The sequence below is a fragment of the Eulemur rufifrons genome, chromosome 14, assembly GCF_041146395.1.
Source record: "Eulemur rufifrons isolate Redbay chromosome 14, OSU_ERuf_1, whole genome shotgun sequence".
NCBI lineage: Eukaryota > Metazoa > Chordata > Mammalia > Primates > Lemuridae > Eulemur > Eulemur rufifrons.
In genome coordinates, this window is record NC_090996.1 from 13,426,124 (window position 1) to 13,495,460 (window position 69,337).

Below are 69,337 nucleotides of genomic sequence, written 5' to 3' on the forward strand. Positions count from 1 at the left end.
AGAGGAGGTGGTCAGCTTCTCTCTGTGCTGTCTTAGAGGTCCCCAGAAGGGTTTGTCAAGGAAAGGCCTTCTCGGAACAGTTGCAGCTCTTTTCTGATCCTGGGGCTGCAAAGAAGTTTCTACCTTGGGCCACTTACTTGTTCCACAGAAGTTTAGTGAGTGCCCACTGTACATGGTGGGCCTGAGGCCACCGAGATGACCTGGACAAAGACAAGGGTCCTATTCATTTGCTCATTCATTCAACCACTTTGTGCCAGGTACTGGGGGTACAGTGGAGAACAAGCTAGATGGGTTCCCTGCCTTTGTGAGGCACCCAGTTTAACGGGAGAGACATAAATATGCAAATGAGTATGCACTTAGCGTTGAGATAAGAAAAAGCAGGTAATACAGGATCATGGGTGAAGATCAGGTGATCATTATGTCAGTTGTGGTAGTGGTTTCATGTTTGTAGACATACACCAAGACTCATTGAATTGTGCTTCAGGAAGGCTAGAAAAACCAACAAATACAGATTTTTTTTTTTTTTTTTTTGGTGGGGTCTCGTTCTATCACCCAGGCTGGAGTGCAGTGGCACAATCAGTTCACTGCAGCCTTGAACTGGCCTCCCAAAGTGCTAGGATTATAGGCGGGAGCCACTGTGCCCAGCCCAGATTTTTATTTTACATTTTATTGGCACCAACGCTCATGCCTTGGCTCTGTGCTGCTGCGGTGGGTCCAACTGATCCTTCCGCTGCTGCTTCTGGGTCTTCAGGTTCTCAGTTTTTTGGGGCCACAGATCCAGGGGCTTGTGCTTCTTGCCCTTGTAGAATTTCCTGAGCTTTCCTTCTGCATCTGGTTAATGATGGTGAGAACACAGGCAATCGATTTGCGGATAACTTGGCTGTGGGAGAGCTTGGACACCGTGTCTCCTGTCACTTGTGTGACATGCATCTGGGACAGCTCCATCTTCAGGTCATCCAGCTGTTTCAGCAGCTCCTTGCCACAAAGATCCCCAGCCTTAACCTTGTCTATGGCTGCACAAGCTGCAGCCATTACCTGCTCTAAATGTCTCTAAGGAGGAAGAGGGCCAGCCAGAAATACAGATTTTTGTGTGTGTATATATATATATATTTTTTTGAGACAGAGTCTCACTCTGTTGCCCGGGCTAGAGTGCTCTGGCGTCAGCCTAGCTCACAGCAACCTCCAACTCCTGGGCTCAAGCAATCCTCCCGCCTCAGCCTCCCAAGTAGCTGGGACTACAGGTGTGCTACCACATCCAGCTAATTTTTCTATTTTTAGTAGAGACGGGGTCTAGCTCTTGCTAAGGCTGGTCTTGAACGCCTGCCTGACCTCAAGTGATCCTCACACCTTGGCCTCCAAGAGTCCTAGGATTACAGGTGTGAGCCACTGCACCCGGCCCATATTGCCTTTTGTCTTCCTCGCAGCACCCATGTGACAGGCTTGGAAACTGAAGCTTAGAGAGGACAGGTGGCTGGCCCCAGGTTCCCCACCTTGGCAGTGAAAAAAACTGGAGTTTTACCGGGTTGTCTTTGACCCTATTCCTGTGAAGCCAGATCAATGTTCTCCCTGAACTGCCTCCCTGGACAGATCAACGGGCCAGACAAAGCAACGTTCACACCCTTGATTCTCTTGGTTTATGGAAATGCAGAAGCTCACCTCTGCAGGGGCTGAGGGACCCCGATCCCCACACCCTCTGCAGTAGGTTCAGCTCCTCCTGGGCTTGCTCTGCTCCTGCAACAGGAGCTCCCCCCCTTTTCAGGTGGCTGGGTCCCCCTGAGGCTGCTCTGAAGGTCACCTTTCTAATGAGCTGAAACCTACCTTGTTGGACTGTCCTGCAAAGCCTCCCTTCTGCGCTGGACTGCAGCCCCAGGCCAAGCAGGGGCTCTGGAACTCTAGACTGTCCCCTTCCTCCTGACACCTCTTCATGGAGCCCAATCCAGAGCACTTTCGGTGTCAGAATTTGGACAAAGAACTTGGAGCGGGGTGGGTTGGAGACGTGGCCACCCAGCAGATCCTCCCTTGTCGAAGGCACAGGGACAAGGGCATCCAACTGGCGTGAAATCACCCAAGGGAAATGGGGGCTGGAATTGTTCAGAGCCCCATGCCATGGATCAGTCCCTTCATTCATTCATTCATCATTCAATGTGTATTTTGAGCAGCCACACAGTGTTAGGTTCTAGGGGTGTTGCAGTAACATCAAGACATTTTCCCTGTCTTTGTGAAGCTTGCAGGCTTGCTGCCCAGTCCCATATGGGAGCCACAGGCCACCTGTGGCCATTTAAATTCATTTACATTTAATAAATAAAATAATTTAAACAAATTAAGAAGTCACTTTCTCAGTTGCACAAGCCACACTTCAAGCGTCCAGTAGCCAGTGGCTGTGGATGATGGATATGGGACATTTCCATCATCCTGGGAGGACAGACGTTAACCAAAAACTTATACTGATGATGATTTAATTATCCACTGTGATAAATGCCATCTAGGAATATTCTGAGGGCCGGTGGCAGAGGATATGACTGAGGACTGTGAGCTGGTCTGGGGAAGGGTAGACTTTCTGCAGAAGGGACGTTGGGAGGGTGAAGAGAAATTAACCAGAGTTGGGTGAGAGCCACCCGACAGAGACAATAGCATGTGTAAAGTCCCTGAGCAGGTGTGAGTGGGAGGCCCTTTGGGAGTGAGAAGGTCAGATATGCAGTTTTTAAAAAAATTAATAGGCTTTATTTTTTAGAGCAGTTTGGGGTTCACAGAAAAATAGAACAGAAAGCACAGAGAGTTCCCATTTCCTCCCTGTGCCCACACACCCACAGCCGCCGCCTCCATCAACATGGGCACCAGAGTGCTACATTTGTTACAACTGATAAACCTACGCTGACACACTATCACCCACAGGCCACAGTTTGTTTTAGAGTTCACTCTTGGGGTTGTACCTTCCAAAGCTTTGCACAAATCTATAAGGATATGTATCCACCATTAAAACCCTAGACACACACAGCAGTTTCACTCCCCTAAAAGTCCCTGTGCTCTGCCTCGTCATCCTTCCCTCGCCCCTAAACCCTGACCACCACTGATCTCTTTATTGTCTCTGTAGTTTTGCCTTTTCCAGAATGTCTTATAGTTGGAATCATACAGTATGTGGTCTTTTCAGATTGGCTCCTTTCACTGAATAACACGCATGTCAGTTTCCTCCATGTCTCTTCGTGGCTTGAGGGCTTGTTTCTTTTCAGTGGAGGCAGCACAGTTTGTTTATCCACTCGCCTACTGAAGGAGATCTTGGCTGCTTCCAGGTTTTGGCTATCAAAAATAAAGCTGCCATAAACATCCGTGTGCAGGTTGTCGTGTGGACATAAGTTTTCAACTCTAGTAGAAATGCAGTTTTAAGAGGTCATTGTGGGTTTGGTGGGAGGAACTCAGGGAAGAGCCTGGATCCTTCAAGAATGCTTCTGGGGTGAGGCTATCTCTGAAGCTGGGGACTGGGGCTATGCAGGTGGTGGCCTGTGTCTGGCACAGGAATAGCCACCTATGGGGAGGTGTGGAGGTTCTCCCAGCAGGCCCCTTCGAAGACCCTGTCCCCAGCTTCACCAGGCTCCACTTACCCCTCGCTGTTGCCTCCCAACACCTGGGAGGCACCACCCCCCACAACAGCTAAGGAGGCTGAATGGAAGAAGTTGCTCTGCTTCTCCTGGTGGGTTCTGGAGTAGAGACAACGTGGACTCAAATCCCACCTTCGCTACTCACTTGGACCTGCGTCCTCCTCTGCAATTTGGGGTGATAGGATATACCACACTGGGGTTTGGTGACACTTAGAGTGCAATGCTACATGGAAAGTGTCAGTTACATGCAGAGGCTTATGCATGGTGGCTGTTGTCATTTTTATTAGGAAAGAGCTGCTTTCTCCAGATCCCATTGTAGATGAATTGGAAGGAGAGGGGGAAGGAAGAACCCCTGCTATGGCCCAACTTGCTTCCAGCCCTTATCGCAGGCTCTCAGGGAATTCACGTGGTCTAGTGGCCTAGTGTTCAGCCTTGGCCTCAGGGTCCTCTTCGCCACCAGGACTGGCCAGGCAGGCGCTGCAGGGGGAGGCTCTCAGACCATGAGCTACTGGGGACACTGTGAGGGGTACACCCCTGAGAGGGTGAGCGCAGCGAGGCACTGGCACTGACTCCACCCACACCCGGGGTCCCTGAGCCCAATACTCAGTGGTTTCCATCTTGACTGTTTCTCAGAATTGGGGCCTCCCGTGAAATATGGGACCCCTTCCTCACTAGAACTAATATTAGCAGTAGTGGTTACAGCTTCTGTTGATTGAATTGCTCCTCTGCGCTGGAAACTTAGATGCATTATTTCATTTAATCAAGAATTTATTTGGCAAACATGTATCAAGGGCCTGCTACTGCCAAGCACTGTTCTAGTGGGGGACAGAAAATAAACAAGTCAGCCACATGAAAAACATACCTAAGGACAAAAGAAGGAATGAGTCAGGGAGGCTGGGAAAGAGAATTCTAGGGAAGACCTGCCAGGAGGATGTGCCATTTGATTTATGACTGAAACCATCAACCACCAGGAGCAAAGCATTGCCCCAGAGAAGCAGCCCGTGTAATGACCCAGTGTTTCACACTCACAGGCCAGAGCGCTGGTGCGGAAGGGTGGAGGGAGGAGGAAGGAGGGGGAAGAGGGAAGAGGGTTGCAGGAGAGTCCTGGGCCTCTGTGAAACTCCCCCAGCTGCCTGCCTGGGCCAGAACTGTGGTCCTATGGGAAACAATGGGAACTCCGCTAAGGATCACTTTTGTTATGCTTGAAGTTGTACTTAACTGTCCACAAAACCATCAGCTCTTTGAAGGAAAGGACTGCCCTCCCCCTACTTCCATGATCCACAGTTGATGCTCATTAGGGGCTTCTTCGTACTCAGTAAGTGGCTCAACCCTAGCAGGTGGGAGGGAAATGAGGCTTGGTGGGGGGTATGATATGAAACCTGATGTACGGGGGATGAATAGTGTCCTCCAAAGATTTGTGTCCACCTGGAACCTCAGAATGTGACCTTATTTGGAATAGGGTCTTTGCAGATGTGACCAGTTAAGGCCAGGTCATACTGGCTTAAGGTGGGCCCTCAAGTCCAACATGACTGGTATCCTTATAACACACAGAGACACAGTGGGGAGACTGCCACATGAAGACGGAGGAAGAACTTGGAGTTTTGCTGCTGCAAGCCAAGGAAGTCCAGGGAATGCTGGCAACCACCAAAAGCTAGGAAAAAGCAAGGCAGGATTCTTCCCTAGAGCCTTCGGAGGGAGCATGGCCCTGCTACCATCCTGATTTCAGACTGCTGGCCTCCAGAACTGAGAGAGAATAAATTCCTGTTTTTTAAGCTACCCAGTCTGTGGCACTTTGTTAGGCCAGCTCTAGAAAACTAACACTTGCTCAGGGTCACCCAGAAGTCAGCACCTGTATGCAAACCCAGTTTTTCTGCTTCCAGAGCATGAGATTTCCCCACGAATTTCTACTAATAAAGTGTTTTTAAATGCAAATGCTTCAGGGTTAAGTGCACAGACATTCATTTACTCAGCAAATATTTATTCAGTGCCTACTACCCGCCAGGGGTAGTTCTAGGTTCTGGAAAATCCTGTTCCTGCTTACAGCGTATTAGGGGGAGGACTCCCCAAAAAGATACAGTAGGTCAGACGGTGCAAAGACCTATAGAGACACAGAACACGGGATGAGGGGCAATTCAGATGAGTGTATATGTGGGTGGGGAGGAGGAGCGGCTATTTTATGCAAGGTGCTCCGGGATCCTCTGACAGGTGGCTTTTGAACGCGACAGGCAGTGGGGAACGGCAAATGCAAAGGCCCGGGGGCGGCGGGGGCGTACTAAGCCGGCAGGAGGCCGGCGTGGCTGTAGAGGAGCGTGCAAAGGGCACAGAGCTTGGGGAACGAGCACGAAGAGGAGACGGAGGCCACAGAGGACCTGCGGGACTCCTCCGAGCCCTGGCAGTGCCCCAGACGGCGCCACACCCAACATGTCGGCCACGCGGAGCCTGCCTGCAGGCGAGAGGAAGTGCGTGTCGGCGGGCGCCGGAAGTGGTAAGAGGCCCCGCCCCCTGCCGGGGTCTCTGTAGAGCAGCAGCCTCGCCGGCATCGAGCATCCCTGGCCCGGCACACTGGAGGCCCCGGGGCTGCGGCTCCGGCGGCAGCGGCACTGCCCGCCCGCGACATGGCCAGCTCCGGAGAGGTACGGCTCGCGCCTTTCTCCGCTCTGCTCCTGCCTAAGCGGCCTCGGCCCCCCGGGTTCTTCTCGTCCCGACCCCGGTCCCCATGCGTCCTTTCTGTCCGGACCCTACCCCACTCGGTTCTCCCGATCTGGACCCTGGCCTTACTCCTGATCCCATCCTTGCCCCATCCCGATCCCCAGGCCCTTGCCCTACCTCCCAAGGCACACGCTGTCTCCCTCCTCGGCTTTCCGTCCCTTTCCCAGCCCCACATTCCTGACTGCCAGAGTTTCCAGGCGCCTCCGGGGCCCTTTCTCCATGCCCCTGTGTCTCGGCTCAGCACTTGCAACTCTGGGACGTTCCCCGTCGCGCCCACTTGCCACCGTGTCTTCTATCTCTGGATGCTCAGTTTCAGTCCAGCCCACTTGTCCCTGGAGCCTGCTTGTTGACTTGGGTGGGGGGTAGTGGTGATGGAGGAAAAGCCATTTCGCCCGAGGGACTTGCAACTTATCTGGAAATCCTTTCCCAACGTTCCACAAATCTGGGTCCGAAGGAGAATCCCACCGCGTCCCCCGTTATGTGGTGTTTTCTCTGCACACAAGGGTATGGGGGGACTGGACTTGGACTACTGGCTTCCCTTTTCTTGCTTCCTGCCTACCGGGGTATCTGTCATCTTCCAGGACTCAGACTGTTGGGCACACTTCTCAGTTTTAGGAGCCTGCCTGAGTTCTAGACAACAAGTGTGAGAGGTTCAAGTGTTTTCCGCCCAGTGGATGGGGCATGAGTGTGTGGAAGGTGGCCTGGGCGTACTGACTGTTCTCCTCAGCCCCACTGGCTCCTTGATTGACAGGGAAGGGTGTGTGGCCCAACTGCAGACTGATGATAGGATTGAAGGGCCAGACAATTCCAGCTCCCCGAAGAAGAGTTCTGGGGTAGCCTGGCTGTGTTAGCAGATTCCAGTTAGCTGTGTGTGCCTTGCTGGGTGGGTGGGTCTGGTACCTTGGTCTTATGGAGTCCTGGCTCAAAGGCCCCTCTGTCCCGTTAAGCACATGGGGGTGACCTGGCCATTGAGGCCTGCTTCTTTTTTTTTTTGAGACAGAGTCTCACTCTGTTGCCCGGGCTAGAATACCGTGGCATCAGCCTAGCTCACAGCAACCTCAAACTCCTGGGCTCAAGCAATCCTACAGCCCCAGCCTCCCAAGTAGCTGGGACTACAGGCATGCGCCACCATGCCTGGCTAAGTTTTTCTATATATTTTTAGTTGTCCAGCTAATTTCTTTCTATTTTTAGTAGAGATGCAGGGGAGGGGTCTCGCTCTTGCTCAGGCTGGTCTTGAACTCCTGACCTCGAGTGATCTACCCACCTCAGCCTCCCAGAGTGCTAGGATTACAGGCGTGAGCCACTGTGCCTGGCCGAGGCCTGCTTCTTGTTGGCATTGCAGATACCTCGTAGGCTGAGAAGGAGAGAGGTGAGTCTAGTTCTGCCCTGAATGTGGAGATCAAGGTCTGTTTTTCTGGGACAGTCAAATTATTTATTTATTGAGATATACTTCACATACTACAAAATTCACACTTTTAAAGTGTACAATTCAGTGTTTTTTTTGTTTTTTTTTTTTAAACTATATTCATAAGGTTGTGCAGCCATCCCCTCTCTTTGATTCCAGAATGGGGTATCTGATTTTGAAAGTCATTGCTGACTTTAAAAATAAAGAGTTTAATGAATAACTGAACTCTTCAAAACACTTTCATGTCGTCATTATAGCCAGGTGGCTCCCAGTGTGCTGGGTAAGGATCACCTGGACCTGTTACAAGCACATTCCAGGGCCTGCTTCTCACCCCTGAATTGGAATTTCAGGAGGCTCTAGAAATTGGGTGCCTGGTCAGGACCTGTCAGGAAGTCCCAGCCGCCTTTCCCTGGTGCTGGAGGGAAGGACAGTTCGTGGCTCAGCACATCAGGCCCTGCTTTCGGCATTGCTTTTCCTCTGACCTTGGGTTAGTTACTTTGGTTTTTTTAAGATGGAGGATGAGTCTGCCTCAGTTTCTCCTGTGGCTGACAACACATTTTCTGAAAGACAGATGGAAGCGAGTATGAGTTTATTTGGGTATGTGTGGAGGTAGGCATATTTGGGGCGTGTTTTTATTTCACAGATTAAGAAACTTGGGCTGAGTGTGTTGGCTCTTGCTCATAATTCCAGCACTTTGGGAGGCTGAGGCAGGAGGGTTACTTGAGGCCAGGAGTTCGAGACCAGCCTGGGTAACATTATTAAGACCTTATCTCTACAAAAAATAGAAAAATTAGCTAGGTGCGGTGGCGCATGCCTGCAGTCCCAGCTACTGGGGAGGCTGAGGCAGGAGGATTGCTTAAGGCCAGGAATTTGAGGCTGCGGTGAGCTATGATGATGCCACTGTACTCCAACCTGGGTGACAGAGCAAGACCCTGCCTCTACAACAACAACAAAAAGAAACCTGGAGGCCCATTCCCTCCCTCTTGTCATCCTGATGGACACCCCAGGTTTGTTGTTGCTTCTCCAGAGCTTGCAACCTTTTCTGGGTGCAAAGGGTAGTAATTTACCAAAGTTGTTGCAGGATACCTAAGTTCCAGAGGAATGACTCAGTTGTTGCAAACCCAGCGACCACCTCCCAGGATTAGCTGGCCAGAGATTTAGGGGGTCTTGGGGGGCCATCATGAGCTGCTGCCCAGCCGGCTTCTCTCCTCCCGCCAGCCTCCCCCGCCCAGCCTGTGTGCTGCTGGCCTTGCCACAGCATTTGGGGTCTGGCCTGAGACGAAACTTCTCTTTTATTTGGGGCACAGCATGTGGAAAGAATGATCCTGTGGAATGTGCTGAGGCTGGATAGAGGGAGCTGGGATTTGATTCTTGGTGCGTTCTCTCTTTCTTTTTTTTTTTTTAATTCTTGTCATTTCTAGTTGGTTTTAAGAAAAATTCAGCATAGTAGCACAACTGGAAATTATATGATGCTGGAGTGGCTTTTTTTTTTTTTTTTATAATGTTTTGCTCTTGTTCTTCCTCTTACCCATGAGAGCGCTCCAGTGGCATTCTTACTTCATAAATCTATGAGGTAGGGATGGGGGTGGGACTCAGGCCACTCAATGGGAGTCAAACCCAGTCTTGTGATTTCACAGCCCCGGGTCCTCTGCAGAGCCCTGTTGCCAAGGTCTCCTGATAGGGGTTGTCCCTGGTTCTGATAGAAGTTGTCCCTCGTTCTGATAAGGATTGTCCCTGGTTCGGGAGCCTGTCCCTTGGGGATGGATTCCACAGGTCTAGGCTGGGAATCTGATTGTTACAAGGTGCCTGGGTGATCCCTTTGACTGTTCTCTGGAAAATACTGTGTGACGGGAAAGTCATTGGACCCAGAATACGACACCGCACAGCTATGGTCTGAGGGCTGCCTTCTGCCCTTGTGACAGAGGAAGCAAGAAGACAGGCTGAGGGGGAGGGGAGGGCAGGTGAAGAAGGGCAGGTGGAAGAGTCGAGGCTGTCGGGATAAGTTCCTGACCCTCTGACCCTCGTGATTAATACACTCTCTGACCTGGCCCTGGCCCTGTTCCTTGGTGTCTGTTGTAGCTTTCCCTTTTGGAGGATGGAGGACGATTCTTTAAACATCCCTGGACACCTGTCTTGGGCCTGGTGAGGGCCTGGCAGAACGGGAGCCCATTGGGACAGGGTGAAAGGGCTGCACAGTCAGCGTTCCCAGGAAACCTCCGATGCCTGCGTGGGGTGTACAGACAGGCTTTTCCCCCACAGCCCTCACGGTTGCCATGGCAGCAGCAGGGCTTTCCAAAACTCAAAGTTTCCATCCATGCAAATATGTACAGGAAGCAGGATGGAAGGCAGAGCAGGCTCAGGGTGAGGGTCGTGTAGACACAGTCGCTGGAGAGGCAGCAGGGGTGGTTCTGGGCGCTCTCTCCTGGGCGCCTAGAGAGAAGAGCACCCTGGAGGAGGCAGGAGGAGCCTGAGGCGGGAGCGCTGGGATGGTGCAGGGACTCATCCCCCACGAACCCTGCTTAGTAAAGTCTTCTGCATTCCTTTGTCCTTGATATGGGGATTTCATATCACATTAGCGTGAGTCCAGCCCCTCTCCCCCTTGGTTGTACAAGTCAAAAAGGCATTGAGCATTTGGACCAAAGCTCACGTTAGGGAAGAGCACCTGGTAGCTTGCTGGGTAGCTACAGCAGAGCAAATGAAGTCTGCAGATATCTTACTGGAAATGCCAACGTGAGTCTCTAACCAGAAAATAAGAAAAATGGAGATAAATTGTGGAGTCCGTATTATTTATCACTGATTTTAAGATTTGGGCCGGGCGCAGTGGCTCACGCCTGTTATCCTAGCACTCTGGGAGGCCGAGGCGGGAGGATCATTTGAGCTCAGGAGTTCGAGACCAGCCTGAGCAATAGTGAGACCCCGTCTCTACTAAAAATAGAAAGAAATTAGCTGGACAACTAAATATATATAGAAAAAATTAGCTGGGCATGGTGGCGCATACCTGTAGTCCCAGCTACTCAGGAGGCTGAGGCAGGAGGATCACTTGAGCCCAGGAGTTTGAGGTTGCTGTGAGCTAGGCTGACGCCACGGCACTCAAGCCCGGGCAACAGAGTGAGGCTCTGTCTCAAAAAAAAAAAAAAAATTTTGAAAACCTCTTTGATCTGGTAGATACTGTTTCTTCTTTATAAGGACTTGTGTAGTTTTATTCTCAATGGTGGTTCCTCTAGTTTTGTTTACCCTTAATGGCAACGCTGAAACAGCTACTGTTGTCAAACATTGTTGTAAGGACTTAATGTGTCATAACTCATTTAGCTGTCGTGGCAGCCCTGGGAGGTGAAGACAGTCTTATTGTCCTCAATAACTAATTTCCTTCCTTCCTTTCTTCCTTCTTCCTTCCCTCTCTCCCTCCCTTGGGATCTCACTGTGTTCCCAGGCTGGCCTTGAACTCCTGGGCTCAAGTGATCCTCCTGCTTCAGGCCCCTGAGCAGCAGGGACTACAGGTGTGCGCCACCGTGCCTGGCTCTCAATAAGTTTCTTGATAGAATTCTGCTACTGAAGGGTTTTCAAGAATATATTAATAGCTTGATGTCTGGGACAGAGTCACGGAATAGCGGCTTTCAACAATGGAGAACCTTGGTGAATGGTTACATTGTTGGGTCTAAGATCATGCTACAGTTGACCGGCGGGCTTTAGTAGGAAAAACCTCTTCTAAACACATAATGATCTTTTTACTAATCTTTTACTTTTGAAGAGAGATCCTGGATTGCAGATCTAAAAAGGGGTTTTGAATCATCTCATGAATTCTTTGCAATGCAATGAAGATTTTTTGTAAAAGCACCTTCTTTCCCCTGGACCGTGATGAGGGCTTCCCTTTGCTTCTCTCCCTGGCTGGGGAGGCCAGGCTGATGGCCCCCTTTGGGGATCCTGTGGGAATCTGGTGTCCCCCTTATTTTCAGGACATGTGCAACGATGATGACACACATCCTGCTGGGATGGCAGGTGGCGCCCACCTCCTGGGGTTCTCCGACGAGATCCTACTGCACATCCTCAGCCACGTCCCCAGCACAGACCTGATTTTGAATGTCCGGTGCACCTGCCGGAAGCTGGCAGCCCTGTGCCTCGACAAGAGCCTCGTGCACACCGTGTTGCTGCAGAAGGACTATCAGGTGAGGTGGGCGAGGGGGCAGGAGATGGGAAACAACCTAGACGTCCGTCTTTGAGGGCTGGCGTAGCCCCGCTGGGAGTGCTGTGCAGCTGACAAAGAAGGGATCTTGACTGGAGCAGTCGCCAAGATGCACTAAGTGACAAAAGCAAGGACAGAACAGGGTGGATGACATGCCACCTGGGGAGGAGGGCGCAGGTATATGTAGACCTCGTTCTGGGAGGAAACCTAGGGCCTCAGGCCTGGGGGAGGTAGGAGATTTACTTGCCTGTAGATACCCAGGAGGGGCACTGGTGGGTCACAGGATAGGTTTGGAAGTTTCTTGTAAAGGTAAATACGCGGCTCTCCCGGGCACAGTGTGAGGACACCATTTTACACCCCACCAGCAGTGGGCCAGAGTTCCAGTTGCCCCGTATCCTCAGCAACACTCAGAGGTGTTAGTTTTTTAAGTTTTAGCCATTCTAATGGGTGGGACACAGTGTCTCATTGTGGTTTTAACTTGCAGTTTAACTGATGAGGGACGCTGCCTGTCATGTTTTGTAAAGTGTGTGGGCCATTTTCAGAAGTGCCTGTTATAAGTCTTTTGCCCATTTTTTACAGAGTTGTCTTTTTCTTAGTAAGTTGTGGGGTTCTTTATATCTTTTGGATACCAGTCCTTTGTCAGATATATGTGTTGTGAATATTATCCCCCATGTTTTTTCCCAGTCGGGCTTGCTGTTTCATTTTAACTGTCTTTTGACGAGTATAGGTATTAACTTTTGGTGAAGTCTGATTTATCGGTTTTGAGTGTGTGCTTTTTGTGTCGTTTTGAAGAAATCTTTGTTAATCCTGAGGTCATGAAGATTTTGTCCTATGTCTGGAAGTTTTATAATTTTCGTGCTTTTTTTTTTTTTGAGAGACAAGGTCTTGCTCTGTTGCCCAGTTCTGGAGTGCAGTGGCCTGATCATAGCTCACTGCATCCTTGAACATGCCTCAGGCACACACCACCACCACACCTGGCTAATTTTCCTATTTATTGTAGAGATAGGGTCTTGCTGTGTTGCCCAGGCTAGTCTCAGACTCCTGGGTTCAAGCGATCCTCCCACCTCAGCCTCCCAAGTAGCTGGGACTACAGGTGTGTATCATCACGCCAGGCCTATCTGGAGCATTTAAAATATGCCTGTCCTTCGACTTCGCAGTCCTGTGCGTAGACCTTTCCCGCAGAGAAGGAATCCTGCAAGCCGAAGCGTGTTGTACGCTGAGGCTCGATGCAGCGTTGTTCACGATAGGGCTATGCTGGAAATAGCCACAGCACCCGGCTGTAGGTGACTGGCCGCTGTGCTCCCCTGACTGGGTATTTCATGGTTCGCCCAAGCCAGTCTGAGCTAGATTCACGAGCAATATGCAAGGATGAGAAAACAGCTCCGTGGGGCCCGATTCCAGCTCTGCCCCGTGTGTCAGAAAGATGGGGCCATGCCCGGGCAGGCCCCCCACCCTGTGCAGTCCGCCGAGGGAGGCTTTTGCGGGTGCTCAGGCTCCTCAGTTAGGGACCCTTTCTTCTTCTTTTTTTAAACAGCTTTATTGAGATATAATTCACATGCCATACAATTCACTCATTTATTTAAAGTGTATGATTTGATGTTTTTTGGTATATTACATTAATTTTATTGAATTGTGGTAAAATATGTATGATATAAAATTTGTCATTTTAACCATTTTCAAAATTGCGACTGAAAAAAAAATTACTGTCTTCATCATTTTTAAGTGTGCAGTTCAGTGGCCGTAAGCACATTTCACAATGTTGCGTAACTGTCACCGCCATCCATCTCTGGAACTTTTTCGCCATCTGAAACTGGAACCATTAAGCAATAACTTCCCAGCGTCCTCTCCCCTGGCCCCTGGTAGCTTCTAGTCTACCATCTGTTTCTGTGGATTGGCCTGTCGTAGGCACTTCATGTCAGTGGAATCCTGCAGCATTGACCTTTGGTGCCTGGCTTCTCTCAGCCAGCGTTATGTTTAAGTTCGTCCATGGTGTAGCGGGTGTAGGAACTTCGTTCCTTTCTGTGGTTGAATGATATTTATTCCACTGTATGGATAGACTGCGTTTTGTTTGTCCATTCATCTGTTAGTGGACGTTTGGGTGGTTTCCGCCTTTGGGTTATTGTGGATCATGGGCGAGTGGGTATTTGTGTGAGTCCCGGTCTCAGTTCCTTTGGTTGTGTACCTAGGAGTGGCATTGCCCTGTCACGTGATTCTTTTGCTGGCCACTGCCCCATGGCAGGGCACTCTTGACTGTTGGCTTGAGCTAAGCATGTGGGAAGGGGTGGGGGTCAGCTTCCCCTCCTGGCTGGAGCCGTGTCTCTGCAGGGCCCGTGTGGCTCCCTGACTGTCATGGGGGAGCGTGGGGGAAGTGTGCATGCTTGGGGTGAAGGAGATGCCCAGCCACCTTCAGCTTCTTTCCTTCCTCTCCCTGCCCCACCCCGTCCTGCAGGCCAATGAGGACAAGGTGAAGCAGCTGGTGAAGGAGATCGGCCGGGACATCCAGCATCTGAGCTTGGCCGGCTGCTACTGGCTGTCGGGCTCCACCGTGGAGCACGTGGCCCGCTGCCGCAGCCTGGTGAAGGTGAACCTCTCGGGCTGCCACCTCACCTCCCTGCGCCTCTCCAAGATGCTGTCGGCCCTGCAGCACCTGCGCTCGCTGGCCATCGACGTGAGCCCTGGCTTCGACGCCAGCCAGCTGAGTGGCGAGTGCAAGGCCACACTGAGCCGCGTCCGGGAGCTCAAGCAGACGCTGTTCACGCCCTCCTACGGCGTGGTGCCCTGCTGCACCAGCCTCGAGAAGCTACTGCTCTACTTCGAGATCCTGGACCGCACACGAGAGGGGGCCATCCTCTCGGGCCAGCTCATGGTGGGCCAGAGCAACGTGCCCCACTACCAGAACCTGCGGGTCTTCTACGCCCGCCTGGCCCCGGGCTACATCAACCAGGAGGTGGTGCGGCTGTACCTGGCCGTGCTCAGCGACCGCACGCCGGAGAACCTCCACGCCTTCCTCATCTCTGTCCCTGGCAGCTTTGCTGAGAGTGGGGCCACCAAGAACCTCTTGGAGTCCATGGCCCGCAACGTCGCCTTGGATGCCCTGCAGCTGCCCAAGTCCTGGCTGAATGGCTCGTCCCTCCTCCAGCACATGAAGTTCAACAACCCGTTTTACTTCAGCTTCAGCCGGTGCACCCTGTCCGGTGGCCACCTGATCCAGCGGGTTATCAACGGCGGCAAGGACCTCCGGAGCCTGGCCAGCCTGAACCTCAGCGGCTGCGTCCACTGCCTCTCGCCGGACTCCCTGCTCCGCAAGGCAGAGGACGATATTGACAGCACCATCCTGGAGACGTTGGTGGTGTCCTGCTGCAACCTGCGGCACCTGAACCTCTCGGCCGCCCACCACCATAGCTCCGAGGGCCTGGGCAGGCACCTCTGCCAGCTCCTGGCCCGGCTGCGCCACCTGCGCTCCCTCTCCCTGCCTGTCTGCTCCATTGCTGACTCGGCACCTCGGGCCGACCGGGTACCCGCCCAGCCCGTGATGCACGCTGTGCCCCGTGGCTTTGGCAAGAAGGTGCGCATAGGCGTGCAGTCCTGCCCCAACCCCTTCTCGGGCCAGACGGTCCCCCAGCCTTCCTCTGTGTTCTGGTCTCTGCTGAAGAACTTGCCCTTTTTGGAACACCTTGAGCTGATTGGGTCCAACTTCTCCTCTGCCATGCCGCGCAATGAGCCTGCCATCCGCAACTCCCTCCCTCCCTGCAACCGGGCACAGAACGTTGGGGACTCGGAGGTGGCTGCCATTGGCCAGCTGGCCTTCCTGCGGCACCTGACACTGGCCCAGCTGCCCAGTGTGTTGACGGGCTCTGGGCTGGTCAGTATCGGTCTGCAGTGCCAGCAGCTCCAGTCCCTCTCGCTGGCCAACCTGGGCATGATGGGGAAGGTGGTCTACATGCCTGCCCTCTCGGACATGCTGAAGCACTGCAAGCGGCTGAAGGACCTCAGGTGAGGGCCCTGGTCGGTGTCTCCCTGGCTCTGCTGGCTCTCTGGAGGCCCCTAGAGGCTGGCGAAAGGGAAGTGAGTAGCACGCGTTTGCAGACCTGCCATGGGCCTGCTCGGTGTGGAGCCCAGAGATGGACGTGACACAGGCCTGTCCTCTTGGAGCCTAGAGGCTGGGGGTCAGGGCCTCACTGTGTACAAGGTGGGGCTCAGGGGTGATCTGGGGAATGCGGCAATCTGGTGGAGCTCCAGTGGGGTACAGGGGGTGGATATCTGAGCTTAATGTCGTCATCTTTATTTCTTGTGGTTATTTGAATGACTGCTACCTACGATGCTGCTGTTGTACGTAATCTCATTTAATCCTTGTAATAATCCTTCAAGGTGGGTAATAATCATTCCCATACAGCAGAGCTGGTAAGTGCGGAGTCAGGATTTGAACCCACAACCTTCTGGCCCAACTTTTTGGTTTTCGAAGGCTGGATAGGAGTCAGCCAGGGGATGCAGGGCTAAGGCTTTCTGGAATAGTTAGCAGCATGTGCAGGAGCCCCAGCAAAGGCCAATGGGTTCAGCATGCCCAGGGCAGAGTGGGGAGGTGGGAGGGAGGAGGAGATGAGGTGGGCGGGGCAGGCAGGTGGAGGTGCTGCAGGGCTTCTACCAGGGGGGTCTCTGGCATCCTCATGGACTGGAGGGACAAGATGGAGAAGACAGGGATTGGCTTGGGGTCAGGGTGTGGACTCCTGGGGGGCGGTAGGGCCAGGAGTGGGGTAGCAGGACCTGTCTGAGGGAGCGGAAGGAGGTGGCCCACGGGCCTCGGAGGCTGTTGTTAGGGAGAACCAAGCAGAGATGGATTTACACTGAATTATGTGTCGGCAGGGGGGCAGGAAGCATGTTCCCGTGAGGAATTCGTTAAGATATGTTTGAAATCTTGGCAGATAGATCTGATCTTGAAAAATTACACCAAATGTAGTGAAGGCATCGAACCCAGTGCCCTGAGGGACTCGGGTCAGGGAGGCAGGAAGGAGGCGTCGGAAAATTGGCCGCTCTCTGTGAGTTGCTTGCTGGGGCATGGGCACGTGAGGCAGCGTTGGGAACATGAAGCTTGTCGCAGCCGAAGGGGCACTTGGGCACGTGTGTCTCTGTCCCAGAGTAGTTAGTGTTCACTTAGTGCCTCTGCCGTGGGCCAGGCCCCTGAGCCTGTAATCCCCACAACCGTCCCCAAGCCAGGTGCCACCAACGTCCCCATTTCACAGGTGAGGCTGTGGAAGCTCAGAGGAGCAGCTGTGTTTCACCCAGAGCTTGACCTTGGCCCTCGACCCACACTGAGTAGAGATAAGTGTGTCCAGTGTGAATCTCCCCCATGCCCCCCAGAAGGCTTGGGCACGGCAGCTCACACCCCGGAGCCTTCCAGAGTGGCTCAGCCAGGCCGGGCGCCTCCCTCGAGGCTGCCCCTCGAGGTCTCTGAGCACAGCCCGTGCTGGGACTCCCTGCAGGTGTCAGGGCGAGAAGCCAGGCCTCCCAAATGGCAGAGCAGATTGCTCAAAGCCTCTGTTTTCTGCCCTTTGAGCCAACGCACCTGGGTCTGGGGAGGGGCAGCCCCGTGCTCCAGCCCCGGCATCCCAGCCACGGTCGCTCCAAGAGCCGGGCTGCCGGCTTCTCAGCATCCCCCTGTTTAGACATTTGAGTCTGAGTTCATGTCAATTTTGGGCTCCCTTTTTACATTAGGGGAAAACAGCGTCACCATGTGTAGCTGAACGTGCTGGCACTGACCACAGCGGTCAGTCCCCTTCACCACCTCCCTTTTGGAGCCTTCTCACCTCCTCCTCAGAGGATGCCTTCCTCCTCCTCATCCTCCTCCTCGGTGTCTCTGCAGCCACCCACAGCCCCTCTCCCTTACTGGCTCCTGTCTCTTCAGTGGCTTCTCCCACCCGGTCTCCTCCTGGCTTTTCACGAGGCTGAGGCTGTGGTGAGGAGCTGCAGGTGGGCCTTGAAGTACATTCAGCATCCAGAGCCCCTGCGGTCTGCTCCCTGTCACCCTGTTTGCATCTTTCGATTGGGAATCGAAAGTTTCCCAATGCAGGGAGCCCATGAGAATGTGGTGCTCTAACCGGACCAGACTCTGGGCCGAGCTCTGTCTGGGTCTGCCGCTCTCGCTGCTGGATTTAACTTTCTCACCAACCTGTAAAACCTTGAGCTTCTCCTAACTGAGTCGTTATCAGGGAGTGGTTGATAAAAACAGAAACCAAGGGAAGTAAAAGAAAGTCCTACATTCTCATAGTTTAAAATGCCAGAGCACTGGAAGGCCGTGATGTGCCCCGCAGGCCGTGCCCCCAGAGTCCCCAGAGTCCCCAGAGTGGCTATGCTCAGCCTCCCAGCGGGCAGGCCTGAGCGAGAGTCGGGGGGGGGGCTGCTCTGGAGTCCTCGGCTTGTCGGTGGCCTTTGGCCGTGGAGCCAGAGGAGCCCCCAGATGAGGTCAGGGAGGGCACTTGGTGAGAATTGGTCAGGAAGAGGAACAAGAATTGTGAAGGAGGTGCTGGAGTGGGGCAGTGCGTTCTGGAAGACAGAGGAGGAGGTGACTGCGGTGTGTGTACCTTTGAACTTGAGTGCTGTCAGCCAGGTGCTTCACCTCTTTCACGTACTCATAGGTCTTGACCCCTTTGATATTCTCAAACAACGCCACGAGCGTAGACCCTGTTGTCCCGCTTTACGGAGGAGGAAAGCAAGGCCCTGAGTGTCAGAGAGCTTGCCTGGGTCACACAGCTGGGCCGTGCATGTAGCCGGGAGTGTTTCCTGCCTCACAGGGTGACTGGCATGGAATGGGACAATGCGGCAGCATTCAGTGGTTACCGAGTGGCCTCCAGGGTCTGGGACGTGGTCCCTGTGGCCAAGTGTCTTCCCCGGGAGCAAGGCCGTGCGTGCAGCGTGGGGAGGCCCGCAGGACTCGAGATGAATGGGTTTTGTGGGCTGGCCTGAGAACCTGCCCGCCACTCATAATGGCATCTCTGTGCACAAACTCAAGCCTGTGCCCAGCAGCCGCTGAGAACCACGTCTGCTCTGAGCTGGGTACTGCCTGTTCAGAACAAACTCCAGTTTCTAGAACGTGGCCAAATGGCCCCGTTCCTCTGGAGTCCTGCCTTCTGCGGCAGGGGAGCCCAGGGAAGCTGGAGTGAAAGGAGCAGGTGGTGCTCGCCTGTGGGCAGGAGCCGCACAGAAGAAATGGTGTCCGAGGCTCAGGGGAGGCTGGCACACCGCTCGTGGGCTGCCAGGGCAGCGGGGGCTCTGCACTTCCCGGGGATGTTCCTGAGATGGCAGCCCCCGGATCCCAGGCGACTGGCCGCTGCAGTCCCCACCGTTGTGACCCAGAGTGCTGTGCCTGCCCGGCTCCTGGTAGGGAGGAGGTGGTCAGGGACAAGTTGTTCTGGTCCAGGCCTCGCACGGCTCGGGATTCGCAACACACCTCCATAGCGAGAAGTTTCCAAGTTGAGCAGAAAAGGGCACGTTCTCTCCCCAGACTGATTAAGCCCTGCCTTGTGGTGGAGGGAGGGGGAGAGTATTACCCTGAGTCACCCTGGGCTGCTGTGACCTCGGAACCAGGGCAGCATCTGGGCGGAAGCAAGAGCTGTTTCAGAGCCAGGCCCTGGCACGCTGTCCCAGGGACACCTCGGAGGCCTGGGCGTTGTTCATGGGACCTGTGATCCGAGCTCCGTCTTGTGCCCACAGAGCCACAGGGAGACCTGAGCCCCCCCGGGGAGTGGGATTTGGAGGCCAGATCCTCGATGGTTGGAAAGTTGGGGGACGACTGGGAGGAAAAGGGCCACAGCACCCCTAAGGTGAGGCCGGGCACAGTGGAGACCTCTTCCACGTCCCTCACCCTCCCCGCAGATGCTGCTGGGCACTTGTGGTGGGTCAGCTCCGTGGCTGTCCTGGGCTGCCTGCCCCGGGAGCTGGGAGAAGGTTTGGACGTGCAGTCCCCACCCATCCGGGCCTCTGAGGGAGCAGGAGTGGACAGTTCATTCTCCCACAGGCCCATCCCTGTCTGGAACCCCTGTGACAGGTGACTTCCTCCAGGGTGGAAGAATCTGGAAGTGGCTGTCCAGTTGAAAAAAGGTTAAACAGTTTGTGTATACACATATACACACACACACACACACACACACACCCCCAGAGCAGGCACACACGTGCGCTCTGCTGGCTTGGTTTGTAACCCCAGAGGCTCTGCTTGGAGAGGTCTTGGGTGGATGGCGCAGACCCGCATCGCCACCTAGTGACCGAGGCCACCACAGCCGTCCTCTCTGCGCCCTCCCCGCCCCCTGCTGTCAGGAGCCTCTTGCTGCTGAGGGGCGCGGCCAGCCGGGCTGCAGCTCCAGTGCTGCCGGGATCTTTGTGCACCTTCCCGTCTCCGCTTTCAGGTCTGCAGAGGGATGCTTGCCTTAGGATTTTTGTTTTTTTGGTCTCTAAAACACATTTTAATGAGAACACTTCCTCACCATCTTTAAATTAAAATGATTTTCATAGTTAACCAAAGCAAAAAAACGATTTGCATTTCTTAACCTGAAGCTGCTCTGGCGATAGCGGTAGGACTTAATTGCTTCCTGCTCCGCAGTTTCAGATGCCACCGCACCACAGGTCCCCAGTGCTCTGGAGTCCTGGGGGCAGCTTCAGGGGCATGATTCTTAGCAATTTAAAAAAAAAATATCATCATTATTATTATTTTTGAGACAGGGTCTCACTCTGTCGTCCAGGCTGGAGTGCAGTGGTGTCATCATAGCTCACTGCAACCTCCAACTCCTGTGCTTAAGCCATCCTCCTGCCTCAGTCTCCCCAGCAACTGGGACTGCAGGTACATGCCACCATGCTGGCTTATTTTTTGTAGAGATGGGGTCTTGCTATGTTGCCCAGGCTGGTCTCAAACTCCTGAGCTCAAGTGATCCTCCTGCCTCGGCCTCCCAGAGCCCTGACATTATAGGCCTGAGCCGCCACACCCGGCTGTATCAAAGGTTTAATGGGCCACTTTCAGTTTTGCTTTCACTGAAGGGATATTCTTGTGAACTTGAAGGGTATGTGCTTTTTCTAATCCAGGCATCTTTATTACGTCTTTTTCCCTGTGTGGATGGCATTTTGTACCCTTTTATTCTGGTAGCAACATGCAGTTTATGCGGGTGCAGGGGATCCTCACCGTAGTCTCCATGGTCTGCACTTGAAGGCTGAAACACTTTACCTGGGATTGGAAAAGTGTTCACTTCACTTGATAAATTTGTGACGGATCCAACCTGTGCACGTGGGAGACTTCACCCCTTTTGTCACAGTCTGTGGTCTGCCTGGGGCCTCTGAGTCACTGACCGCAGAGTCCCTGCCTTGATGTCTCGATTGTTCTCTGTAGAGGCAGCGTCTGCCAAATATTCTGCCTGAGCTCACCTTAGGACTTCTAAAAAAAAAAAAAATTGTGCTGAAAAGATAGGATACAGGCCACGCCTGTAATCCCAGCACTTTGGGAGGCCCAGGTGGGAGGATTGCTTGAGGCCAGGAGTTTGAGACCAGCCTGAGCAAGAGCGAGACCCCTGTCTCTACAAAAAATAGAAAAATTAGCCGGGTGTTGTGTTGCGTGCCTGTGGTCCCAGCTACTTAGGAGCACACTGCCTCGCCTCCAGGCACCCCGTGCTGGCATGGGGCAGTGGGCACCGCAGGTTTTCACAGTCACACCCCAGAGGACCCACACTTCCCCCATAATCTCAGCATTAGGAGCATCACAGAATTTCTACTTAAATTGATTAAAATGAAAACCAGCCTCACTAGCAGCATTTCAGGTGTTCAGTAGCCACGTGTGCCTGACCGGTGGCTCCCGTGTGGGACAGCTCGGAACAGTGTCCGCCTGTTGCCTCCAGCCTCATTTCTGTTCAGCATCTGTGCTGGTGTCCTGGGGCTGCCGTAACGATTGACCACAGACTGGGTGGCTTAAAGTAGCAGAAATTTATCATCTTGTGATTCTGGAGGTCGGAAGTCCAAAGTCAGGGTGCAGGAAGAGTCGGTTCCTTCTGAAGGGTGTTAGGGAGAGTCCGTCCCAGGCTTCCCTCCCAGTTGCTGGTGACCACCGGCAGCGCTTGGTGCTCCTTGGCCTGTAGACGCATCACTCTGGTCTCTGCCTCTGTTGACACATGGCTGTTGTCCCTCTGTCTTCTCTGTGTCTTCACCTGGCCTTCTAAGGAGGCAGTCGTTGGGTTTAGAGCCCACCCTGATCCAGTGTGGCCGCATCTTGACTCCATCTGCAAAGACCCTGGGGTTAGGACTCCTGCATACCTTGTTGGGGACATGGCTCAGCCCACACCAGCCTCCCCCAACTCCCTGGCTCTCAGCCTGTCCCTCTAGTTGCTCCTCCCCTGACACCAGGTGCTCCTGGCAGCCCCTGAAGTCCCTTGAGTTCTCCTCCGGCCGTCTCTGCTCTCCTGTTTCTCATCTCTGATAGGCTCACTGCGCCCCGCGCCCTACGCCCCGCCATGGCCCAGGCATCTCCCAGGTCTCACGACCTCAGCAGCGACATGTCCCTGCATCCGTCACTGTACCCACAGAGCCTGCTCTGTCCTTCTGCTTCCTGTCCTGGTAGACAGACTCCCAAGGAAGGATCTGGAATGTTGTCCCCCAGTCCCCTTCCCAAACCCTGCCCTTCTCCCGGGTTCTCCCCTGTGCCTCCCTGTAGCCATAGCTTCCTGGGGTCTCCTTCTTGCCTGTGGCCTGGCTCCCGTCCATCTTCCTGAAAACAGGTGCCACGCAGGTACTCACCTGCAATCCTTCCTGTCGTCTGAAGGCTGCATGTCGACTTCTTAGCTCGGCCCCACTCACCCGCAGCCTCTCCCTGGCCTCGGGGCCATCCAGTGCCGTCCACTCTTCCTGTCGCGGCTGGAGTGGTCCCCGCCTGTCTGAGGCGCCTGCCCTGCCACACCCCCAGCCTCCCACCCTCTCCTGTGGTCTGTATGTCATCTGTCTCCTCCATCACGGTGACTCCCTGAGGGCAGGGACCTCATGTAAGTTCCTCTCTGCACCCCCTTCCCAGCACGTCAGTGTCTGAGGGAGGGTGGGGAAGTATCGGGGGGTCAGTCGGGTGCACCAAGCAGGCAGCACAGTGAACACAGGCAGCTGTGCGCACAGAAGCCCGATGGCCTCGAGCCAGTGACTTTTAGCCCAGGTCTTTAGACAGTGGCTGTCTGGGCCCCCCGAATCAGGATCTCCAAGGGAGAAACCAGGGGTCTGAGTCCTCACCCAGTGCTCCAAGGGACTGTGATGTAGACACGGGTGGGAGCAGCTGGGCTGGGCTCCAGGCCAAGAGGCTCCCAGCACATCCAAGACCCTGTGGCGTGGCCTGGCAGGCCCGTGCCGTGGGGTCTCACGCCGTGCTCTCTCCCGCAGGCTGGAGCAGCCCTACTTCAGCGCCAACGCCCAGTTCTTCCAGGCGCTAAGCCAGTGCCCTTCGCTGCAGCGCCTGTGCCTGGTCTCCCGCAGTGGCACCCTCCAGCCCGACGCGGTGCTGGCCTTCATGGCGCGCTGTCTGCACGTCGTCGTGTGCCACATGTTCACCGGGGAGTCCCTGGCCACCTGCAAGAGCCTGCAGCAGTCGCTCCTCCGCAGGTGAGTGCTGTGGGTGTGGCCTGGGGGGGGTGGCGGGAGGCCTCAGAACACTACGGTCCTGGGACCTGGTCCTGGCCTTTGCCGAGTACCCACAAATGACTTCATGGAATTAGAGGACACGAGGCAGTGATGGAGTGAGAGCAGAGGGCTTGGTCTCCTGCAGCCCGACTTCACCTGCCCAGGTGTTCTCTTGGCCACATGGTGAATTTTCTAGATAGTCCAAGTCCCTCTCGCCCCCAAGTACGAAAGTATTTTTTGTTCACTTTTTGTCATCAGTGTTTCTCTGGTGTATAATATACACACTCCTGAATTCTTTCTTTCTCCTCTTTTTATTTTAAGATAACTTTAGGCTGGGTGTGGTGGCTTATACCTGTAATCCCAGCAGTTTGGGAGGCCGAGGCAGGAGGATCACTTGAGGTGAGGAGTTCGAGACCAGCCTGGGCAACATAGACCCCCACCTCTACAAAAAAATAATAATAATTTTAGAAAAGTTGCCCCCCTAAAAAAGTTCTCACGTACCCTTAGCCCAGCTACCCCTAATGTAACATCATGTGACCCACAGGACGGTCACCAAAACAAGGACGTTAGCAGGGCAGTACCCATGATCCAGTCCACTGACTTTTGAATTTCGTAGTTTCCCACTATAATCCCTTTTCTCTCCCAGGATCCGATTCAGGATCCAACTCGGAGCCCCGTGTGTTGCGTGGTCAGTCTCTTCAGCCTGCCCCGGTCTGTGGCAGCTCCTCAGTCTGCCTTGCCTTTCACGGCCTTGATGCTTGAGAACAGCACTGGGAGGTTGTTTAGCAGAATGTCCCTCAGTTTGGGTCTAATGTTTTCTTATGATCAGATTGAGGTTTGGCACTTTGGCAAGAACACCACAGAGGCGACATTGTGTCCTTCTCAGCATGTGTTGTAATATCACTGGTGACGTTAACCTTGATTGCTGGTTAAGGTGGTGCCTGCCAGGTTTCTCCACTGTGAAGTTACTAAGTTTCCTTTCTAATTAATAAGTATCGTGCAGGGAGGTACTTCAACAGTATGCAAATACACAGTTTCTGTTTTTTTTCTTTTTTTTTCTTTTTTGAGACAGGGTCTTACTCTGTCTTCTGGGCTAAAGTGCAGTGGAGGTGATCCCAGCTCACTGCAACCTCAAACACCTGGCCTCAGGAGATCCTCCTGTCTCAGCCTCCCAGAGTGCTGGGATTACAGGTGTGAGCCACTGTCCTCGGCCACAAATACCCTATTTCTGATCCTACTCTTCCCACTAATTTTAGCATCCATTGGTGGATCTTGTCTTAGTCTGCTCAGGCTACTATAACAAGAATACACAGGCTGGGTGCGGTGGCTCAGGCCTGTAATCTTAGCATTCTGGGAGGCTGAGGTGGGAGGATCACTTGAGGTTAGGAGTTCGAGACCAGCCTGAGCAAGAGCGAGACCCCGTCTCTATTTTAAATTTAAAAATTAAAAAAAACAAAAACAAAGAATACACAGACTGGGTGCCTTAAACAATACACATTTATTTCTTACAGTTCTGGAGGCTGGGAAGTCTCAGGACATGGGGTATGGTGAGGGCTCGCTTTCTGGTTTGCAGATGGCCACCTTCTTGCTGTGTCCTCATGGCAGGAAGAGAGCTCTTGTTTCTTCCTCTTCTTGTAAGGGCCCTGCTTGCATCCTGGGGCCCCCAACCTCATGACCTCGCCTAACTCTAATCACCTCCCATAGGCCCCACCTCCTAATACCATCCTGTTGGGGAGTCAGGGCTTCAACATATGCATTTGAAGGGCACAGACATGCTGTCCATAGCAAACAGTTATCACTCTGATGTTTGCCTAGTGGAGATTTTCTATTTCCTTCATTGCTTTTACATCTAGTAATTGGAGCTCTGCTGTGAGAAAGATCTGTCCCTTCTCCTGTTTATTTGTTTATTCAGTTATTTACTTCTATCAGATATCAGTACAGACCCAAGGATGTTTCTTTTAGTGGGTTGTGGTCCCCTGTGCTCACTACTTATGTCGTTCAGATTGTCCCAGATTTGGCCATTGGATGTTGGTTCAGATTGCGTCCTTGAACATGCACCTTCCTTTCTTTGAGCACTTCTTTACTTTCTAGTGCTACTAGATGTTCCAGGCTTATTTTGTGCTTTCCCTGCCCCAGCCCTGAAATCAGCCATTTCTCCAAGGAGGCGGGTTCTGTTGATTGGAGGGTGGTGTTTAGAAACCAAGGTCTGGGCACCAGGTGTGCTCGTTGCTGCTGGAGCGTCACTGCTTGAAGGTGGACAGAGACAGGAAATGTCTGTGTATATTCACACACACACACCCCTGTACTTATTTCTGTATTTATTCATCTGCATTTGTATTAAAAACAAGAAGTTCTTACAGATTTCTCTGATTGCAACCCAATATTGCAGGGCTCACCTGTAACTTTCCCTTTTCCTTCTGGTAACTTCTTCTCCAGCAGCGAAGCACCTGGCTCTCATTTATCCCCATGTGTTTACCGATTTATTTGTTCAATCCTGGTACGACTAAAGCTGTTTGCGAATTGTTCCCCCACATGCCTGCGAGAAACCAATTTGCTAATTAGTGTGTACTATTATGTACAATTTTCAGTCTGTAGCCTTACAGTGTCCCTTCCAAATACTGTTTTCCAAAGTGACTCAGGATCCTTCTTTTCCTCCCCAGCACCTTCAGGGTGGTCATATTATTTGTAATACATGTCGTTTGTAATAGGTTCATTTGTTACTGTTTAATATTCCATTTTGCTTTCACCCCGTGTCCCAGTTGCTTTTCCTCATTTGTTTTTTGGTGTGTGAAGCCTTGCTGTGTAAGGCTGTGAGTCAGCGCCGCACAGAGGGCGTGGGTGGAGACGGGTGGGGAAGTATCGCTCCCGCCGTCCCACTGCCCCCTCGTCCCCGCCCGCGGTAGCCGGACTCCTCAGTTCTCCTCTGTCCCTTGTGTTTCTTTGGCACAGATGAGACCCATGAGTGTGTCCTCCGGCGCCCTTGTTTCCCCCATGCACTTTGTTTTTGTCACTTAATAATTTATCTTGGAAATTACTCATCAGTTCATACAGCTCTTGCGCATGCCTTTTACAGCTCTGTGTTCTTTTTTTTTCAATTGTGGTAAAATACACGGAGCATAAAATGTACCATCTTAACCGTTTTTCAGTGCACATTCCAGTGGCGTTATGCATAGTCACAGTGTTGTGCAACCGTCACCTCCGTCCACGTCCAGAAGTTTTTTATCTCCCCAAACTGAAACTCTGTCGCTGTTCAACAACTCCCCACTCCCGCCCCTCGGCCCCCACCCCTGCACCCTCCCCCGTTCTACTTTCTGTCTCTATGGCTTTGACTGCTCTAGGGACCTCATGTAAGTGGAATCATACAGTTTGTCCTTTTGTGTGTGGCTTATTCTGCATTTTTAAAAAATACATAGGAATGAAATACATTCTTTTTGAAATTTATTTTAAGGAGCTTTAGAAATTAAGGAACGTCATATATTAATTGAAATAAAGTCCCTTTGACTTCCTGAACCCACTGATATGAGTGTGCTTTTTACTTTTTTAAAATTTATTTTACTTTATTTATTTATTTTTTTAAAGTCTTCAACTATCTCAATGAGTTTGCTTTTTAAATCCTTGAAATATATCCAAGTATCCATGAGAAGCACTGTATTTTGTTTCTGTGTGTCTGTAACATCCGCAAATGTGTAATATCGGGCATGGGCGCGCAACTTGTGCTGGTCATTCAACATGGTGTGTGATCTGTTGGTGTCACTCATGTGGCGCGAGTTCATTCCTTTTTTTTGAGACAGAGTCTTGCTTTGTCACCTGGGCTAGAGTGCAGTGGTATCAGCCTAGCTCAGAGCAACCTCAGACTCTTGGGGTCAAGAGATCCTTCTGCCTCAGCCTCCTGAGTAGCTGGGTCTACGGGCACATGCCACCATGCCCGGCTAATTTTTTCTGTTTTTGGTAGAGACGGGGTCTTGCTCTTGCTGACGCTAGTCTTGAATTCCTGACCTCAAGTGAGGTCAGGCCTCCCACCTTGGCCTCCCAGAATGCTAGGATTACAGGCATGAACCACCATGCCCGCCATCAGCCCATTCCTTTTAAATGCTGAATCCAGGCCGGCACGGTGCCTCACGCCTGTAATCCCAGCACTCTGGGAGGCCGAGGCAGAAGGATAGCCCGAGGTCAGGAGTTCAAGACCAGCCTAAGCAAGAGAGAGACCCTGTCTCTACTAAAAATAGAAAGAAATTAGCTGGACAACTAAAAATATATAGAAAAAATTAGCCAGGCATGGTGGCGTGTGCCTGTAGTCCCAGCTACTTGGGAGGCTGAGGCAGGAGGATCTCTTGAGCCCAGGAGTTTGAGGTTGCTGTGAGCTAGGCTGACGCCATAGCACTCTAGTCCGGGCAACAGAGCAAGACTCTGTCTCAAAAAAAAAAAAAAAAAAAGAAATGCTGAATCCATCAATGAATGCGTCACATTTGAAGTTTCTGTTCTGTTCATGGACATTCTAGTGCTTTCCAGCTTTTTCTTTGTCCCAGTGTATATCCTCATGTGGGTTTCCCTGGGTACAGGTATACATGTACCCAGAAGCAGCATATGGGAGTGTTTTGAGAAACTGCCAGATTGGTTTACAAAGCAGCTCTCCCAGGCTCCCTTTCCCTGGCTGGGTGTGAGAGTTCTTCGCCCGCATCCCTGCCCCACCCCACGATGTTGTCAGACTTGTAGATTTTTCTGGTCTCGTGGGGGAGAATGTCCTCACATTGACCTCGAGTCTTGTCTGCTCCCAGTGAGCATCATCTAATGTGTTTGCTGGCAGTTCACATCGCCTCATTTGTGAATGTCTCTTCAGATCTCTCAGGGACTTTTCTGGTGGGTTGCCTTAGAGAGAGAGAAGGGGAAAGCACGGGCCAGCACCCCTGTCTCACCACACACCCAGCCATTCCTTTTATTTATTTATTTAGAGACAGGGTCTCACTCTCTTGCCCAGGCTGGGATGCAATGTCTCGATCATAGCTCACTGCAGCATCGAACTCCTGGGCTCAGGCGATCCTTTTGCCTCAGCCTCCTGAGTAGCTGGGACTACAGGCATGCGCCACCAGCCCAGCTAATTTTTAAAAAAAATTTTTGTCTGCTAGAACTGCTAAAAAAAAAAAAAAAAAATTTGTAGAGGTGGGGTCCGATTGTGTTGTCCAGGTTGGCCTCAAACTCCTGGCCTGAAGCGATCCTCTCCTCGGCCTCCCAAAGTACTGGGATTACAGGTGCGAGCCACTGAGCCTGGCTAGAGATCAGATTTCAACATGCGATTTAGAGGGGACAAACATTCAAACTATATCAGTCTCAAAATAATTGCCTGCATTGACTTAATATTAGGTCATTCGCTGCTGCTGTCTTCGGTTGCCCTAAAATGGCTTATCTCGTCAAAGCCTTTGCCCAAGATAGATGAGAAAAAATTTTTATCAGCATTCTTTACCTTTCTCATTTTTTCTTTTTTTTTCTTTTTTTTTTTGAGACAGAGTCTCACTCTGTTGCCCAGGCTAGAGTGAGTGCTGTGGCGTCAGCCTAGCTCACAGCAACCTCAAACTCCTGAGTTCAAGGGATCCTCCTGTCTCAGCCTCCCGAGTAGCTGGGACTACAGGCATGTGCCACCATGCCCGGCTAATTTTTTCTATATATATTTTTAGCTGTCCGTATAATTTCTTTCTATTTTTAGTAGAGACGGGGTCTCGCTCTTGCTCAGGCTGGTCTCGAACTCCTGAGCTCAAACGATCCGCCCACCTCGGCCTCGCAGAGTGCTAGGATTACAGGCGTGAGCCACCGCGCCCGGCCATTTTTTCTTATTTATCTATGCTGAAGTCCTTTGAGATGCAACAATTTTTGAAAAATGAGAGAGGAAGGTATTTTTTAATTTTAAAAACTTTTATCCACGTAACCTAAAATTTGCCATTTTAACCATTTTAAGTTCAGTGACATTAAGCGCATATCAGAACTGCTTCATCTTCCCAAACAGAAACTCTGCCCCTATTCGGCAAGAACTCGCCATTCCTCCCTCCCCCAGCTCCTGGCAACCACCATTGTTCCTCCTCTCTTTTGAATTGATGCAAAGATCTTTTATTTTTTATTTATTTTTTTGAGACAGAGTCTTGTTCTGTTGCCCGGGCTGGAGTGCCATGGCGTCAGCTTAGCTCACAGCAACCTCAAACTCCTGGGCTTAAGCGATCCTCCTGCCTCAGCCTCCCGAGTAGCTGAGACTACAGGCATGTGCCACCATGCCCAGCTAATTTTTTTTTCCTATATGTGTTTTTAGCTGTCCAAATCATTTCTTTCTATTTTTAGTAGAGACAGGGTCTCGCTCTTGCTCAGGCTGGTCTCGAACTCCTGAGCTCAAACAATTCACCCACCTTGGCCTCCCAGAGTGCTAGGATTACCGGCGTGAGCCACTGTGCCCGGCCGCAAAAAGGTCTTTTAACTATGAGGGTTTCACGTCTCTGCACTTTGTTCAGATTTAGAAGCAGTGGTTACCTGCACGGCTGTGGGTAAAGGTGGTAGATTGAACAGTGATCCTTCCTTCTCTTAGGCCTGGCCCCTCTGCTGGCAGACCCTTATGAAGGCCTGGGTCCTCTTCCCTGCTGTTCCCTTAACCAGAGCCACCTTCTTGCCCCTCGCCCTGGAGTCTGGTGCTCTGCTGCCCAGCAGGGACTTAGATGAGCACCCGGAATTGGAATGCAAGTCAGAAGGAATGATTCCTGGAGAGTGCGACCTTCGACCTTCGACCTTTGCAGGTTATTTTGGGGAAGGGAAGCATTTCAAGACCTCGAAGGAGGACGCCCCCTGACGGTGGCGGTAAACAGGTCCTGAGAGGTGTGAGCATGGCCCTGGGGGCTGCTGCTCCCTTCCCTGATTTTCTGTGTCCCCGCAGGTAGGGATTGGTGACAGGAAGGAGGCCCCACAAGGCTCCAACAGCCCTGCGGGCCAGACTACAGGGTCAGCTGTTGGATTTCTCAGGAATGATCCTAGTTGAGGTTTTTCCCTTCCTGTGTATGAAAACAATATGTATTTATAATATTTTTTTAAAATTTAGACTATGCGTCAGCTTGTTTTTCCATGAAAATTCCCCAAGTTTCCACCAACCAGAGGTCATCGTGGCCAGCAGACCCAAGGCTGGGTTCTCAGACTGTTTTGTGATTGTGTTTTCTTTACTTAACATGACACTGGACGTCTTCTTGTACCAGTAAGTGGAGCCATGGTGATTATTTCGAATGCCTGTTTGGTAGCCGTTAACGTTTGTGTCATGGTCAATTCTGGATTGTGGCTGTCCTAGATAACCCTGTTGCCGTGTCATTGACTGTCCTTCCTTTTGGACCTTGAATTTGCCAGCTGTGGAACCTCGGGGAGGCCTGGGTGTTGGCCTTCACTGCTGTACACCTCGGCGTCCTTGTGCTGTGAGCTGGAGCCGGTGCCCACGGGTGTGTCCAGTTTTGGGAGGGCCGGATGGATCGCAGGCCCCACAGCGCTCAGTCGAGTAGGCTTGGGGACAGACGGTTGCTGCTGGAGGAAGGGGGTGGGCAGGGGTCCAGCCCTTCTGCCTGCTCTCTGCCAGCCGGTGTCAGACAAGGCAAAGGCTGGTTATCTCAGCTGCGCCAGATGCAGACAGCTTTGCACCCCGCTCTGCCCTTTCAGGAGGAGTTTGGTGCTTTCTCCTGTCACCACCTGCAGCTGGTCTGTAGTCACCGGGGCTCCAGGTTGGGAGGCTGTGGCCAGGCAGCTGGAGCTGACACCTGCCTGGTGGGTGTGTTCTGCCCAAGGGGCTTTGGACCAGGCCACTGGCTCCCTCCTAGTCCCCCCCACCCCCACCACGTGTGGGACATTCTCGGCCATGAAGGGGGTGACTTTTCCTGCAGAGATGGGGCTGCTCTGGGGGTTGCAGTTTTTTTGCTGGGTGTTCAGACCAGAGCCTTCTCCGAGGCAGAGAATGTCCAGAGTCACCAAGGAGTTCAGAAGAGCTGTGCTGGTGACAGGGCAGCTGACAGGGCCACGAGGGTCTGAATGGCCCTCCTCCCTCGCAGGCGTCCTGAGCTGACGAACCTACTTTTCCTTCTCAGAATCCTTGACATGGTGCTCTGGGCCAGTGGACTGGACTTGGCACTAGACGCCAAGAAAGCGCTCTGAGCTGCTCTCTCCCTCTGGTCACATGGTGCCAGCTGAGTCCCACCTCCTGCTGGCTGGGAGCTCCCCCCTGTGGCAGCACCTGCACCTTTGTTTGGGAACATAGCACCTCCCACTAGATGTTATGTTATGTTCTTTTTTTTTTGAGACAGAGTGTCGCTCTGTTGCTTGGGGTTGAGTGCCGGGGTTGAGTGCCGGGGTTGAGTGCCGGGGTTGAGTGCCGGGGTTGGGTGCCGGGGTTGAGTGCCGGGGTTGGGTGCCGGGGTTGAGTGCCGGGGTTGAGTGCCGTGGCGTCAGCCTAGCTCACAGCAACCTCAAACTCCTGTGCTCAAAGGCTCCTCCTGCCTCCGCCTCCCAAGTAGCTGGGACTACAGGTGGGTGCCACCATGCCCAGCTAAGTAGAGACGGGGTCTTGCTCTTGCACTGGCTGGTCTTGAACTCCAGCAATCCTCCTGCCTCAGCCTCCCAGAGTGCTGAGAGTATAGGTGTGAGCCACCTCGTCCAGCTGTTGTTACGTTCTTTGCATCTCCCTTTAGAGATTAGTTCTGGGGGCTGGCACTCAGGAGCTCCCCTTTCTTTATGTATTTTTGTGCCCCCCAAGCACAAGCCTAGCCCAGTGCTGGGTTCGCGGCCAGCCCTGTGGGTGCTGGTCACGGGGGGATACTGGGAGGGCTGTTGATCGCCGATGCTTGGGACACGGTGTTTGAGGCCAGGCCCAGGGCTTCCTGGACGTCCTGGGCGGAAATTTCCTGGCAGTCCTTAGGTGTCCCACCCACCTCCTCCCCCTGCCTGTGTCCTCACACCTGGCACTGTGCATGGGCCCATGGCAGGCCCCCAAGAGCACCGGCTGCCCACCGAGAGACAGGGGTGAGGGGTTGAGGGTGCCCTCCAACCCGAGTGTGCCTGTGTGGTCCCCCTCGTGTGCTCCTCTAGATGCCAGGGGGTCGTGCCAGCCCTCACTGAGCACTGCCCCCTGTTGTCTAAACCTCACAAAAGCCCAGTGAAGTAAGTGCTCCCAGCCCTTGTTTACAGATGGGGAAACTGAGGCTCCGAGAGGTTCAGTGAGCATGGCGCTGGGAGCCCACACTGAAAGCATGGGAGTTGTGATTTTCTCGCGTGTGTGTCCGTATTGTGTCATGTGCAGGGGTCTCCAGGCCTAGCTCTGTGAGACCACCCTGACCCTGAGCCCCCATGTTCTGCGGATGACAGAGGCTCACGGGGTTGCTGGATTCAGACCACGTCTGCCGAAAGCCTTTCTCTCCAGTCCTGCGGGCGGTCGGCAAGGCTGAGACACAGCCCCAAATACAGGCAGAAGAGGCCCTTCCTCAGATGTCCGTGCCCTGTCTTCCTTCCTGGTGGCCTCGCCGCCTGTACCTGGCTCTGCTCTGGCCCCGTCATCTGCAGCATGGTCCCCTCTGTGGTCCTGGCCCTACAGCACGGTCTGCACCGGGCTTTTCAGGCCGGCTGTCCCCGGGCCTAGGGCACTGCACAGCCTTGCCACAGCGTCATTGCCACAGCGTCAGGCCACTGCGGCGGCCTCCTGCTGCGCCCAGGCCTGGGACCCTGAGCCCGCGGCTGTGCCCGGGTGCGTTCCCGCAGGTCCCCAGCAGATGGCGCCGTGGCTCGCAGCAGCCAGCCCGCCCCGCCTCCTCCAGGCCTGCCTTCCTCCAAGAGGAAGCCGGGAAGAGGAAAAAGCTGGAATTTGTTGTCACCTTTTCTAATGCTCTTCCTTTTCTCACCCTTGTCCCTGCCTTGGGAGCTCAGAGAATTACCGAGCGAGAAGCCAGAAGAAGGACCTGGCTCGGGCTGTTGTCCCCTGCCCTGCACCCTCCCTGGTGTGGCGTGGAGGGCTCACCCGTTTCTCACCCTCATCTGTGACTCAGCCAGTGGGGCTGCTGTCCCCCTGCCGTCCTGTTTGTTGCTGGCTCTTCTCACCGTCAGCTGCTTCCTGTCTGCTGATGGGGACTTACCCTAGCACACCTCAGCTGGGGGTCGTTGTGCCCTTTGTGGGTTTGGCACCATGACGTGTGGCTCTGGCCCTGCTGCCACCTGGGTTTGGATCCCAGCCCCAGCTCGTAGGAAGTGGCTGGCCTTGGGCTTGCCCTGTTTCCTCATTTGCGAGGCCAGTTTGAGACAGACCCCGGGTGGTCATAGATGGGAAATGCCTTGTGTAAAACCCTGAGCACAGCATCTTGAGTGATGTATATGCTCTACTTTTTATCTTCTGTATCTTTTTTTTTTTTTTTTTTTTTTTTTTGAGACAGAGTCTCACTTTGTTGCCCGGGCTAGAGTGAGTGCCGTGGCGTCAGTCTAGCTCACAGCAACCTCAAACTCCTGGACTTAAGCGATCCTACTGCCTCAGCCTCCCGAGTAGCTGGGACTACAGGCATGCGCCACCATGCCCGGCTAATTTTTTGTATATATATATATTTTAGTTGTCCATATAATTTCTTTCTATTTTTAGTAGAGACGGGGTCTCACTCTTGCTCAGGCTAGTCTCGAACTCCTGACCTCGAGCGATCCACCCGCCTCGGCCTCCCAGAGTGCTAGGATTACAGGCGTGAGCCACCGCGCCCGGCCCTTTTTTTTTTTTTTTTTTTTTTTCTTTGAGACAGGGTCTCTCTTGTCACCCAGGCTAGAGAGCAGTGGCGTCATCACAGCTCACCGCAGCCTCGAACTCCTGGCTCAAGAGATCCTCGTCGGCCGGGCGAGGTGGCTCACACCTGTAATCCTAGCACTCTGGGAGGCTGAGGCAAGAGGATCATTTGAGCTCAGGAGTTCAAGACCAGCCTGAGCAAGAGCGAGACCCCATCTCTAGTAAAAATAGGAAGAAATTAGCTGGACAACTAAAAATATATAGAAGAAATTAGCCAGGCATGGTGGCACGTGCCTGTAGTCCCAGCTACTCGGGAAGCTGAGGCAGGAGGATCGCTTGAGCCCAGGAGTTTGAGGTTGCTGTGAGCTAGGCTGACACCACAGCACTCTAGCCCAGGCAGCAGAGCAAGACTCTGTGTCTTAAAAAAAAAAAAAAGAGAGATCCTCCTGCCTCAGCCTCCCAAGTAGCTGGGACCACAGGCATGTGCTACCATGCCCAGCTAAATTTTAAATTTTCTGTAGAGATGGGGTTTTGCTATGTTGCCCAGGCTGGTCTCAGACTCCTAGGCTTAGGAGATCCTTCCTCCCAATCCTTCCTCCCACCCCAGCCTCCCAATGTGCTGGGATTACAAGTGTGAGCCACGGCACCAGGCCTATCTTCTGTATCTTGACTTTGCTCTTTCAAATTTGAAATTTAGCTCTCTGGCCCTTTCTCTGGCTGGTTGTGGCATTTGACCCTGCTCAGTCTTGCTGGACTTTTTTCGGCTTGTCCCTCCCTCTTTGGTTGGGCTTCTTTGGTGGCCCCAGTGCTGGGTCTGGTTTTAGAGCTTGGAAGGTGCCTTGGGGAGCAGCAAATCTTTGTGGGCACTGGAGGGTCTCGTGGCCTCTCGAGTGAGGCGAAGCTTCCCTGCCTCTCCTGCCACAGAAACATCCCAGATCCCTTGGCTTGGGGTGTTTGTCCCCACTTCCCTCCTGGCCTCAGGACACCCTGCCTGCTAGCCGCAGCTGTCCTCCTGCCTGTCCCGCGTCCTGTCTCCTAGTCCTGGCTGAGTTGATTACACAAGTGCTCTGCCCGTTTGCACCAGCCGGAGTGGGCTGAGGGTGCCGCCTGGTCCAGGTCGGCCCACAGCTTGGGCAGTGCCAGGAGCCAGAGTCCGTGGCCCTTTGTCGAGGTTCTTCCTTTCTGCACGGCCCATTCTGCCGTCTCCAAGTTGCTGTGCTATGTGGCAGGCCCACCCCTCCAAGGGGAGGTTCAAAGGCTCCTGATTTTCTTGGGCTCTCCCATTTGGAATCGCTTCCTGCCAGGCCTTATAGCATCTGGGGCTGGGGAGGGCACTGTGTCACCAGCCCTGGGTCTCTGGGTTTCCTGTGGGGAGTGACAACATCTTGAGACTCTTTGGTCCATGCGGTGTCTCTGCTGAGGTCAAATTAGCCTCCTGCCCTCAAAGCCCACGTGCTGGGCTCACAGTCCAGCACCTTCACTCGCTGGCTCTGTGACTCTGAGCAAGTCACTTCCCTCTCTGAGCTGTGGTTTCCTCCCTGTGAAATTGCAGCTGTTTCCAGCCACTGCTGTGACCTTCTGGTGGTAGAAGCGGCACCAGCTCTCTGCGCCTGCCCTGGGTAAATGGTAACGTGGATGGGTCCCCCAGTCATTCTGTGGTGGCGGCGCCTTCTACTTTGAGACGTTTTGGTGATTGCCACGGCCACACTACGAATAAGTGGCAGGCACTGGAGCCAGTGTGACTCGTCCTGCCACCGTCTGCTGCTTCCCGCAGTAAACTACAGTGCCCTGTTGAGGGGAGAGGCAGTTCCCTCCTTCAGCGAAGCGGAAAAGGCTGTGCCGGCGATGTCCAGGTCTGGGCCGGGAGGCAGCTCCTGAGAGGTGCGGACTCAGCCTCTTCACAGCGACCCGCTTGTGCCTGGGCAGGACAGCAAGGCTGGGGCTCGGGGAAGGGGTGCTGCAGCTGGTCACCTCTGTGTCAGGGCCCTGAGGTCTCTGACAGCCTTGTCCTGCTTCTAGGGTGTCCCAGTGCTTGTCTTCAGAGCCTGCAAAGGGGGCCCGAGGCGGGGAGCACATGTTCCCAGCTTGGAGCTTCCCCTTCCCACGGCAGCGCCGTCCAGGGTGAGGACGTGCCGGCTCTGAGGCTGGACCAGTGCTTTCCAGGGTGACATGCTTCCCGGGCCAGCACCTACAGGGCGTCTCTCCCCTTCCTGGCACTTCCAGGCCACCACAGTCACTTGTGCCAGAATTGCTGTCAGTTTTCCACCCTGAAAGGCCTGGCATCGGGTTGTACAGTGTCCTTCCTACAGAACACTCTGGAACCCTGTCCAGCAAGTGGGAGGAGGCGTGGTCCTCCCGCCCCCGACAGGCTGGTGTGACTCGGGTCTAACGTCCCACCACAGGGGTCGCGTGGGAATTCACCCTCCAAGTCATCCTGGAGCGTGTTCCCCTGGCCCTGCGCATGTTGTCGCCGCACGTTCCTGGTTTGCGGCACTGGAGGATGTGGCCCCTGACACGTTGGTGTGTCCCTGGCAAGTGCCAAGGGCCTCCTGCTCAGGGGGCCACCTGATGCCAGGAGACCTCTGAGGACGTCGTCTCACGTGTCTATTCTGCAAACCGGTCTACAAGCGAGTAAGTTTACAGATGAAGCAACAAATGGTTTAAGTCTGACAAACACTGAGAGCTGTAGAATTGAAAGTGGCTTCAAAAACAATTGAATTAGTGTTATTTTGTATCCTTAATTGCTGCCAGAGGAGGCGGTTGAAGTCCATGGTGAATTGCTTGGCTCACTGTTGTGTGGCGGTCTCTAGGGTCAGCCTGTCGTTCCTGCCTGGAACGCTGGGGCCAACAGGGTTTCGCATCTGCAGGTTCAACTGGGAGAGAGCGTGGCCTGGACTCAGAGCTCCGTGGCTGGTGAGTTCTGGCTCCGTGGAGGGCGCCCATGAGGCTGGATCTGGGGGCTGGCAGCCCTTGGACCAGTGGTCAGAGTGCTGTGGGCCTCACCGCAGCCCTTGCAGAGCATGGGTGTCGGGAAGGGACATCAGGGCCTGGGTCGTGGCCCCTGGTTACTGCTGAGCGAGTGGGAGGTGTTTGCTGATAACATCTTCTATGGTCAAGGTTGTCCAGGCCACCAGAGGGAGACCCCATGGTGGGCTGTGGCTGTGTCTGGTAGGAGACCTTCTCCTGCCACCAAGGAGTCTGTCTCTGGCATCTGGGAGTTGAGCAGCGGATGGGTGGCCTGGGAATCCTTCCATGGTCCCTGGAGCCCTCGTTCTCCAGGCATGGAATCAGGGGCCCTGATCACGCCGTGGCGCAGTGAGCAGCGATCCAGGGTTGGGCGCGAGGGCTCCTGGTCCGCAGCCAGACCCCACCCTGGTGCTCAGGCCACAGCAACAGGTAGCCAAGGACCTGCTGGGGCCGGCGGGTATTTCTTCAGGCCTGACCCAGGGGAGCAGCTGTCTTCTCGTGTGCCTAGAAAGCAGCATTTTTCATCGTCCACACTGTGGTCTGTGTGCCTCCCTTTTCTCAGGGGTCTTTTGGAGGGATGACCTGGGAACAGTGGGGTGTGGGGGTTGCCAGCTTTGGGGCTCCAAAAGCTGGGGATGAGTCCTCAGTGGGTGGCATTAGCTCTGTGGGCGGTGAGGGGTGGAGAGGGTCAGGCAGTGCCCGCCACCAGGGTTAGTGATGGACGTCACACCCCACCCCAATTTCTCTGTAAATTTAGATGCTTTGATATGGTTGGTAAGATACTTACCATTTTAACTATTTGTAAGTGTACAATTCAGTGGCATTACGTACATTTACGGTGTCGTGAACCCATCACCACTGTCCATACCCAAACCCTTCTCACCCCAAAAAGAAACTCCGTATTCCTTAAACAGCTCCCCATCCCCTTCCCCAGCCCGTGGTGCCCACCATCGTACTTTCTGTCTCTGTGAATTTGACTACGATAGGAGTCTTATATGAGTAGAACCATATGGTATTTGTCCTTTTGTGATGAGCTTATTTCATTGAGCGTAATGTCCTCTAGGTTCATGCATGTGGTAGCATGTGTCAGCGTTTCCTTCCTTTCTAAGGCTGAGTAATATTCCATTGTGCGGATGGACCACATTTTGTTTGTCTGTTTATTAGCTCGCAGATACTTGGGCTACTTCTCCTGGCTGATTTTTTTTTTTTTTTTTTTTTTTTTTTTAATAGACAGAGTCTTGCTCTGTTGCCCAGGCTAGAGTGCTGTGGCATCAGCCTAGCTCACAGCAACCTCAAATTCCTGGGCTCAAGCGATCCTCCTGCCTCAGCCTCCTGAGTAGCTGGAACTATAGGCATGTGCCACCATGCTCGGCTAGGTTTTTCTATATATATTTTTAGTTGTCCATATAATTTCTTTCTATTTTTAGTAGAGATGAGGGGTCTCGCTCTCGCTCAGGCTGGTCCCGAACTCCTGACCTCGAACGATCCTCCCGCCTCGGCCTCCCAGAGTGCTAGGATTATAGGAGTGAGCTACCGTGCCCGGCCCCCCTGGCTGATTTTTTAAAAAATACTTTTTTAGAGGCCGGGCGTGCTGGCTCATCCTGTAATCCCAGCACTTTGCGAGGCCAAGGTGGGAGGATAGTTTGATGCCGGGAGTTTGAGACCAGCCTGAGCAAGAGTGAGACCCCATTTCTACTAAAAATAGAAATGTCAGCCCGTTGTGGTGGCACTCGCCTGTAGTCCCAGCTACTTGGGAGACTGAGGCAGGAGGATCGCTTGGGCTCAGGAGTTGGAGGTTGCGTTGAGCTGTGATGACACCACTGCCCTGTAGCCCAGGTGACAGCACACAGCCGTGAATCCTGGCCAGGCAGCATGTGCAGGCTCCCTGAGAACCGGGGAGGTGCTGTACAAAGAAAAGATAAAAAGATGTGGGTTTGCTCTCCAGAGCTTTGTCCAAGTCAGAGTTGATCCAGGTGTGAACTAGAGCTGGAGCCCTCAGAAGGAAGCAGCTGGACCCTGGTGGTGGCGCCTCCACCCATGGCCCGGGGACTTCCAGGGAGTGCTGTTCCTTCTTGGCCAGCGGGACAGCTGCAGCTCGTGCTGCCCTGAACTGGTGGAAGGAGCAGGCCTCGGCTCTGCCCTCCTTGCTTGTGGTGAGAGGCGAACCCCCTGTCCTATCTGGACAGCAGCTCCATAAGAGCCTTGGGTGACACCAGAACCTTTGCACGCACGTGGGGGAGATTTTGTTTTAAATTAAGTAAATGGGCCGGGCGCGGTGGCTCACGCCTGTAATCCTAGCACTCTGGGAGGCCGAGGCGGGTGGATCACTCGAGGTCAGGAGTTCGAGACCAGCCTGAGCAAGAGTGAGACCCCGTCTCTACTAAAAATAGAAAGAAATTATATGGACAACTAAAATATATATATACAAAAAATTAGCCGGGCATGGTGGCGCATGCCTGTAGTCCCAGCTACTCGGGAGGCTGAGGCAGGAGGATCGCTTGAGCCCAGGAGTTTGAGGTTGCTGTGAGCTAGGCTGAAGCCACGGCACTCACTCTAGCCCGCGCAACAGAGTGAGACTCTGTCTCAAAAAAAAAATAAATAAATAAATAAAAAATTAAGTAAATGCACGATGGGCAGGCAGGCATAGTGTCTGCTGTGGGGCCTGTGAGGTTCACGGTCACAGACGCCGCTGCCAGCAAGCAGACATCGCACAGAACCTGGAGGTGTTTTTTGGCATCTTTATTGCCAAAGTGTCGGGTTCCATGAGTGCCTTTCTGCACTGACCCTGCGTACGGGCAGGGGCCACGGGGAGAGGCCAGGCCACGGCCTTCCTCCTTCAAGCTGGTGCTTGGGCCGAAGGGGACTTGCCTTAGTTTGGCAGATGGCAAGGGTCTCTTTCGTGGGCACCTTCCCGCCTTATGGCCTCTGAGACCCTCGGATGGAAGTTTCTAGATGTTTTCTGTCACCCTCCATGGGCACTGCTGTGTTCTTTCTTTTGCCTCGAGCTCCTGGGGCTGACACGTGGATTTTCTTTACTTTGCATTTTGGCCCAGTGAGAGGTAACGTGGACAGGGCTTGCTCTGACTGGGAAGGGTCCCGCTCTGCCCCTGAGCAGCTGAGGGACAGAGGCCGTGGAGAGGTGAAATGGGGTCACGTCTGGCAAGTTCGGCATGATGCCTGACACTCGGTAACACTCCACAGGCGCTGTACACAAGCTTCCCATGCATAGTATGTCAGGGGGCTGGTCCCCGTGGGGTGAGGGGTTGAGCGGGAAAGGTCATCCGCCAGCTACTTGTCACAGGTCCGGAGAACACGCGCAGTTCCAAAGCAGAGCCCGTGTTGCTGCCTCACCTGACTTGGGGATTGTACCCCCTCGAGGGTGGCCCGTGTCCAGCTGTGTAGGTTTGGCCACCTGTCCCTTTCCTCCATCCTTGCCGTGGGGCCTCCGGTGGCCGGAGGTGTCGGCTCTGTGGCTCCCTTGCCGTAGCTGCCCGGGAATGCAGTGGCCGGCCTGGGCCAGCTCTCCTGTCTGCAGAGCAGGGCAGGCCTCCCCCGGCCTCTGACTCTCGTGCCTGGTGTGGAGTGGGTGCCTCCTCCTGCCTGGCTCCCTCCTCCCCACCTCCTCCTCCTCCTCCCCCTCGCTCGCCCCCTCTGGCTCTGGCTGCCACCAGGATGACTATCACACAGGCCTGGGGTCTCAGGGAGACACAGGTGAGCCCATGTGGGGAGGGCAGGTGCGAGCCTCTTTCGGGCTTCTGCAGGTGGCCTCTGCTCTGCTCCGGGGGCCTGCGACTCTCTGCTAATGGCTTATCTCTGATTCAGCTTCCAGGCCGAGCGCCCCGCATTGAACGTCGTCATCTTCCCTCTGCTCCACGAGGGCCTAACCGACGTGATCCGGGATGTCCCCATGGTGCACCTGGATGAGATCACCTTATTTAAAAGCAGAGTGGCTGAGGAACCGCCTAACCTGTGGTGGTGAGAGGGACGGGCCCAGCACCGTGCCGAGCCCCCGCCTGTCGTCTAAGCCACCGTGAGATGCCACCACTGCTCCCCGCCTGCCTGCAGCCCCAGGAGCCTGCAGACACCAGGGACCCGTGCGTTTGCCACAGGAGGAGGAGAGCTGCCCCTCCCGATGGTTCCTGGGGCTCTGAGTGTCTCCTCCGGCTTTCTCTCGCGAGGACTTTGCGCAGTGAAGTTTGGGATGAGGGGACACGCTCCGGGTGGCCAGAGGGGGATCAGGTGGGGGGCCTGGCAGGCTGTTTCGCACAGAGACTCAATGCTGGGGGCCTGCCACAGCCCCAGAGCGCGAGGTAGGGGCTGCGGCCTTGGAGAATGTCCCTTGGTGGTTCGTGGTCACCTGCCATCCGGGCTCCGAGGGCGGGCGGCTGGGCCCTTGCGTGTGGGTGGCGTGTGCTGACAGCCGTGCTGCTCGCTGCGCCTGCGCGTGCCCTCGTGTGGCGGAGCCGGCTGTGTGACCCGTAGGGCTGCAGATTTGGGGCGCTCCTTCCCATTAAGACACAGTGTAACCCACGTACGTCTTGGGATGGCTGGGCAGGGCCTCCCTGGGCCTGTTGGGTCCTCGGAGCAGGGCCTGTCCCTCTCGGGAGGCCACCTCGCCCCCCACACCCGATTCATGGCATTCGGCTTCAGGAACTCCAGCTCCCCGTGAAGGTCCGCCTGCCTTTCTAGGGAGATCTATATATACATTTGGCTTTGCTAGAGTAACTTGATACATTAAAATCCAGAAGAGATATTTAAGGCTGGAGTAGTGATCAAATTATCCCATTTCAGATAACTTTATTTAACAGTTAAATACTCGATACTCTGAAAACGAGGGACGACCTCCAGTGTCCAAGGCCTCACCCTGTGCACCGAGCTGGCTGCCTCCGCCTCCCTCAAACTTGACACTCTCCTGGAGCCATGGTCCCCTGGCTGGTGGCTTCTGGCGGGGAGGCTGTGGTTGTGTCCTGTGCCTCTGGGCCCCGGCCCTGGCCCTTCTTGGTACCGGGCCCCAGCAGGCTGCGGACATTGTGTGGGCGCTTTGGTGTCTGCAGGGGCTGTCCTGGCCGCCGTGGGCCAGGCCTGCAGAGCCTCCCTGGCCTTGGCTGCCCCCACACTCTCTGACCCGTCCTCCTCCGTAGGCTTCTCCGCTCCGACTGGGTCTCCGCCCTGCTCCAGTGGCTTTGCTCGTCTGCACCGGGGCCCTGCAGGGTGAGGTTTCCTCCCGCTTCGCCCCGTCCTTCTTGTGTGAGTGGGGTTGTCTCCCCCTCTCTGGAGCATGGGGCATCCTCTCCCGCTCCAGGCTGCAGCCAGCGGGGGGATTTTTGCCTCCTGGCCAGAGGGACACGTCTGCAGGCTGAGGCCAGGGAGTGCCCCGCCACGGGACCACACTGGACAGAGCCTTTGCCCTCCTGACGCAGCCTCTGAGAGCCACAGAGCTGGGTCCCGTCTCCTCCTGGCATGCAGGCCGTAGGACAGGCTGCCCAGGGCCAAGTCCCACCCAACTGTAGATGAGGGTCCTCCCCCTGCCCCAGTTTCTGGGCATTTTTTTCGAGCTCTGAAATGGCACCTGGAGACCACCAGCGAGGGGGATCCGATCAGGTGGTGTGGAGCCACCAGGGCTGACTGCTCACAGCCTGATAGGCGGGTGGGCGGCCCAGGAGGGAGGCACGTGGCTTGGGACGTTCTGGACCTGCAGGGGCCTGTGTGGCTCTGGGTGCTGTGGCTTTTGTGCCTGTCTCCTTTCCTCCAGAGCAGCCCCCGCTTGGAATTCATCCTGGCGTTTTTACGATCACGCCCGGATGGCCTGTTCTCATGAGCAAGCAGTTTTCACTGGCAGCGTGGTTTGTGCTCATAAATGGGGCTGGGGCTGCAAACGGCCTTGGAAAGCAACCCTCAGACAGTAGCCTTGTATTTTTAGTGTCCCCTGTAACAATCCTTTGACTTAGAGCAAGAATTTCCACTGCTTCTACACCCCACCAGATGTTAATAACGTGCTTATTTTCGCTAAGTGCTATTTTGGCACCGGTGTTAATTGCAATTTATATTCTGCAGCATTTTACGCTGGGAAAAGAACCCACCCTAATGGCCCCCAATTGGCAGAACGAGGCTGTTAAGCGGTGGACCATATGCTGCCTGCCGGGAGGCGCCTGGTCAGCACGCGGCCGCGTGCCTGCCTGTGCACATGTGTCTGTGTGCACATGTGCACATCTGTGTGTGCACGTGTCTCTGTGCATGTACGTACATCCGTGCACGTGTGCCCTGCGTGTGCAAATGTGCGTGCTTGTGCCTGTGCTGTGTGCACGTGCATGTGTGTGTGCACGAGCGTGTGTGACGGAGAGACTCGGGGGTGGGAAGGAAGGTGGAGGGGCAGGGCTTTTGTCCCTCCTGTCTGCCCCACACCCGGCTGTCCTTTCCTCCCTGGTCCTCAAAGGCCCTGGGTCCAGCCGCCTGTGGCCCCACGGCCTGCTCCCCGTCGCCAGGCAACACTGGGCGACCCCAGGCTTCTGCAGGTGTCCCCAGGGAAGGCATCGAGCCTGAGGGAACCGGAGAAAAGGCGCATTCTTGGGCCTTCAGGTCCTCCCTTCTTGCTGGGAGGTGGCTTTTCTCACTTCTACTGGCAGGTCATTTTATTGTCCCTCTTTCACACAGCAGAGGGATAGGTCTGTCCCTGCTTGTCAGCCGCCTGCCAGAGGCCCTATGAGGACACAGGCCTGAGAGGTGGCTTCTCTGTGAGGCTGTCCATGAGCCTGTGTGTCTACACGTGGGGAGGCGCTCACTGCTCTGGCCCAGGACGGCAGCCAGGACAGGCTGAGCTCCTCTGGCACTGGAAACACGCCTGGGGTGCCGCTCTGCCCCCTACCCTCCCGCCAGCTCGGCAGCACCCTCCTTAGTGGCTCCCTGCTCTGGGACCCAGCGCCGTAGGCCACTCGGGCCCAGGAGACCGAAGCTGGGTGCATGCCTGGGCCTGGCGGGGTGGAGGCAGCCACAGCCTGGGGCCCTGTTGGCCAGTGAGGGTCCCAGAGTAGCACCTGCCGTGGCGAGGGCAGCCACCCTCACGTCTCCGACCAGGCAGCGCTGGGGTGGCCTCCTGCCTCCTCCTTCCCTCGTTATTTGCTCCTTTTAGGATCTGAGCGCTGCAGAGCTCTCGTTAGACACCGTGAGAGAATTCAGTGGGCGGAGCACATGGCTGTTGCTGTGAGACCTGAGGCACCTTCCGTGGACGTGGACAGGGGCGGCGCCGCCTGGTGTTCTCGGTGGCCTCTGCCTTGACACAGGGGGGCTCTTTGTGATGGTCATCGGTCTCATTTGCATGTGGGGGTGCAGAAGTTTCTAGGATCTCCTGGGTGTGATGAACAAATGGCCCAGAGACTGCAAAAAACCAGCGGTGGCTCTGACACAGGCTGGCCAGTGTCGTCTAAACGACTTTCTAAAGCTTTTTCCAGACATATTGAAGGTGGGGATGAGGGTGACCCAGGGCTGCTGCTTGGCTGCGGCAGTTGTGAGAGGTTTTCGAGGCTGCCGCCACCAGGCCCAACTCGGCCTCTCTCTGCACAGAAACGGAGCTGGATGTGCGCTGCAGCTGGGCCCGCCGTGTTGGTGACATGTCCACGGAGCTGGGCGAGTGTGTGACGATATGCGTGCAGGGGTGTGTGCATGCGTGTGCGTGTGAGTGTGTGTGCAAGCGTGTGTGCATGTGCGTGGCTGTCACCTGCAGCCGTTGGTGACGTATCCCCCCAGCCCTGCACCACCACCCTGCCGACCGTCAGCTGTCTGTGTGTGACTTTGCCCAGAAACAGCAGACAGAGCTCGGTGTGTTTTTAGGGCGAGAACTTTCCCTGGCCTGGAATCTCGCTGTATCTCGAGAGCGGGTGCTAAATGACCGTACATGTGTCACCTGCCTTTTAATGACCGACCTCCCTGTCCCTGTCCAGTTGAATTGCCCGTGTGTGGCGTCCTATGGTGATGCCCGAGTCTGATCTTGGTGTTCCCTGGAGCAAGCTACATCCCGAATGGGAATTTTCATGTAAATCTGTGGCATGTGGAAAATTTCAAATAAAATGGACTTGATTTAGAAAGCCAGGCAGCCGTGTGGTCTTTCCAGCAGGGACACGTTCACCTTTCACCTGTGACCCTCTCCCTGGGCCCGAGGCCAGTGGCTCCACCCACTTCAGATGGTGGAGGATGGGTGCTGGGGTTGGGGGGTTTGGAACAGCTTCTGCAGGGCAGGTGTTCAGCCAGGAAATAGCATGATGGCTTGCCTTTGTCTGGAGCCTCTGCTGCGGGGGGGAGTTGACAGTTAAGGGCTGCAATGTTCTGGAAGCGTCTTCACCCATGTCTGGTTATTGATACGGTTGCTGACCAAGACCTCAGCTGGGCCTACATGTGGCTTCTCCGTATGGTCTTTCCACGTGGGCTAGTTGGGCTTCCTTACAACATGGTGGCTGGGTCCCAAGAGCGAGTGTCTCAAGAAAACCAGGAGGACGTGCCCTAGCCTTAGACGTCACATAGGGCCACTTCCACACACCCTGTTGACTGAGGCAGTCAGAGGTCCTCCACATTCAAGGGGTGGGGCACGGAGCCCCCACTCGCCAGGAGGTGTGTTGCGCCCTCCTTGCAGACCTCATGGGGCGGGAGGTGTGCTGTGGCCATTTGTAGAAGGTGCGTCTTGGCAAGGGAAGTTTGTCTGCACCAGGGCAGTCGTGCAGCCTGAGACAAGGCCCGGCCCGTTGACCTCAGCTCTGCCCGTGGCCTTGCCGTGGGGTGCAGTGGGGGTGGCGGCCCAGGTCTGGGGAGCATGTGTTTCCCATGTGCCTCCTGAGCAGATGCCCCTGCTCTGTGGGGCCGGGCCCGGGAGGCCAAGAAACACGTGCAGAGCCCCGAGAGGGCCAAGGGTCTGCACTTGGAGTTTACCGAGAGTGCGAAGCCGCCTGGCCTTTGTCCATAGGCTGAGCCTTTAAAAAAGAAATCAAACGACCGCAAGTAAAGCCTTTCTTTGTAGTGGAGATGAAAAAGCCGAGGCCTGGGTGTTTGGAGGGTTTGCATCGGGCATCTCAGGAGTCGAGGCTGGAGGGCAGCAGCCTGAGCGCTTTGATTATCCCCGGGAGCTCTGCGCGGCATTTATTTATCATGCGTTTGACTTTCTGGGATGGTGGAGGAAGCTTCGCAGAATCCTAATTTCAGAGCCATGGTCTGCAGCGACCCCTTGTTTTGCAGATGAAGGGAGGATGCCTGGGGGGTCTGCTCCCTGCCCAAGGCCACACGTGCCACATGGTCACGGGGCCCACAGAAGCCACATGCTGGCCCACCACCCCACGGACAGGAAGGAAGGGCATTGCTCAGTGACACCGTTGGTGGCAAGGACGCAGGGACACCTCTCGTGTGGCTGGAGCGCCTGGGAACCCAACGGGCCTGTCTCTGCCACCTCCATCTCCAGGCCTCGGGTGAAGGGGGCAGAGTTCCCAGCCAGCCAGGCTGGGAAAATAAAGGATGTCACCTGTGTCCTTTCACAGGCCCAGCAAGGAGGCGTGGCCAGGAGAGGCAGGGGCCGGGGGACAAGGTGGCAGTCGGGGGTCAGGGGTCTTGCCTCTTCTCAGACGGGACCTTCATCTTGTTTTTCTCGTGTCTGCCCAGCTGGACATGGGGGCACTCGGGCAGTCGGGCAGTGACCTGCTGGCCAGGTGCTTCCCTGCAGCATTTTCCCAGGGCTCACGGCTTTTATGCTCGGCTGGAGCTCAGGCTGCCACGGGCGCGAGAGGAGGGTCCAGGAACAGGCTGCTGCCCCCAGCCCCGCGCAGGGCACACTCTGACGTGCACACGCTCACTGTCACACACGCTCACACACATGCCCGCGACCACACACTCCTGCCCACGCTTGCAGACACCAACGCTCACCCGCACGCTCACACTCAGGATCACAGACACCCTTGCGTGTCACACTCATATCGCACATGTCACCTGCTCACACATCTGCGCACGCAGGCACATGGCATTTACACAGACACTCATGCATTCCACGTCACACACGCACCTCCATGGACACACCCTCGCACACTTGCATTCACACCCACACACCATCGCACGCACACCACGCTAACACACATACATACACGCGCAGGGACTGGCTTAATTTGACACACCTACTACTGAACACAACCAGTTCAATTAAAAGTAAACTTGGTCCTATTATATTCTTTCCAGAAAATGTGAAAAATTCAGAGAAGTAGAACAAAGGGGAAAAGAAATTCACACCCACATCTCGGCAGCCCCGTGAGCACGTCCGCTAATATTTTCCTCTTTGTTCCAGGCATCTAAAAAATGTCTGTAACCGCGATCACTGGGTTGAGGGCCTGCCTTCCGCTCACCACGGCGATGGCGGTTGCTCGGGCTCTTCCGTCGCCTTAATGACACGGCTTTGCTGTCGCACACCCGCTCGCCCCCCTCTTGGACAATTAGGTTGCCTCTAATTAGTCACTCTTCTAAGGAAAGCTGCTCCGAATATCCTGGTGCCAGAGCATTTTTCTATATTTAGGATTATTTCCTTAGAAGAGACTCTCATTAGTGAAATCGCTGGGGCTAAGGAGGGACGTGTTCGGGGCCGGGAGGGGCGTTCAGGCAGCCGCAGCGGCAGAGCCGAGTTTGGGGCGCGGTCAGGCCCGTGTCTCAGCCCTTGGCTGCCGAACGGCGAGGCCACCTCCCAACTGCTCCCCAAACGGGTGTTTTTACTTGCTAAGTTCCCCGATTTCAAAGTTACTAATGACCCAGGAAATCAATGATTATTAAGGCGTACAGATTAGGAAATGTAGTTAAACCAAAATAAATAAATTTCAGTTGATAGAAACCGTGGTGGACGGTCATTCCCCACACCCCACTAAGTTTGGTTTTGTGTCCAGGAAGGGTGGCGACCTCCAGCCAGCTGCTTCCAGGGATGAGGAGGGTGGTCTTAGCTCTGACCCCCGACCTGGCTCCTGCACAGGCCTCAGCAGCCCCGGGCAGCGTCGTGTGTGGGCATCTGTGGAGGCCGAGTAACGGCCCCCAGAGATGTCCCCGCCGAGTCCCCAGATCCTGTGACTGTTAGGTTACTCGGCAAAGGGGAATTAAGGTTGCGAATCAGCCGGGCTTGAGATGGGGTGATTCTCTGGGATCTGGTGGCCCAGTCTAATCCCCAGGGCCCTTGGCGGGACAGGGAGTGCAGAGAGAGGGCGGCGTGAGAAGGACTCGGCTACCTTGCTGGAGGAAGGACCCCCCCAGCCATGGAATGCAGGCGGATTCTAGAAACTGGGCTCCTCCCGCAGCCAGAGCTTCCACAAGGAACTCAGCCCTGCCATCACCTTGATTTTAGCCCTGGGAGACCAGTGTCACACTTCCAACCCCCAGGACCCTAAGACATTTAATTTGCATTTCTTTAAGGCACTATGTTTGCGGTAGGAAGTTTGTACCCAACGGCCTCTTGCAAAGTGCGGAGATGACAGGTGAGACACACAGGTGAGTCATAGAAGGCAGGAGGGACTCGCAGGCCACCCTTTCCCCCAGATGGAAAGATGACTGGGAACCTCTTTTTTTTTAAATTTTTCATTCTTCTATTGTCTTTTTCCAGATTTTTTACAATGGGCATGCATGAACTGAATTCTGAGATGTAAAAAAAAAAAAAACCCAAACTCCAAAACCCAAACACACATACACAGAAAAACAAAGTGAATAAAAATGATTTTGTTAAAAATGTGTTCTAGTTGCAAAAGACTTAGGATTATGAAAAAAATGTTATAGCATGGAGCTTTTAAAAAATAGGTCATATCTGCCCTAGATCTAGTAAAACAAAAAAAATTATTCACAGTATATTGATCCCAAAGACAAGTTGCAGAACACTGTATAAGATGTGGTCATTTATTTTGGTTAGAAAGTTGGCCTAAGGCCTGGCATAGTGGCTCATGCCTGTAATCTCAGCACTCTGGGAGGCCTAGGTGGGAGGATCGCTTGAGGCCAGGAGTTTGAGACCAGCCTGGGGAACACAGCAAGACCCCATCTCTACAAAAAAAATAAAAAAAATTAGCTGGGCATGGTGGTGCACGCCGGTAGTCTCAGCTACTGGGGGTGCTGAGGCGAGAGCATTGCTTGAGCCCAGGAAAGTGAGGCTGCAGTGAGCTATGATCACATCACTGCACTCCAGCCTTGGCAACAGAGCAAGACCTTGTCTCAAAAAAAAAAAAAAGGAAAGGACATATTGGTATAAGTAAGCGAAGAGCAGGTTGTGGACGTATAACAAGTATACACCAGCCAGTACCAGGCTGGGGAGCCTGGGGAGACTGGGCTGCCCAAGGTGAGGCTGGACCTGGACTCTGGGAGCCGGTGAGAAGCCAAGTTCATGCAGTTGAGCGTGTGCTGGAGGTGGAATTGGGACCCTTCTTAAATCAGGTGGGATGAGGAGAGCCAGAGCCAGTCCTGTGGGGGTGGGGGGGTCCTGACGTTCCTTCCTGGGCTGTTGTGGGTAAGAGCATCTCACAAAGACTCGGTGGCCTTTGAGAAAATGCCTTTTCAGCAGGAGAGAGCCCAGGAGCTTTGTGGAGTCGTTTCCTGGGTTCCCCGGAGCAAACCCTGGAGGCTAATCCCCGCTCTGCCCGTGGAGGGCCACTGCTTGCCCACCCAGCCACCTGCTCCCGGTCCCACACCTGGGGACACTCAAGGCAGCTCTAAGCCTCAAAGCGCAGAGCCTAAAACTCACCATTTTAAAGTGAATTCAGGGCTTTTCAGAATATACACAAGGCTTTGCAGCCGTTAGCCACTGCCTAATTCCAGAACGTCTTCATCTTCCCAAAAAGAAACCCTGCGCCCCCTGATAGTCACTCCTCATTTCCCCTCCCCCAACCCCTAGCAACCACTAACCTGCTGTCTCTATGGATTTGCCTTTTTTGGATAGTTCATATAAATAGAATCACAACGTGTCTGGTTTCTCTCACTTAGCATGGTGTTTGCAAGGTTCATCCATGCTCTGGCGTGGATGTCGTGTGAGTCACCCAGTCTGTGGTCGTTCGTTATGGCAGCCCTAGCAAACCAATACTGGTTGGAAACTAATGCTGTCTTCCACTCCCTGGGTATGAGATGTTTTCGCGTTTAGGTCTTCTTTTTTTGGTTTGTTGTTGAGACAGAGTCTTGCTCTGTTGCCCTGGATAGAGTGCCGTGGCGTCATCACAGCTCACTGCAGCCTCCAATTCCTGGGCTCAACCAACCCTCCTGCCTCAGCCTCCTGAGTAGCTGGGACTACCTGGCTAATGTTTCTATTCTTGGTAGACACGGGATTTCACTCTTGCTCAGGCTGACCTCAAACTCCTGAACTCCAGCGATCCTCCCGCCTCAGCCTCCCAAGTAGCTGGGACTACAGGTGTGCGCCACCAAACCCGGCTAATTTTTCTTATTTTTTGTAGAGACAGAGTCTTGCTGTATTACCCAGGCTGGTCTCGAACTCCTGGCCTCAAGCGATCCGCCCACCTCAGCCTCCCAAAGTGCTGGAATTATGGATGTGAGCCACCACACCCAGCCGCTTTAAAAAAATTTTAATGACATCCAATTTACTGATTTTGAAAAAAACAATTTGTGCTTTTTGTGTTGCTTTGGAGAAATCTTTGCCAAACCCAAGGTCATTAAGATTTTTCTCTGATGTTTTCTTCAAGAAGTTGTATAGTTTTAATGCCTGCATTTAGGCCCGCGATCTGTTCTTTTTTGTCTTGGTTTTAGTTAAGCACATTCCCAGTGTTGTCCAACCGTCACCACCGGCCACCTCCAGCGTTCTTTTGTCCTCCCAGACTAAAACTTGGTCCCCATTAAACACTCCTCCTCCCCCTCCCCCAGCCCCTGGCACCCACCATCCTACTTTCGGTCTCTGTGACTTTGACCACCCTGGGGACCGCACGCAGTGGAATCGTATGGTGTTTGTCCTTTTGTGGAAAGGCTGAGGCCTCCTGCCCACAGCCATCGGCGCGAACCACCTTGGAGTTCCAGCCCAGGGACGCCTTTGGGGACTGAAGCCCCAGCCGGCAGCCTGACTGCAAGCTCGAGGGAGCCCCGCTTGGAACCTCGCAGCGAAGGCCCCCCGGTACCCCACCTACCGAGACGGCACGGGATCACGCGTGTTCATTGTTTCAGGCTAAGTTTGGGGGTCGTTCATTGCAAGCAACAAACAGCTCATGCAGAAATCTACACCCAGGCAGGGAGTGCCACGGCCACCGAAGAGGGACAAAAAACATGGGATTCCAGAAGAGGAGGAGGTATTTTCCACATACCACAGAATCACAAAAGGCTTCATGAAAGAGGCAAAAATGAATAATAATAAAGGTTATGAATGCAAGCGTCATTTGGGGAGGGGGAGGATTGCCATCCGTGTGTCTTTAGCTACTGGCCTTTTTATTTGACGAGTGTTCTTACGATTATATTTAAAAATCTCTGAAAATTAATAGCAGCTCTTATTTCTGGATCACTCACGCTGGCCTCTCTCTCTGTGCTGACTCGTTCACCTTCACAGCTATGAGGTGGGTGCCACTATTCTCCACTTTAACCAGCAGGCCACCAGCCCTCCCGGCACCCCAGTCCCGGGCATCGTGGCTGTTGGCCATGTGCCATTGAAAGCCCTGCAGGGTTTGCTTTGGTTTTTTGGGGAGTGGTGGTGAGATGAAATGTTTTTTGTCTTTCCCAGCTTTTTAGCAGTGAATCTGGTCAGGTGACTTCCATGCGCTTGTGCCAATTATTGATGAATGAGTGGCCCCGGGCTGGGCCCAGGCCAGAGCCCTGTGGCCCATCGCTGCAGACCTGTCTACAGAAGGTGGCTGGTGGCCGCTAGTGACGTCCGACCCCAGTCTGAGTTCTCAGGTCGGACGTGCAGGTGCCTTCCAACCCCTGCAGTCGGCGTTGGCATCGCGGCTCCATCGAGACATTGTTTCTCCATTTCTGCACGGGCGAGCTCCTCTCCGGGCCCCCAGACACTTGTGGGTGGAACCTCCCTTGAAGGAGGGGGCCACGGGAGCCACCTTCTTGGGGACCCGCTTGTTGCCCGGCAACTGGCTGCTCCTTGTCAGCTCCCACACACGCTCCAGCCAAATCCTGGAACGGCTGCACCGTGTTACAGTTTGTGGTTTAGGGGTTTTTTTTATTTTTTATTTTTTATTTTAGGAAGTGAAATGAACAACACTCACTCTGGAAGGCGAAGATAAGGCTCGAATCCGCCAGAGCGATGTCTGCTGGAAAGAAATCTCTTTTAACTCGTGGGCAGTTTTCCAGCTGGGCTCGGTGGCGAGCAAGCTGGCAGCGCGCTCGCTGAGAGAGTTGGACGCGGGCTCCGCGTGACAGGGGCTCTTCTCCCCAGCGGGGCGGGCTGTGGGCCTGGGCCAGCCAGGCACAGTGACTGGGACGTGGCCTGGAGATCTGGTGAGCCAGGAGGCCTGATCCCTGTCCCCAGGCCTGCCACTTCCTCCTTCTCAGCCACCTGCTCCCGGTGACGGGGCCACCCAGGGTGTCACAGGCCTTTGCTATCCAAGGGTGGCATTTCCCAGACCTGGTGCTTTTTAAAATATAGCTTGATTCTCCCTGACACTGGAGAGTCACCCTCTGGCTATCACAAACTGCTCTGTCTGGCTTCTGAGGTGGCCTCATTGCTATATTGAGTCTGCAGGAACGCACTCCCACTCCTGGCATCAGGATGTGTTTGGTAGCAAATAGGAGAAAAACTAGCTCGAAACAGCTTAACAATAAAGGGAATTTAGTGCAGTGAAAAACATGCAGTGGTAAAGTGGGCTGCAGGTCAGGATTGATCCAGCAGCTCAGTAGTGTCTCTAGGACTCAGTTTAGAATAGTTCCCAGCCAACTGGGCTGTGGGATTCTGTGTTAATTTCTACTCCTGAACTGATTGCTCTGACTGGGGGGATGAGAACCCCTGATTTGCTTGAAGCAGTCAGGACCCACCCAAACCATTGGCTGCTGCAGGATGGAGCAGACTGGATTTCGAGGAACTCACAGAGTCCCTGAAATCCCTTTCTGACACACAGTGTGGTGAGCACTGTGGATCTGACCTGGGCTGAGCTCATCTGAGCTGTTCTCTGATTGTCACTTGCAAGTCTGTGTGTTCTAGAGGGGACACCCTGTGTTCTGAATGTTGGCACCCAGAGCCGACCCTCCCACCTCATGCCCTCCCCTCTGCATGCTCTGCTTCTTGGCCTTGGTCCCATGCCTGGAGGGCTGTGTCCTTGGCCCAGCTAAGAGCCTTTGCATGGGCTGTTCCAGCTGCCTGGAGGCCCCTTCGCTCCACCTGCTCCTCCTGCTCATTCATTCTCCAGGATGCAGAGGAGACCTCCAGCCCGGCCCCCTGCTCCCGGGGCCTCCTGGGCGCCTCGTCCCACCCTTCCTGGGGTGTGCAATTGGCCGTGTGAGGCCGGAGTGTTTCGATGCAGTGGAGACCTGCCCTGAGTTTGTCTCCTGCACTTTCTTCTCCTCTCCTGAATCCCGGCCATCCCCAACTTACCACCTTGGGCATGGACGGGGCAGCTCTGCCTCCTGAGCGCCCCATGAGGACAGGATCATGCAGGGGACCCCTGCCCAGAGAGAGCAGGCACCTGGTCCTGGGGCTGGTGACAGGAGCAGGCGGGGGTTTGGGGCAGAGCTGGGCCTCGGAGAGGGCAGAGGCATGGCCTGGCTGCTCAGGGGTCCCATGGTGACGAAGTGGGAGGGTGCACTGCCAGTGTCCGTGGGGGGATCAGGCCAGCGCAGAAGTTGGGTCCTCCAGGAAGCAGACGCCGGGGTGGACTGTGGAGGGCAAAAGGGTTCTGGGGGGCTCGAGGGAGTAGCCGTGTGGAAGGGACGCAGAGGGGCTGCCGTGCTGCGGTGTCACCTGATGACAAGGTGGCTCACAGACCCCCGGAGAGCTCCAGGGCCAGCATGGTCTGTGCGAAGAGCCCCACGTGGGAAGAGACAGCCAGGCCTGCCCTGGCTTTGGCTGGGGCCGCCTGGAGGGGCGCATGACCCCGCTGAAGGAACAACCTCTCTCCTGGTGCCACAGAAGGCAGGGCAGGGGGAGCCATGCAGTCATCTAGGGACATCCAGAATGTTCTGCTTCCCACTTCCCTGAATTTACAGCCTGGGTTTTGGGCCCACCCTGCAGGGGGTGTGGGTTGTCAGTAACCTCGGAGGATGTTCTCAGGATGGACTCGGCGCTGACTGGGAACGAAAGCCTGGAATTGGAGCCCGTTCCATTGAGGTGACAGCGCAGTCCTTAGGGGAGCCAGGAAGGGAAGGATGAGGTGGGCTCATGGAATTTCTTCTGCTGTCAGAAAAGCCAGTGGCCAGTTAGGGGACTGAGAGTGCGACTGTGCTCCCTGAGAGTGCTCCCCAAGAATGCTCCCTGAGAGTGATCCCCAGATTTGCTCCCAAGATGCTCCTCCGAGAGTGCTCCAGAGATGCTCCCTGAAAGTATTCCCCCAGCAGTACCTGAGAATCCTCCCCAAGAGTGCTCCCAAGGGTGCTCCCTGAGGGTGCTCCCTGAGGGTGCTCCCGGAGCAGGCCAGGCCAGCTGGCGAGCTTGCCGATGAGGTTAACTTCACAGCCTTCAGACCACCTGTGTGACTCTGGCCACTCTCACAGCACCGCCCTCCAAGCCTCGGTCTCTTCCACTGCAGGGATCAGGGGCCAGTAACAAGCAAACGACCCTTATAGGAATCGGTTCGCAGTGAGAGAGAGAAAACCCCGAGCAACACTGGCTTGACCGACCAACAGTGACCTCTCGTGTTGGCAGCTGGTGGCCGTCTGGGCTGACAGGCAGTGAGGAGGCTTCCCCTGCTCCAGGGGTGACTCTGCCCCTGGGCCTCCCCTCAGCCCCAGCTCTCTCCCTCCCTCTCTGTGTGGCCTTGGGCAACTTTCTGAACCTCTCTGAGCCTCAGTTGCCCCATCTGTTAAGTGAGGTCCCTTCTAGTCACTCATTTAGAGACTCATTCCTCCCCTCCCTCCTCCTCGGAAACCACAGTCTGGCTGGGAAGACAGACGTCACACTGACACTGACCAGTGGTCCCTGAAGCAGATGCACAAGGTCATTTACTGAGATGAGAAAGGAAAATAGGAAAATGTCCAGTTAAAGTTATTCTTTTCTGCAAAATAAGACAAAACCAAAACTTTGCTAACATCGACGGAACAGATGGGCCTGGGCTGTGCTGGGGGGCTTGGGACATGAGCATTTACCCAAGGGCCTGGCTGCGTGGTCCTGGGGCCTCAGTGTCCCCTCTGTAAAGTGGGATAACAGCTCCCCCACAGGGGGCTGCTGGGAGGAGACACGAGCTAGGTCAGGAGGGGCCGGGAATGGTGGGCGGTGTGCGGCAGGTGCCCCAAAGGTGGTGGCTGTCCGGGTCCCCTGGCAGGAGCGGACCCTCCGGCGACAGAGGCCAGGTGAGGTGCTCCGCTCACCCTGTGACTTTGTGTTTGGGACACTAGGAGGTTGGTGTGTCACCAACTAAGTGGATCTGTAGATTAAGAAAACTAATCCTTAGAGACGGGTGAGTGGCTTAAGAAGATTCCTGCAAAAAAAACAAAACAAAAAATCCCACACACAAACTAACATCCATCACCAACAAAACCCAAGGAGCCAGTGGCAGCAGGGGGGGGCGGGCAGGCGGGGAGTGACCCCATCCCGGTGCCACTTGTCCCAACTGACCCTGGCAGGGAGGGGGCCCCATCCGTAACGGCACCCAGAAGCCTTCTGGGAAAGCCGGTTTGCACCCACTGTTTCTTTTTCCGTTTATCTTTTGTACAGAAACATTATAATGTCTTACCCACGTGCATAATTTATAATCACTTACTTGTCTTGGGGTCTCTGCAGACTGTTACTGCTGGGCTCTACGGTCAGGCGCGTTAGGGGAGGACGCCCACCCACACCCCGAAGCCCCCGCCTGTCTGGAGCCCTCTCTGCTCCTCACTCCGGATCTTCCTCAGCTCTGTCACCTGTCACCATGCAGCAAGTGGAGTGGGTTCGAATTCCCCAAGCCACACGCTCAAGGCCACATTCTGAGCCGATTTCCCTGCCGCTGAAACTCTACCTGGACACACCCCGCTGTCCCCAGGATGCCCCCGCTGGTCGGGGGGCTCTGGGAGGCTTGGCTCACAGAACGAGGCACGAGTGCCGCTGCTTGGGCTCCTGAACCATCTGGGGGTCTCCGGGCCCTTTTCCGGGCCCCCCCCCCCCCACAGGGTCTAACCTGTGTCTCTTCTTCCTGCCTCTCTCCCAGTCTCAGAGTTGAGGATTTTAATCTTCTTTAAAAAATTCTGGTAAAATGTACATAACATGAAATGTTCCATCCTAACCCTTTTTAAGTGCACAGTTCAGGGGCATTAAGCACGTTGGCATTGTCATGTGGCCACCACCGCCATCTGTCTCCAGAACTTTTTTTTTTTTTTTTTTTTTTTGAGACAGAGTCTCACTCTGTTGCCCGGGCTAGAGTGAGTGCCGTGGCGTCAGCCTAGCTCACAGCAACCTCAGACTCCTCGGCTCAAGCGATCCTACTGCCTCAGCCTCCCGAGTAGCTGGGACTACAGGCATGCGCCACTATGCCCGGCTAATTTTTTGTATATATATATTTTAGTTGTCCATATAATTTCTTTCTATTTTTAGTAGAGACGGGGTCTCGCTCTTGCTCAGGCTGGTCTCGAACTCCTGAGCTCAAACGATCCGCCCACCTCGGCCTCCCAGAGTGCTAGGATTACAGGCGTGAGCCACCGCGCCCGACCTCTCCAGAACTTTCTAATCTCAAACTGAAACTCTGTCCCCATTCAACACTCACTTTCCCCACCCAGCCCCTGGCACCCCCCATCCCGCTTTCTGTCCCTGTGGCTTGACTACTCCAGGGACCGCTAGAGGTGGCATCGCACAGCATCTGTCCTTTCGTGTCTGGCTTATGTCACTGAGCATGACGTCCTCAAGGTTCACCCTTGGGGCAGGTGTCAGAGTTTCCTTCCTTTTTAAGGCTGGATAATACTCCACTGTCTGGGTAGACACGTGCTGTTTAATCGTTGTCTGTCGCCGGGAGGACTTTCATCTCGTCTGAAGCCGAAAGCCACTCTTGACTCATTGCCCACGTGTCTCTCATGCCCGAGACCCCCGAGATTTTGTTTCTGACGCTCAAAGCCTGGAGCTTTTCTCCCGAGTTGTGTCAAAAGCCGAGTGTGGATTCTTGTGCTCCTGCCGTGTGGGCAGGAACTGCCCGCTTGGCGGGTCCAGGGCCACTCCCGGCGGCGGCGGGGGCCGTCCTGGAGGGGGTCCCCGCACGGGCTCTGGTGGGCAGGGCGGGGCGGGGGTGCTCAGGGCGCCGACGGGCACAAGGCCCACGTGAGACAAGAGACAGAGACAGAGAGAGGCGGAAGTGGCAGATTGGCAGGGGATTAACCGGGTGGGCAGAGTCGGGGAGACCTTGGGGGAGGTGGGGGCGGCGCTGCGGACCAGCCCTCGGAGCCTGTCCCTGCCCAGCCCGACGTGTGGCTGTTTCCTCGGCCGTGGCCAGGCGTGGCCGGGCTTCCTTCCCTGCCTTCCTTCTGGGCGGGGAGGAGGCGGGGGGCGCTTGGCTCGGCCCCTGTGTGGTGACAAGGCCGGGGCAGGTCCGGCCTTTCTTTACCCTGTGGGCCAGCTGAGGTTTGGGACTTCCGGAACATTCCAGGCCCGATGCAGGAGTTGCCATCAGGCCGCCAGGAGGGGACCCAGGACCCCCGGCTGTCCCCAGGGCGTGCGGGTGTTAGAGGAAGGGCTGGTTGCCCCTTGGCCACCACGGTGTGGCCCGCCCTGTGCGGTGCAGAAGGGGACACTGAGGCCCCTGAGAGGCAGGGGCCAGCCCAGACCACAGGCTGCGTGGGGCAGAACTGGGGCAGAACTGGGGCCCTGTGCACGGTCCCTCCACACGTCCCCTCTCAAGGGACCAGCAGAAGAGGTGACCCCACGTCTACACCCAGCCCCCGACACTCTGAGGAGCCATCTCGGGGGTCTCATGAAAGTCCCTTTGCTCCCTCTTTCTGTGCACAGAGACCCAAAGCAAGAGCCCGGGACAGGGCTGGCGCGGCTGTGTCCCGGGCTGGCTGGAGTGTCCCTCACACACCAGGCTTTGCCTCTCCCTGGAGACCGGGGAGCAGGGCAGGGAGGGGGCAGGAAGGGCCCAGCTTGTGGGGGGGGGGCCTGGGGCCTGGAGGAGGGGAAGGGCCCAGAGGGGACCAGGTCAGCAAGCACCTCCCAGGTCGCCCTGGGCTCAGTCCTGGACACAGCAGGACACTATGAAGACCCCCCGGGGGGCCGGGGATAGTCCCCAGGCAATGGAAGTGTGGGAAGGTAGGGTGGAGCCTGGGGAGGTCACAGAATGTTCTGGAAGGCTCTGCTGAGTCATGCTAACAAGATGGGGGGAAGCTGGGAAAAGCGTTCTGGGGAGAGGACCAGCAGAGCCCCCGGGTGGGAATAGCAAGGCCACTTGTGAGCTGGCAGTGCGGTGTGGCCAGGCCTGGGGGGGCCCGGGCCTCTCCCCTGGGGCACGCGCGGGGTGCTGAGCTGGGCAGAGACAGGGGTGCGTGTGCATTTGGGAAAGCCCGCTGTGTCGGTGGGGTTGCAGGGCAGCTGGGGGCCAGGGCTGAGCTGTGACAGCACCCGGGTGACGGGTGACAGCCATCCCAGTGAGGGGAATGGGCGCTGGTCAGGGGACAGTGGGGGACACAAGTGAAGTGGACACCCGCCCGAGATACTGGGGAGGGATACCCGGGGCAGCTGGGTGGGCGGGAGGTGCCCCCCATGTGGTCTGAAGCCCAGCCTGGTGGGGGTGGGGTCACTGTGCCTGGGCCGGGGGCCCTGGAGGCCTGGGGGGAGGAGGATGCCTCAGTCGGGGCCGCTGACTGGGGGCTGGGTGAGGACCCCCAGCCCTGGGAGCCGTCAGATGGGAGGGGGCCCAAGAGGGGCTGCACGTTTGGGTTGGGGTTAGAGCGTCACATGAGGAAAGAAGGGGACAGAGGTACCCCCACCCTGTGCCTCCACACTCCACCATCCAGCCTCTCTGGGGGGCTGGGAGGCCCAGCCTGGGTTGCTATGGTGATGGGATGCGTGGCCAGCAGGTGTCACCAGAGCCTGCAGAATCGGGGAGGAGCAGGTGCGGGTGGGAGCTGGGCTCCCGTGGCTGCTCTCCCAGGGCCGCCTCTGGCAGTGCCAAGCCCAGGGGACCCTCACAGCCGCCTCTGCCAGGAGCCAGAGACAGCAGCCCTGCCACAGGGACACAGCCCAGGCAGCGAGGACCCCTGGGTGGGACAGGGGTGAGGCACTGGATTGGGGGGGAGCCCGGGAGGAGTGGGAACCTGGCTCCACCACTGTGGGGACCTGGGCAAGACACTGCACTGAGCCTCAGTTTCCCCATCTGTGAAACTGTGCCCAGGGCTTGCCTGGAGCTGGGGCCCAATAAGAGGGTGGACTCTCGTCTGTGCCTTGGGGCTTGGAAGCGTCTCTGCGTCAGAAGCCACTCTGGCCCAGGACGCGAGGCTGCACGGGCACAGCGCACAGAGGCGCAAGTCTGCATTGCACTCGCAGGTGCCACGACCCTCCGCACTCAGCCCCTGAGGTCACGGCCCTGGGTCTAGAACACTAATCCCACTGCACAGACCGTACCACTGAGGCCAAGGGAGGCGGCTGAGGGGCCAGGCTGGTCCTGGCCCTGCTGCTCCTGTCGTGTGCCCACTCTGAGCCTAGGGGGTCCCTGGCCCCGGGGGCTCAGCCTGGGGCGCCTGCAGCCCCCAGGAGCTCCTGGACGCTGCCCACCCCCCTGCTGGGCAGCAGGACCAAGGCCTGTGGCTGGTGCGGGAGCTGCCAGGGAGCAGTTCCACCCTGGAACTAGGTGGATCCACGCCCCCTCCCTTCCTCCCTCTTCTCCCCCCATTCCCCTCCCCCTCCCCAGCGCTGCCAACGCCAGGGAAGTGCTGAGGCCGGCTCTTTTCCTAAATGAAGTCTCCGCTGCCTCCATTAACTTACTTTCTACAGAAAGCAAACTGGAGGGGCGGCCGAGGGAGCTGGTATCTGGGTGGCTCCTGGCACCTGCCCAGGGGTGGGTCTGTCTCCTGCCAGGGGGGAGGTTCTAGGGCAGATTTCCCGGAGCCCTGGCCCTCTGTCCGTCCAGCGGGGGAGGTGGAGCCCTGGCCCTCTGTCCGTCCAGTGGGGGAGGTGGCTTGCGGACCAGGTTGGGGGCAGAAAGTACTGACTCAGCCACCCACCCGCCCATCCAACACGGCCTGACCCCTGCCGTCTCAGGTCAGAGCCCGAGACAGGGACTCTGGTGACTCACGGGGACGGGGGTGGGGTCTCTCGGGGACACCTGCGTGGCAGTGAGGGGAGCAGGACAGGGCTGGGGAGGAGGTCAGCAAAAATGTGACCTCAGCTGGTGTCATCTTCAGCCTGGGTCGTCCACACCTTGAGGCTGGGGGCCGGGGGGCGGGGACAGCCCTTTGGAGCCTCACAGTAGACCACGGTAGACCATTGTGTGAGTGTCCTGGGGCTGCTGTGACAAAGTGCCACAAACTGAGTGGCTTAAAATAACGGAAGCATCATCTCTCAGGGTGCTGGAGTTCGAAGTCAGGCTACGGGCAGGGCCGTGCTCCCCGGAGCCTGCAGGAGGACCCTTCCTGCCTCTGTCTGCTCTGGCGGAGGCCACTGTCCTCAGCGTGGCTTGACTTGTTGTGACTGTGTCACTCCAATGTCTGCCTCATTGTCCCCTGGCCATCTCCCTCTTCTCATAAGGACACTGGGCATATTGGATTAGGGGCACCCCAATGCCCTTATCTGGTCACCTGTGAACACCCTGTCTCCAAATATGGTCACATTTGCAGGTCCTGGGGGCTTGAACGTCACCCTATCACATTGGTGGCCACAACTCGACCCAGAGCCCTGGCTCTGGGCCGCCTCCAGGGGCCAGGTGGGGGTGCGTGTGGCGCCTCTGGGAAAGGCAGCTCCCTCAGCAGAGGGCAGATTTGGAGAGGGGCTCAGGGTCTCGGAATGAGTGAGCCATTCTCACAGGGTGGCCTGCTAAGAGGAGAGAGGTGCAGTGACCTGCCAGAAAGGGACGAGAGTGGGTGGCCTCAGAGAGCAGATGCAGCCGGCCAGTGGCCAGGTAGCTGCGTGGGACTGGGGGCCCCGGGCGGGCCTCCCTGGGGGGGTGGCCGGGCAGGTCCACAGCGATTCCAGGCCAGCAGCAGCTGCTGAGCTCTGGGCCGCCCACCCTCCCTGAGCTGCCCCTTCTCAGCGAGATGGGGAGGGGCTACCCGTGGTCACCAGCCCCTGGGATGTGCAGAGAGGCGGCACTGGGCCGGGAGCCCCTCGCCGGGTGGGCATGCGGGGCGGGTGCTCTGGAAAGGTGGTTTGTTTGTTGGAACTGCCGGGGAAATAGGGCCCCAGTGACCCATCCCCCAGCACCCGGCCAGGCCCCGGGTGGGTAAAAGAGGGGCATGGCAGGGGACCTGGGAGGGTCCCTAGGAGGACCCAGCTTTGGGGCACCACCCCGCTCTGAGCTCAGAGCCCCCACGGGGCAGGAACCCCTTTTCAGAATCCATTTCCTCCCCTTCGTGAGAGGGAAGGCAGAAAGGACAGATAGTGCCAGAAAAAAGCCCTCAGCAAACCATGGGAACATCCCTCCCCCCTACTCCACCCGGGGTCTGGGCTTTCTCTTCCAGACTCTTTTCTTGGGTGAGAAGAATGGAATTCAGTTCAAAAAAATGTTTATGGAGAACAGATTCTGTGTCCAGCGCCGGCCTGAGTTGTGCTGGCCTTTCCCAGGAGGAGCCTCGGCCCCGGGTTGGGGGGCGGCTCTGGAAGCCCCCGCCCGTGTCCACCCCCGGGTCCTGCGGGAGCTGCAGGAGCATTGCAGGTCGAGGGAACCGAGGTTCAAGGTCAGTGCCCAGCCCTGCCCTCTGGGAGCAGCTGGCTACCCTGGGAGACAGCGTTTTGGCATCCTGGGGCTGCCTAACCACTGGCCACAAAGTGGTGGCTTCAGACAATAGGAATTTACTTTCTCACAGTCCTGGAGCCCAGAAGTCTGAAATCAGGGTGCTGGCAGGGTTGGTTCCTTTTAGAGGCCCCGAGGGAGAATGTTCCAGGCTTCTATCCCAGCTCCTGGTGGCTGCCAGCAACCCTTGGCTTGTGGCCACGTTACCCCAACCTCCGCCTGTGTTGTCACATGGCCGTCTTCTCTGTGTGTCTCTGCGTCCTCTCCTCCTTCTATAAGGACACCAGGTATTGGATTTAGGGCCACTCTGAGCCTAGGATGATCTCACCTTGAGATCCTTCCCCAATTATATCTGCAAAGACCCTGTTTCCAAATAAGGTCACATTCTGAGGTTCCAGGTGGATAGGAAGTTTTGCGGGGACACCACCCAATCCGCTACAAGCAACTTTCCAAGGGTTTGTGTCAGTGCTGGTCGGGTGCAGCCGTGTGCCCAGCAGCCGTGTGCACAGCAGCCACGTCCCCTTCTGTCTTTGGTATCAGGGCCTGATACTTCCTCTCCCCTTTCCTGGACCCAGGCAGGCGGGGGGCTGGAGCAGCTTGCACCAGCTTGCCAGTCCTAGGAGGCTAGCATCAACCCGAATCAGGGGCGAGCAGAGGATGGAGAGAAGCTGGGTTCAGATGACATTGTTGGAGGAGCCTGGATCACACTGTGCCTGAAGTCCCCCTTGGTCTTCCACACAGGTGAGCCGATACATTCCCTCCTCAAGCTGTTTTGAAATGTGTGGCTGTCACTTGTATCTGAGGGGGTCTCTGCTGATACTATTGCGATTCCCATTTTGCAGGTGGGAAAACTGAGGCTCAGGTGACTACGTTAAAGGCTTGCTCCATGTCACAGTCACAACCAGAAAGTGGCAGTGCCCCACAATTCCCTTTTCCACCCTGTTGTGGGCCCTGGGAAACTGATAACTGAGACCACATCGCCTGTTCGCCCTTGTCTCTGGCTTCCAGTTAGGTTCAACCAATGGAAGCTTCCAGCAGGAGGTCAGAGGGTGGGAGGTGAGAGGTCAGTGTATTTCCTTCCAGGCTCCTGCCTGCCTGGACGCCTTGGTGGCCGAATCTATAGCTCTACAGCCAGGCACAGCTCAGCGTTGCCCCTGTCCCCTGGCCTGCGGGCTTTGCTGAAGTCACACCACAGTGACAGAATCTTAATTCTGAGGGGGGGGTGGATTTTAATTTTGACCAATGTACATGTGTTACCTGCTTAAAAATAAATGAGCAAAATTACACATTTTTTCAAAATGTTTACTTTACTAAATAAATCATTAAAAAAAAAATCTTTCTAGGTAACAAACACTGCTCAGCTTAACCTGGAGAACACAATCCCTGCTGTCCTTCCAAATGCCTTAGAAATTAAGCCAGTTTGCATCTTCCAGAACCTTCTACGTGTCAGACACAGCACAGATGTGATCTTTTCTCTCCACTGATTTTTGGAAATTGAGCCGGAACATGTATAGAGTGGAATCCGGATCTGAGGGGTATTCCTTGATGAATTTTTTTTTTTTTTTTTTTTTTTTTTTTTTTTGGAGACAGAGTCTCGCTCTGTTGCCCGGGCTAGAGTGAGTGCCGTGGCGTCAGCCTAGCTCACAGCAATCTCAAACTCCTGGGCTCAAGCAATCCTCCTGCCTCAGCCTCCCGAGTAGCTGGGACTACAGGCATGTGCCACCATGCCCGGCTAATTTTTTCTATATATATATTTAGCTGTCTATATAATTTCTTTCTATTTTTAGTAGAGATGGGGTCTCGATCTTGCTCAGGCTGGTCTCGAACTCCTGAGCTCAAACGATCCGCCCACCTCGGCCTCCCAGAGTGCTAGGATTACAGGCGTGAGCCACCGCGCCCGGCCATCCTTGATGAATTTTTATACACATACGAAATATTTCTTACTCCCTACAGACACGGGAGGTGAGTACTGTTAGGCCACCAATTCGTAAACGGGAGGCGGAGGCACGGGAGAGGCCGCGAAGAATGCCCAGGATTTTCTAGTTTCTTTCTCCTCCTTTCTGCGCCTGGCACATAGTAAGAGCTTCTCTGGGTGTTAACGATTGCTGCTGATTCATGAATCACCCTCCACCCATTCACCCGTTCATCCATCATCATTCATTTACAGTCTGCCAGGGCGTGAACAATTGCCGGCTCCCACCCCCGGCTGCCCTCATCCCTTGCCGGGACCCCCTAACCAGGGGACAGGACCACTGAGTCAAGCCCACCTTTCTGGGGAAGTCTTCCCAGCAGGGCCCAGACCGCAGGCAGCAGAGACAACCCTGCCTGCTGAATTCCCGCCCCCCAGAACCTGTGAGCCTGACAACACGGTGGCTGTTTGATGCCACCATTTGGGGTGGCCTGTTGGGCAGCAGTAGTGTCCGGAACGCCGAACTTACAAAGAGGCCCGAAGCCACAGGGACTTGTGGGTGGGCCTCTGAGAGGAAGGCTCCCAGAGGAATCGGGGGTCTGGCCCCTGAGCCCCTCTTGGACCCCAACCCAGGCTCCCCACCCGCTGCCTGGGTCTGGAACCCCACGTCCCTGATTGGTGTCACCCACCGCGTTAATTTGCTGGGGCTGCTGTAACAAATGACCACAGACCAGGAGGCTCAAACAACAGCAGTGCAACGCCTCGCAGCTCTGGAGGCCGGAAGTCCAAGATCCAGGTGTCGCAGGGCTGTTCTGTCCGGAGGCGCTGAGATCGCCCCTTCCTGGCCTCTCCGCCGGCAGCCGCCAGCCACGCGTGGCACTCCTGGGCTCGTAGCTGCGGGGCTGCACTCTCTGCCTCTGTCCTCACACGTCCCTGTGTGGGTGCGTGTTTTCTGTCCCTTAAAGGACACAAGTCACTGGATGTAGGGCTCATCCTATCCAGGTGCTCCCATCTCGAGCGTCGTACCCTAATTCCTCCTGCAAAGTCTGTTATTCCAAGTGAGGCCCTGTTCTGAGGGTCCAGGTAGACACATTTTTGTGGGGGACATCATCCCACCCAGTACCCCGGGGTTGAACAGGTGCTCAGTGAGGAAACTGGGACAGTCCCCGGTAAACCAGGTCGGTGGGTCCCCCTGGCATCGAGTGGGGGCTGGGCTGTGGGTCTTTATATAATCAGGGGTGGACGACACTTCAGGTGGGGAGGGCTGGGCTCCGGTGCCCCCAGGAGGGACGCACTGTGGCCGCTCACCCCGTGGCATGTTGAGGGCCCAGGCTCTGAACCCAGGTCTGGTGGGGCTGAGTGGGCGCCTTGGGCAACTCCTTCCCCCTTCCTGAGTCTCAACGCCCAGCCTGCAGGGTAGGCAGCTGGCAGGGACATCGGGGGCTCAGAGATGGGGGTAGGGAGACCCTGGCAGGGAATGGACACACGTCCTTCCCGTGGGCGCTAAGGAGACACCCAGGGTCCTTCAGGAGCCTCCTGCTGAGGGCTAAAAATGGTCCCAATTAAAATGGGAAGCCGGCATAGCCTCGGGCCAGGAGCTTGCCTCTTCCTTGGCAAGTTTGATTCTTTTAAATCCCCAGAAGGGATTAGGTCTCCAGGGACAACCTGGTTCCAGGAGGAAAAGAACCGAATTAAAAACTCCCCAGGTGCCCTTTCAAGAAAGACTGATTCCTGCTGCAGTGAAGCCTGCCCCCACCCTGCCTCCACCCCTGTGCCCCAAGCTGCTCTCTTGGAGCGTCCTGGTGACAAAGATTGTGGCGCAGCAGGTTGGAGGGCAGTTTGGAGGCCGTTTCTAGGAAGTGTCCCACTGAGGGATGTTGGTGACACTGTGGGACGCTGTGGGGGACGTCACTGAGGCCATGGGACATGGCACTCACCCAGGCCGCCTAGATACCTCTCCTTTTTTTTTTTTTTTTTTGAGCAAAACAAAAGCTATGATTGCACCCAGGCTGGAGTGCAGTGGCACAATCACAGCTCACTGTAACCTTGAACTTCTGGGCTCTAGTGATCCTCCCGCCTCAGCCTCCCGAGTAGCTGGGACGACAGGTATGCTGCCATACCTGGCCAACGTTTTAATTATTTGTAGAGATGGGGGGGGTCTCACTATGTTGCCCAGGCTGGTCTCGAACTCCTGGCCTCAAGTGATCCTCCCTCCCAAAGTGCAGAGCCACTGTGCCCGGCTTTTTTTTTTTTTTTTTACCTTTTGAAGTATACAGTTGGTGGCGTTAAGCCACATTCACATTGTTGTGCAACCATCACCACCATCCTCTGGAAGTTTTCTATCTTCCCCAGCTGTAACTCTGTGCCCATTAAACACTCACTCCCTGGCCCCTCCTCGGGCCCTGGCCCCCGCCCCATTCTCTGTCTCTGAGTCTGACTTCGGCCCCTCACCCTGCACCCTCCAGGCCTGCCCTGGGATTGCTGCAGATGCTTCGCCCGGGGTGGCAAAGCCAGTGAGAGGTCCCTGAAAAGCCCCCGGCCCCACCACCGCAGGGCAGCGCTTCACCAAGGACCAGCCACACAGGAGTCTGAGAGCCCGGCTCCTTCACTCGGGGGGTCCCCCGTTCCCTGGAGCCTTCGCCTGAAGTGTCACTCTGGCTCAGCTTCCTCTGTTCCTGCCCTGCTGCCTGTCCCCTCTCCAGTGTCCCCTAAAGAGCCATCCTAGGTCCCAAAATGGTGTAGGCTGAGCACTCCTCTGCTCCCAGCCCCACCCTGGCTCCCATTGCCTGGCCAGGCCCCCCAGCCCAAACTCCTGAGCACCCACCCACCCCCAGCCCCATGCACCAGCCACAGCGGGCCCCAGGGACACTGCTCTTTCCACCTCCTGGAAGCTTCTTTGCCATGTCCTGATTCTTCACCTCCTTGTCCTTCAGGACCACCTCTAGACACCACCTCCAGGACGCACCCCCAGGTTGCCACCCTCCGTGGGACCCTGTGGCTCCCCCAGGCTCGCTCTGAGCTCCTGTCTCAGTTGGTGGCGGGAGGACCCGGAGGCTGCAAGGACTGCAGCTCGCTCTGGTCACCAACCTCAGCCCTAGGAAAGGCTCCAGAAAGGATGTTTTTTTTCTTACAGTTATTTCAAAGTTTTAAAATTTTTAATTTTTTTTTTTTTTTTTGAGTCAGAGTCTCACTCTGTTGCCCGGGCTAGAGTGTCATGGCATCAGCCTAGCTCACAGCAACCTCAAACTCCTGGGCTCAAGTGATCCTCCTGCCTCAGCCTCCCAAGTAGCTGGGACTACAGGCATGTGCCACCATGCCCAGCTAATTTTTCTATATATATATTTTTAGCTGTCCATATAATTTCTACTTTTAGTAGAGGCAGGGTCTCGCTCTTGCTCAGGCTGGTTAAGTTTTAAAATTTTTATCCCATGGATTTCAGTTCTCCTGATGCCATAATACTTTTTTTTTTTTTTTTTTTTTTTTTTTTTTTTTTTGTTGAGACAGAGTCTCACTTTGTTGCCCAGGCTAGAGTGAGTGCCGTGGCGTCAGCTTAGCTCACAGCAACCTCAAACTCCTGGGCTTAAGCGATCCTACTGCCTCAGCCTCCCGAGTAGCTGGGACTACAGGCATGCGCCACTATGCCCGGCTAATTTTTTTTTTCTATATAGATTTTTAGGTGTCCATATAATGTCTTTCTATTTTTAGTAGAGACGGGGTCTCGCTCAGGCTGGTCTCGAACTCCTGACCTTGAGCAATCCACCCGCCTCGGCCTCCCAGAGTGCTAGGATTACAGGCGTGAGCCACCGCGCCCGGCCAATACTTTAGGCTGTTTCTACTTTCCCTCTGAGTGTGCCCGTGTGTTGTTTTGTATAATTAAAAGAATACGGAAAATGCTCACAAGTTTTCTGTAAGTTTGAAATTATATCAAAAAAGAAAGGAAAAAAGAAAGAAAGGAAGGAAATGAAGAAGGAAGTGAGCCTTCAGAATCGGCCCAGGGTAATGGTGGCCGCCATTTTCCAGGCCAGACCCTGCACTAACTAAGCACGTTCCCCTGAATCCTCCCCGGTTCCCCGAGAGGCTGGTGGGTGGCGTTTCTGTGGAAAGGAGTGGGGCTCAGAGGGGCTGAGGTGTCCCCTGTGGTCACACAGCAGGCTGGAGCCAGAGCTGGGGTTAGAAACCCTGGGCCAGGTGCTGTGGCACTCAGCCCCCCTGCCCCAGGCCTGCCCCAGCCACTGACTGATGGTCACCCAGGCCAGCTGCCGCCCCATCCCCGCCATGGCGGAACACAACCAGTGTGACTGTGAGCAATGGCAAAGTAGCCCCAGGCTACAGCAGGCGGGGGGTGGGGGGCCCCTACCTGCCTGGCCCAGGGGGGCTTCTCTGTGGAGGTGCCCTTGGTGCTGGGCCTTGGGGAATGACAAGCGAAGTGGGGTGGCCGATGGGAGGGTATTCCAGGCAGACGGAACAGTGAGAGGAGACCCAGGGGACAGGGGTGTAGGATGTGCCTAGACACCAGCGTGGCCCAAGCTTTGGCTGTGGGGGTGGAGGGGGGCGGCAGGGGAGGGGCAGCTGGGCCAGGTGGCGGGTGGGCTGGCCTTGGTGGCAGTCCTGGGAGAAAGGTGGCCGCCACCCCCTCCGAGAAGGCCTGGGGAAGAGAGAGGGCACGGGGCGGGGGCGGGGAGTCCAGTGCATAGGGAAAGCCTTCGAGGCACCCCTGTCTAGTTCCAAAACATTTCCACCCCCCAGAGGACCCGAGATCTGTTACACAGCCGCTCCCCGGGCCCGCACCCTCCAGTCTGCTCCGTCTCTGGTTGTATGGACTGGCCTATTCTGGACATTTCACATAAATAGAATCCCGCAATATGTGGCCTTTGGTGACTGGCTTCTTCTGCTCAGAGATTCACCCAAGTTGTCGCCAGTTCAGGGCTTCATCCCTTTTTACAGCAGAATGATATTCCAGTGTATGAAAATCGCACCCTTTGCTCAGCTCTCTGCTGATGGACATTGGGCTGTTTCCAAGTGCCATTTTGGAGCAGGTCTTATTGCCAGAAATTTCTTCCATCATAGAGGGCAGCCCGGCCTCCCTACAGCAGCTTCCTGTCTGTCTCTGGGGTTGGGTTTAGGGCCTTCGAGGGGTGAGTGGGTTTCCCTCCGGACCAGATCTTGGCCTTTGAACCCGGCACCATTCCTGCCACTGCGTGGGGCGCGCCTGCTGTGCAAAGCACCCGTGAAGTGCAGGGCGGGGC

General features: G+C 55.3%; 1 protein-coding gene and 1 pseudogene across 2 annotated transcripts; one reads left to right on the forward strand and one right to left on the reverse strand.

Annotated features, from left to right (window-relative positions):
- Window positions 1-552: 552 nt before the first annotated feature.
- Window positions 553-2,230, reverse strand: LOC138394312 (large ribosomal subunit protein uL29-like; annotated as a pseudogene).
- A 3,893-nt stretch (window positions 2,231-6,123) lies between these two features.
- FBXL18 (F-box and leucine rich repeat protein 18) lies at window positions 6,124-52,438 on the forward strand. 2 transcript variants are annotated; one of them, XM_069486603.1, is made up of 5 exons: window positions 6,124-6,226; window positions 11,661-11,870; window positions 14,337-15,880; window positions 23,270-23,488; window positions 52,377-52,438. In XM_069486603.1, exons 1-5 carry the CDS (start codon window positions 6,209-6,211, stop codon window positions 52,381-52,383), a joined length of 1,998 nt encoding a protein of 665 aa, XP_069342704.1. In that variant the 5' UTR covers window positions 6,124-6,208; the 3' UTR covers window positions 52,384-52,438. The 2 variants fall into 2 exon arrangements, with proteins under 2 accessions (XP_069342704.1, XP_069342703.1); XM_069486602.1 differs by lacking the exon at window positions 52,377-52,438 and adding an exon at window positions 41,043-43,183.
- The last annotated feature ends 16,899 nt before the right edge of the window (window positions 52,439-69,337 follow it).

What these genes read in the sequence shown, in the direction of transcription:
- FBXL18 (XM_069486602.1), top strand. An exon ending in AAGCGGCTGAAGGACCTCAG is followed by an intron (nt 15,881 to 23,269) that starts GTGAGGGCCCTG and finishes TCTCTCCCGCAG; the next exon opens with GCTGGAGCAGCCCTACTTCA. An exon ending in CAGCAGTCGCTCCTCCGCAG is followed by an intron (nt 23,489 to 41,042) that starts GTGAGTGCTGTG and finishes TCTCTGATTCAG; the next exon opens with CTTCCAGGCCGAGCGCCCCG.